Here is a 70970-nt window from a genome sequence, read left to right as displayed (position 1 = left end):
TATTTTTATAGGTAGCATTTATGGTATGGATATTTTTTACACTACCACAATATAAAGTTTATATCTCTGGATTTCTAATATTTTATATTGTTTTGATGTGTATGCTGGGCATGTGCTTCTTCACTAATGAAATATAGAGCAATAAAGAGAGAAGATGATGCGTGCTCGCGCGGCCAGAGCGTCTGGAGACTGACCAGCTGCCCTTTGACACTGAGGTCGTGAGCTAATGGGCTTTGCACAGCTTTGCACATTGTGTGGACAAATGGTATTTTTTAACGTTAATGTCAGGGTTGTTTTTTCTCCATTTTTATTTTGATCGTCAAAGCCTTTAGGACAATAAGTTGTTGTTTAAATTGTTGGTAAAACTGAAAGATCGATACTATTTTGCAGCTTTTTGCCGAGGTGGGCGAAATTAATACCAGTGTGAGAACAACGAACCTGACGAGTCCTTCAAGACAAAACATAGTAAAGTTCACACTCATCTATACTCCCATTTAGTTATAAAATTCAAACGACATTTCCACACTAATATTTATTTAATATCTTGAAATATTAATATTATATTTCACCGATTTATCACGTAATTATGCAATATATTTACGTGATTTTGAGTTATTTGCATTAATAATTAAGATAATACTTCACAAAAAATATTTATTTTGTAGCATATGCATACATATGATAATAAATAATTACATACAACTATACTTCTATCCTTAAGCAGTATGTAATACCACAAAAAGGACGTGCAGAATAAATCAAATACTGGACCACTGCGTATTTTACTTCTTCCATTTAGTTATCATCAACAACTGCACGTTCAGTTTCCTTTTAGTAATTCTGTCATTTGAAATGTATATATTTATCATATATCTAAATACACATTAAGCAAATTAAACAAATATATTCATAACATAAATTATCAAAGCATGCGCAGGCATTAATAATACTCTTACCTGACGTACACGCAATTTGCCTATAACTAGCATTTAATAAATGCATATTTGCATTTTTAAATTCAAACATCTAAAAGTTCTTTCAGGTCGTATAATAAAAAGACTGTAGTAAACATTCTTTCAGTTCCTAATCGAAATATGACGATAGGGTTTAAGACACTAGAATTAATATTAATATTCAAGTTTGTACATAAATTTGCGTTTAATTTACACTCAAGATTTTAATATGTTCGTTAGATTCAAATCTTATGAAGAGCATGTTTGCATTTTGAATATGCAAAAATGCAAACATGTTAATGCATAATTAAACAATACATGCAAATGTTTCCATATTATAAATTGTAACCACTTAGCAATAATACAAATGTTACATCATGAACATCGCACATCTAAAAGTAAATATTGAAGCAATGAAATAGCCTACTATTAGGCTATTTAAAATAAATTGTAAATTCGATTATTTTTTTCTTAAGCACTACACTAAAAAAACCCAACAGCAAGTTATTTGAAGGTACGAAGAACTAAAAAAACTTATTGCAAACACTGGATTAAACACTGGACTAATCGAAAAATATTAAATTATTAGACTATAAACAAACATACGCGATTACATTTCAGTCTGTTCTGAAATAGAGTGAACACACGAAAAGTTTAGATATTGTATATTTGCTAAATAATGATAAAGCTGAAGAGTAATAAAAACCTACACACTCACACACACACATACGTGTGTGTATCTTTTTTTCTTTTTGCAGAGAAGAAATAGAAACGTCTTGTTAAATAAAATATTCATTTAACAAAGGCAAACCGTAAAATTGAAAGGATAAGATCCAATCTTAAATCCGTGTTTTCTTAGTCCTCAAATTGTGTCTTTAGAATAACTTTACTATTAAAAACTTGATGACAAAAGAAAAAAGAAGAAAAGAATGTGAGGAAAGAATGAGAGAAAGAAGGGTTACGTAGGGTGAAGTCAGGTAAAAGTGGACACTTTTTTTGACAAATTAAAAAAATATATATATCATTAAAATAGCTATACACACAATGCTCAAATTTCTAATGTCATAAATGTACTGCTCTATTAAATATAACTTAAATACGTTGCGTCGTGAAGCCCTTTACACTGCCAATACAGCTTCCTAAAGACAGACAGACCACGGAGTTTAAACCTGGAAGATGTTCACTGAATCTTTGTAGTTGGTGTCAGCACGTCTCTGAATGTCTGTCTGTCTTTCTCTCAGTCTCTCTAGATAGAGAGATACCAGCCGCGCGCTCCAGACTTCAAACGCTCGCGCGCGCTGGGAGGAAGTGTCTCTCGCTCCCCTCTCGACCTGTCGATATCCCGATGGCAGTTCGCTCTTTATAAAAGTCACAATTCCATCCTTTTAATTGATTTCTCATAATTAACTCAGTGTGTTCATCGATTTTCACTCGACGGCGCATCGGCCTCTCTATCCGGGAACACACCGGTCGCGAACATAAGGCCTTATTATTTTCGCGTTAACTGAAGCCGAATAAATATTGACCACATTCAATATCAATTAAAGCCCAACGGCACTAAATAATCCCACTGTTTTTGCCACCGGGGTCCCCTCGACAGGTGGAGAGGTCGTCAAAATGGAGGGAACACGTGTATTTTAAAGAAGGATTGAGCACGTGCGCACATTTCCCCCTTGGTTACGCTTCCTCTGTTCTGTCATTTTCTAACCTATAGATACATTTACAAAAGCATTAAGCAAATTACACAAATATATTCATAACATAAATAGTCAAAATATGCATCCCGGACATCTACACCTTTGTCTGACTAGCCATGTTCTGAGAGAATAAGGATTACAAATACATGTCCTTGATTTTTGTGAACCTCTTTAAACTTCTTTAAAATGATTACAATAAACCAATTTCCTATGCAAGCTAATCAAAAATATTAGCTAGTGGGTGAAAGGTGAGGATGTTTCCAAGGGCCACTAGGTCCAAATTTCTACATTGTATTTTTAAAAAGGTAAGAATCTCAGACTATCTGAGACAACCAGCTCTGAAATTCAAGAACAGAGAAAGACAGCGAGAGAGCAAAGCAAGGACAGGAGAAAGGTTTATCACGGCTTTATCAAACAGGCACCTGACAGGATAATGGTCACTAACTCAATGTGTAATTATCAGAGAGCAGGAGGGTCAATCTTGCACATACTCTATGCATCTATATGAAGTGAAAAACCCAAGCTTAAAGTACCATTTCTTTGCCAATGACAGTTACTATTATTACACTTCCCATTTTCACCATTGTATTTTTCCAAAAGGTAAGGCCATGCTTTTAAATATGAAATTTAGTTATGAACAGGAATGCTGAGGCAAAAGAGGCTGAATGGAGGGGAAGCAACAGAAATATAGAAATGTTTGAAGGAAAGAAACGTTCAGAGAGGAAGGGAGTGAATAAAGGAGCTGAGAGGGGGGAAAAAAAAGTGAGGTGAACAGAGGAAGAAATAAGATGGTGTAAGAGTGGATCAGAGAAAGCGAGAGGGGCGAAAGAACGCGGGCGGAGGGAGGGATGTAGAGGCCCCTTCTCTGTAGAATCAAACCCCTCATGAATTAAACGCTTTAAGGCTCTGAATAGGAGGCACGTGCAGGAGGCCTCCGAGAATAAAAAACGCTCACCCCATCTGGCTCTTTCAGGGAGAAAGAGTGTGCGAGAAAGAAAGTGGAAGATCAATGGGCGTGACATGGCGAGAAACCGATGGAACAACAACCAAGTGCGACATATTTGGGGACTATGCAAAAATACTGCATTAAATAGTGTTCATGTTACTAACATGAGGACCCAAACTTGAACCTTTTGTCTGAGTTGTCATCACCAACCTTTAATATGTGAGCGACCTTCAGACACTTTTTTCCTGCATCCCTCACCCTCCATCTCTCCTTCTCTCACTTTCCCTTGTTGTACCCAGCATCTTGGCTGTTTCCATGACGACCGAGTAGATACTGATGGGGAAGAGGGGCACATTTGTGAGAAAGCCTGAGAGTTATTGAGGGTGGGACATTGACACATTTGAAATCCATCATACTTGACTTAATGAATGAGATTTATAAATCTGCATGTATAAAAATTGAAGCGCAGGGTTATATTCGTCTGTAATACTCTAATGAAACTGGTACAGTACCATTAGATAAAATGTTTGATTCTTAAAGTCATTGTGAATTCAAAACTTATGCTATTTACTTTCTTTAAACAAGATTCATCGGTGCACTCTGTTCCAAAGAAAGAATATTTGGCTTTGTAATATTTCATCAAAATCTTCAACAACTTTCCAATGGATAATATCATTTTTTTGTCATTAAATATCCTTCTTCACTTTTAAAATAACATTTCATGTTGACTTCAAGCTGCATGCAAGTATTCTTGAGATATTATTGCATCAATGACTTGATCATGATCAATGAATTTGGTGTGGTTGCAGATATTTATATGGCCAAAATGATTAAATGATGATAGCTTGTAATGTACATCAATGAGATCTTAATAAATACAGCAGACTACTTACATAAAATACCTAAAAATATCAGCTATCACTCTATATCTCACAAGATGATTTTTAAATGCTTAGTTTTCTGATCAAAACATAATACAGTGCAATAAAATGATGATTGAGAAATGTATAAATATGTTTCTCAAAAGCCTGATTGTATTTGATACTCCCATTTTTTCATGATTTTTTGAAAAGAAAGAAAAGAAAAAAGAAAGAAAGAAAAGAGGAATGGATAATCAAAGAAACCTAAATTGCCTCAGTCCAGTAAGTGTTCATCTTGAAATATCACTAGCAATATAAAAGTTATTCTTATGTTTACTTTATAAAAAGATTTTAAAGCAAAAAGATGTGACCTGAAGGTGGACATTTTTAGAATTATATAAAAAGGTGTTTTAATTGCTGAAAAAAATGTAGTAGATTGTGTACAAATTTTTTTTAGCTAATTTTTGGTCATGTTAATAATTAGTATTTTGTGTATCAAATATGATACAGTGGGATTTATAGGGTTAATGCCAGTTAAGATAACTTTTTATGGTTCAGAGCTCTCAACAAAGAAAAGGAATATGTCGAATAACACTAATAGTGCTTGTCATGGCTCTATTAAATCACAGATAGACTACCGCACCTCAGTCATCTCTGGTCCACCTGTATCTGCTATACGATCCTTCGAGCGCATCCATAATGCTGCCGCTCGACTTGTATTTAACCTCTGGAAATTCTCTAATTTTCCGCCTGTGCTCATCTCTCTACACCGACTGCCAGTAACTAAGAATTAAACGCAGGACACTGTTCCTAGCCTGCAATGCTGCCAATGGCCCACAGAACCATTACCTAAAATCCTTCATCAAACTCATACACCCCAGTCTGGTCACAGCGATCAGCCACTTCTGGTGGCTTAAATCCCCTCAGTGTAAAGAGTTCCTGCTCGTCCATCCATTTCTATCCTGGTACTTCATTGGAACAAACTCCAAATATCAAATATCAGAAGAGCTGATCAGTTAAAATCAAATTCAGATACACCTTGTCATGTGTTACCTCCACAAAAACATACATTTGGCTTCATATCAAAACTTAATTAATCCACTGCTTGTTCCACTAAGATTTAGTGTGAATTGGTACTACTGCTACTGATTAATCAACATTAATTTCTTGTGTATTGGTTTCTTACTGGATCTTTAGGCCAAAGCTTTGTACATACACTGGAAATGCAGTTTAAAATGGCTGCTGTGTTTTGGAGCATAGCAATTAGTATATATATATATATATATATATATATATATATATATATATATATATATATATATATATATATATGTGTGTATGTGTATGTGTATGTGTATGTGTATGTGTATGTGTGTGTGTAACCAACAAACCAGTCATACCAGTTTAAGGTGTAGCCTACTTTGGGACATGGTGGCTGCTCAACTAGCCAATAACCACCTTGCTCCAACTAAAAAACAACTACTGTGTTCCAAAACACAAGATTGATTTTTTTTTTTTTTTTTTTTAGTTTGTTACTATCGCACATTTCTCTGTACTTGACTCTAAATTTGAGATTTGAGTTGAGTCGAGTCGTTTTTGAGAGGAAGCGTCTGTTAACATCATGTAAACAAACATTTTATACAATGTAAATACTAACGTAGTCTAAATACAAATCGGTAAGGTAAGAGCCTCATAATCACAGTTTATAACCAACATATTAGTTAATTTGCTAGCAACAAAATAATTTACGTCTTGTTTTTAATCCCTTTTGGCTAGAACACAAGAATAAAATAATTGCAGAATAACTTTTCAATAGTAGGCTAAATCTTGTCAGAAGCCCCATGTGTGCGAAGAGCAAGCAAAAGTGTGCATATGCATAAATGTGTAAGAATATCACCTGGATATAAGGATGAACTTCGATACAAAGAATCTTGAATCTCCATTGAAATCTTGAACTCGGCGTTCAAAAAAATTATCAAAAGGAAATCACATGATTTGGCGAGTTTGGTCGCCATCTCGCGGTGTGAATCGATCTCTACAAGGATGAAACATCAAAGTTATGAACGGTAAGTCTCACCCCAAATGCCTTGAGAAGAATTACTAAGAATTGAACACCACATATGAAGTAAAATCAGGTTGAGTGAGTCTTAAATCATAGATTTCAACAATTTCAGTAACCACAAAAGTTAGTTTAAGTTAAGTCAAAGTGCACTAACATGGACGCTGACGAACAGAAGTCCAGTTCGCCTCAGGAGGTAACCATAGCAACAGTTTGCCGCTCAAGATGTCATTATGGTTTATTTTAGATTTACATATAACAAATATATCACAAAAAGTATTTTACAGCCTACATTATATATATAGGCCTCAAGAAAACGCGCGAAAATGACTTCCTTTTTACTTTTGTTTTATTTTGTTATGCTAGTTCCTCAAATTCTTAGTTTTGAAGAACAGAAGTTGATTTGAGCAACTGATAATATTATTATTTGAGAATTTGTCCTTTAAACACGTCAAAGTTGAACTCTTTACTTGAGCTGTTTGAATAGGCCTACAACTATTGTAGCAAAGAGCGCCATCTTATGAAATGTGTAATCATACATAGTCTGTTTGTAACCTGTTAGTGTGTGTAAAAATAAAAATAAAGTTTCTTTATTGGCATCGATGGTTTCATGAAGAACCTTTAACATCCATAGAACCTTTCCATCCCACAAAAGGTTTTTATAGATGAAAATAATATCTTAAAATGTTCTTAACACTAAGAAAAAATGGTTATTTTAAGAACGGTTCACAAAAAGGTACCAAAAATGGTTCTTCTGTGGCATTGCTGTGAAAACCCCTTTATTTTTAAGAATGTACACAAGAGCCAAACCTGAGCTGAATGAACATGACTGCCATCCCCACCTGCACTCACTCACACACCCAAACACAGAGCATGTCCACAATTACTCATCACCCAAACATTACTGGTCAGCCCGATGACCCTCCCCCTCTCGGTGACCCTGACGACCTAGGCACCATGGCAACCCTGTGACCTATCCGGTTCAACCTATCAGTTGCCAAGGAGACAACCTTGGAGCACATCTGACCATTGCCCCCTCCCTTCCCCCTTTCTGCTGAGACGAGGCAAGCGATCGATATTCTATCACACAGAACAGTGGAGCGAGAGAGGGAGAGGGGGAAAGGGGGAGAGAGAGAGAGAGATTGGGGGTCTGCATTGAGCAGAAAGATTAAAGCAGGCAGGACAGCTGACAAGGGGAGCGTGTGTGTATGTGTGTGTGTTTCATAATGAGGAGACATATTTCTGTTATTTTGGAGAGTTGGCTTCAAGGCATGTTTGTAATTCTGTTTTTAGAGGTGTGGTTTTGTGTGTGTGTGTGTGTGTTTGTGAGCCCTCTTCATCATCAAAATGAAACAGCGGCTGAATGTAACCAGGGAATTCATCAAAGACTTTACTGCAGCCCGTCTCCTCCTTCTCTTTCATATAAAAACCCAAACTGTATATATATATAACAGCCTGTATAAATATATAAGGTGTTATAGGCCCTTTGTCTCTATCTGTGTGTGCAGGCACTCTTTAAACGGGGTGACCCACACCTCTAGGTGATATGGCTGAGAAAAAGCAATTTTATTTTATTTATTTATTTATTTACAGGATTTATTTTATATCTCAAATTAAATTTATATCCTTCTGTTTTGAAATGGCATTGAAAAACAACATCCTCAAAATGACGAATGTTACTAAAATATTAGTGAGTGGTTTCAAGCGAGATGTTTAATGTGATTATTGTTGTGTTATTATTTTGGGAGAAGCCACCTCTATAAATGTCGTAGCACTGAACTCATAAAACGTACGATAAAGAAGGTTATAAACCTGTGAGAGTGAATTAATGACTAAAACCATTAACAGTCTTCAGAGTTCAGAGAAAACCCATTACTGAGGTAAAAGTTCTCACACTGTCTATGTTATCGAACAAACAGCTTTGATATTTTTATTATCTGACTACAATTAGCTTGCTGAATCTTACAAACCTGGTCAAGAACATACACTGTAAAACAGAACTGTTAATTTAACTTAAAAAAAATAAGTTACCTGGTTGCCTTAACATTTTGAGTTCATTGAAATTCAAAATTTGAGTTAATACAATGAAGGCAATTGGTTTAATCAACAGAAACTCAAAATATTAAGTTATCTTAATCACATTAAAGGATTAGTTCACTTTCAAATGAAAATTTCCTGATAATTTACTCACCCCCATGTCATCCAAGATGTTCATGTCTTTCTCTCTTCAGTTGAAAAGAAATTAAGGTTTTTGATGAAAACATTCCAGGATTATTCTCTTTATAGTGGACTTCAATGGAGCCCAAACAGTTGAAGGTCAAAATTATAGTTTCAGTGCAGCTTCAAAACGTTCTACATGATCCCAGATGAGGAATAAGGGTCTTATCTAGAGAAACCATTGCCCATTGTCTAAAAAAAACAAAAAAATAATAATTATATAAGTATTAACAATAAATGCTCATATTGAACTAGCTTTCTTCTCTATTAGAATTCCAGCAGTGTAGACACTGCTAAGTGTATTACTGCCCTCCGCAGGTCAAAGTTTGAACTAATTGTTATATACTTGCACTAGCATATTGTAGATGACAATTCAAACTTTGACCTGTGGAGGGCAGTAATACACTTAGCAGTGTCTACACTGCTGGAATTCAAATAAAGTAGAAGAGAGCTAGTTCAAGATAAGCATTTATGGTTAAAACGAATAAAATTTGTAAAAAAAAAAAAAAAAAAAATTAGAAAAAGAGCGATAGTTTCTGTAGATAAGACCCTTATTTCTCGTCTGGGATCGCTGTAAACTGTAATTTAGACTTCAGCCGTTTGGGATCCATTGAAGTCCACTATAGAGAAAAATCCTGGAATGTTTTCATCAAAAACCTTAATTTCTTTTCAACTGAAGAAAGAAAGACATGAACATCTTGGATGACATGGGGGTGAGTAAATTATCAGGAAATTTTAATTTGAAAGTGAACTAATCCTTTAATTTTTGAAGTTGATTTGACAAAAGAAAAAATGTTCTTATTACAAATTATTGTAAAATTATTATTATTATTATTACAAATATTTTTTTTTACAGTGTAGGTTAAATTTCAGCCCAAAATAATATAAAATAATAATAAAATAATATATTTAATGATATTTATTCACATTTCTCACCCCCAAACTACCATTATCATACTGCAAAAAAATATATTTTACTTAAATTGTAAAGTATTTATATATCATTTCACTATTTTTGTACATTATGATGGTTTTAACTACAAAAACAACACACCTTAATACAGAAATGAGTACATAATGAGAATCACTGAACTGAAGACATTTGGATGCACTACAATATGATTACTATATTATTAATATTGTGCTCAAATACCTGAGTGACATGTGAATGCATGTTTAAAGGGATAGTTCACGGCAGATAGTTGACAGCACCTATTGACTTCCATAGTAGGAAAAAAATACTATGTAAGTCAATGGGTGCCGTCAACTGTCCAATATTCTTCAAAATATCTTCTTTCAAGTTCAACAGAAGAAAGAAACTCATACAGGTTTGGAACTACATAAGGGTGAGTAAATGATGAACAAATTTCCATTTTTGGGTGAACTATCCCTTTAAATGTCCTGAAATGGCCATAAATCACACAAAAGAAAGTGTAATATTTCATTACAATTCATGCCAGACATCAGACACAAAAACAAACTGACGCCAAGCTGAGAAAAGAGAGATCCTTCTTTTTTATTTCATTTTTTGCTGTTGATTCACATATTGGTACATTGCTTTTATTCCATTTTTTTCTGCACTTATTTAAACAATGACATTAGAGAGAAATCTCTTTTTCCTAGGACACAGAAAGATTGTATTTTCTCTTTTTTTTTACGGGAATAGGGAAAGGGGGGACGGATAGAGAAGGGAGGCTTCTTCACATCGTTCACAAACAGACGGGGACGGACAGACGGACAGAAGGAGCAAGAGCAGGGTGGGAGGGGTTCTGTGCAGGGTAAAAGGGGAGGGAGAGGAGGAGAGAGAGAGAAAGAGTGAGAGGGTGGCAGTGTGCTTTGTCATGTCTGAGAAAAAAATGAAACCAAGCAGCTCTCAGACACTTCTAACATAAAAAAATATCGAACAAAAAAGTTATGAATGATTAATAAAAACAACACTCAGAAAAGAACAACGACATGGAAAGAAAAAACACTGAGGAAGGGAGGAGGTGGCAGGTGAGACGGGACTGGTTTGGAGTGAGGCGGCTGTCTTCCTCTCTTTCCCCAGCAGAGGGCGAGAGTCTAAATGAATTTCATGATCATTAGGTTGTTTGTATTTGTTCGATGGCAGGACGGAGAGGGATGTACAACAGTAATCTAGCGTGGCAGTGTTTGTACAGGAGTCCCTGTCGGCCGTGACGGAGTCTAAATGCAGCTGCTGGGTTTGGAAAGACGTGATGCATGACATCCATTACAAAAGCCGTGCGTGTGCACATGCTAACAGTGTGTTTAACAGTATTAGTAAACCTTACAAATATGATTCTGGCAGGTTCAGCTGTAGTCTTTGGGCAGGAAAAAAACAGGTTTGTCATCTTCCTCTGTTGTTGGTCCTCTCGTCTCGTCTCATTTTTTTATTTTAGTAAAAGAAAGGAGATAGGACATGTAACAGTTGTTTCTGTATTGGTTTTTTATAGCTTATAAAGAAGGAATGGGTAGAATGTTAAAAAGTGATAGAGAAAGAGATTAAGAAAGAGAGAGTGAGGGAATGAGGGAGAATTGATGAGTGAAATATTTGACAATTCAGTAGTATGTCTCCTTTTCAATCCAACCTGCAAGTAAAACAGGGAAAAAGGCCGTAATTAAAATTCAGCATCAACAATATTAAAGTCAAATATTCACTGAATATTCATATAAGAAACATTGTGAATACTACGATTTGCACTTTTTGCAATGTGTCCTTTTCTTGCCACTTGTAGGACTGATTTAAATTTTAGTAACTAAAATGTTGAGTTGTTAAGTTTTATTCATTTTCATGAATCAGTTCAAACTGTCAACTTCAGTGAATCGATTCAAAACTCTGATTCAGTGATTCATTTGCATTATCAACAAAACATAAAATATAAGTAGGTCAGTTTAGCTTTTTATTGCTATGTATTGTTTTTATTCGTCCTTCTGGTTCACTTAGTAAAAAAACATGATTTATTTTGAAATATAGATATTTTATAGATATATAGTTATTTTAAATATTTACTTTTTGATATAAATATTACTTTTGATATAAATATCGATATTTATGTATTTTCTCTGACATTACCACTGAAAAGTTTGAAAAATTATTTTTTAAAGAAATTAATACATTTATTCAGCAAGGATGCATTAAATTTATCAAAAGTGACAGTAAAGACATTTATAATGTTACAAAATATATATATTTTAAATAAATGCTGTTCTTTTGAACTTTCCAATTATCAAATAATCCTAAAAACATTTTTTTTTTAACATTAATAATAATAAAATGTTTTTTCAGAATAATATATTAGAATGATTTACACATATTTTAAATTGTTTACATTATTTTTCAAATGTAATACTAATAATAATAATACTTGTTTCAAAAACAAAGAATTTTTTTCAATTTTTTACATAACTTTTTCCAAAAAATAAAAAATAAAAAATCTTACTGACCCCAAACATTTGAATGGTAATGTCAGAGAAAATATCAATATATATATCAAAAACCAAAAAACTGTAAACAATTAATATATATGCGTGAGAGAGTAATTCAGGCTCTGTACCTCCTGGGTTTCGGCGCAGGATAAGTTTTCGGATCTCATCATAAACAAAAATTAAGAAGCTGTAAGGGAACGCACAGAACCACCAACTTGGCCTAAGTGAAGAAACGAGAGAAAAAAAGAGAATTCACATTATTTTAATTGCTTGGTAATGTTTCATGAGGAGGTTTCTCTGTAGGCAACACTCACTTGAGAGGGTACATCCTGAGCGCCACATCCATGCCGGGGCAGTAAGACAGGAAGGCAGCGAGAGCCGTCTCCTCAAACAGGCCGAAGATCAAGATTTTATTCCTACAAACAAGCATAATCTTTTAGCTCAGCGACCTTGGTTTAGTCACTACAAACCCCAATCTTTAAATTTGATCCAACAAATGATTCCAGTAAACGTAGAATCTTAGTTTTAAATCTCTCTTAGCACCAACATATTGTGAGGTAGATACTAACTTCATGCCCTGCTGGAACACAGAGTTGCGGCGAGTCTTGCAGATAATCACGTCGGCCCACTGCACCACCACAATACTGACGAAGAAGGCTGTGTGACAAGTGAACTCCACAATCTTCCTCTGCTCATAGGTCTAAGAGAAAGAGATTACTGATTATACATTCTTGCATGCTCCACGTTTACATATATTACTGTTCAAAAGTTTTTTGTTTTGAAATTAATGCTTTTATTCAGCAAGGACCAGTGTTGGGGTAAGGCATTACAAGTAACTTGAGGTACGTAATCAGATTACTTTTTCAAGTAACACATTACTTTTTCAATTTACATCAAAATATCTTTAAAGTATTTTTTTTTTAAATAAGTAAAGCAAGTTACTTTTTCACATTTATTGACTGACAGCTCTCCTGTCACCATGTAGAGAGAAATAAAGTGCAGAGGTGTTGTGTGCGCTGTGTGAACATGATGGTTATTGTAGTTTGTTATTGTAGTTTGTTATTGTAGTTCTAGACTAAATGAGAATATGCATTTACTCAAATCACTTGCATGTATTCAATCTCACTTTATTAACCAATGTCTTTGCTGCTGATCTTCAATAATCTAATTCAACCATACTAATAAGCAAAAATTACTTTAGATTTAGAAATAAGAGTGTTGAACTTTCTTTCTCCTGTATCCTATTCTTCTGTATTCCAGAATGGCAGCACAGCTGAAATGTTTGTTTGAGCAGCGCCCTCTACTGTACAGGCATGAATATGCATTTCCTTTAGCCTGAGTTTCACTTTTTGTGTGAAAATGAATTTCACTTTTGGTGTGAAAGGGCCCTTACATTTGCCAAAAAAACTTTTGTTGTTATTAAAAAACAAACAAGCAAGCCCAGCCCAGGTGAGAAAAAGTAACTCAAAAGTAATGTAACGCATTACTTTTCATAAAAGGTAACAAAGTAATACAATTAGTTACTTTTTTAGTGAGTAACACAATATTGTAATGCATTACTTTTAAAGTAACTTTCCCCAACACTGGCAAGGATGCATTAAACTGATCAAAAGTAACAGTAAATACTTTTATAACATTACAAAAGATTTCTATTTCAAATAAATGTTGTTCTTTTAAACTTTCTTATTCATCAAAGATATCCTGAAAAAATCTGTATTATAGTTTCCACAAAAATATTAAACAACAAAACTGTTTTCAACATTGATAGTAAGAAATGTTTCTTGTGAATCTAATCGGTATATTTAAATGACTTCTGAAAGATCATGTGACACTGAAGACTGAAGTCACAGAAATAATCTACATTTTAAAATATAAAATAAAACAGACTTTTTATTGTAATATACTTTTACTGTATTTTTTATAAAATGAGTACCATCAATGCTTTCAAAAAACCTATTGACACTTAACCTTTAAATGTTTGTGTACATTATATTTTTGCTAGATTTGTTTAGTTTTTTGTTATCTATTAAACTTTCCCTGCATTGATGAACACTTGTGAAATATCCCTCCAAATGTGTTCTATAGCTCTATATAGATGCATCTTTATTAATTAAACTTCTGTTCTGCACTTTAGATGCACTTCCTGTCTTGAAAACCAGCATCTTCTTCTTTATTGTTTTGGTTTCTTGTACTATCAAGAACTGATTAATAGCCAAGATGGAAGTCAATGGCCAAAGACAGGCCAACACTGAAAATATGATTAATAATTCTTTGTTTTGATAAGACTGTTGAAAACAGGATAGTTGGTGCTTTTTAGAAGCATCTGCTAAATATAAATGAAATGCAATGCAAGTTGCTTTGGATTCTATCACATATGCACTGCATAGTTTGTGTAATCTGATGCAATGTAATGTTTACCCATTGCTGTCCGTAACTGTCCTCCAGGTCATTATTGGAGCGATCGTCCCAGTTTAGCCGGATACCCACCAGCAGGCTGGGAAGCCAGCCGTTCTCAGCCAGAATAACAAAATAACTGAAAAATCCTCCCAGGGCCTGAATCATACCTACATACACATATTTAGAAAGAGAGAGAGTAAGCCACTTTTATTCAGTTCATTTCAGATAACAGGAGTTTAATCGAACCAAAACTCAATAAAGACATTTTTGTAATGTAGCAGCTCACTAACCGATCTGTCCATAGGCGATGCTGATGAGACGCTCGTTCACCAGCTTGTCCCTGTGGGGGTTACGAGGCTGGCGCTTCATGATGTCACTCTCTGCTGCTTCATAAGCCAATGAGATTGCAGGGACCTGAGATGCCATGCAACAATTGGTTAATGTATGAATGTATTGCAGTGAAAAGTGTATTGCCACTAGAAAACAAGAATATGTTGATTATCAAAATAAAACATTAGATGTGAATGTGTCTCACCATGTCAGTGCCCAGATCAATGCAGAGGATGGTGATGGTTCCGAGAGGAAGAGGAATGTTGACCAAGATGAAGAACAGGAAGGGAGTGATCTCAGGGATGTTGCTGGTCAGTGTATAGGCGATGGACTTCTTCAGGTTATCAAAGATGAGACGACCTGGGAGAGGAAAAAAAAACAGAAACACAGACTCATTATTACCTGGGTCATTAAAGTCTTTTCTCTCATTCAACTGGACTGTTTCTGGGTTTGTTGTTGTTGTTTTCAAAGATTTGTCATGATAATTTGCTTTCAGAAAAGTGCTCTGCATTATGCTTGTGCTGCCTAGGAAATCTGTCAATTGTGTTTATTATATGTGATTATTGTGTTTATTATATCCTTTAAATATTACCTACTTTTCTTTACTGTTGTTATCGTTTTTTTAATAATTAAAAAACACTAAAATAAAAATATTATAAAAAAAGACATAAAATATAAAATTATGTTTCTTATATTTTTTTATTTTATTCTTTTTTTATACATATATTTAATATAACCAGAGGTGATATGGTTGTTTAAAATAAATGTTTATTTTGAATTAATTAATACATATTTCAAAATCTTATTCTTATTATTTACTATCAAAATACACTCTCAATTGTGTTTACTATTTGGTTAAATTATTATTTTAATACATTCATATTTAAATAATAATATTTATTAATTGGTTTAAATATTAAAGATATTTTAAAATATTCATTTTATTAAAGCATTAAAAATATGAAATTAAAAATATGATATTAAATTTGGTTTAATTATTATATTAATAAATTCAATTTTAAATAATAATAATATTTATTAATTGGATTGAATATTAAAGATATTTCAAAATATTAATTTTATTAAATAAAAAATATGAAAGTAAAAATACTATATTACATTTTATATATATTTATATTGTATCATATTTTTATTTTAATTATCTGCAATTTAATTTAGATTTTTTTTTACATATATTAAATAAAAACCAAGTCATTTGGTTGTTTTAAATTAATACATATTTCAAAACCTTTTTTTTTTCAAAAAGTTACTATCAAAAACTCTCTATCCTTTACTATTTATTTTAAATATTACCTACTTTTTTCACTGTTGTTATTTTGTTGATTTTTTTATTAAATCATTAAACTATATTATACTATACTAACCATACTATAAAATTATATACTTTTTTTGTCATTTTATTTATTTGTTGTTTTTTGCATTTTGCATAGTTTTTAACATACACATCTATCCTATTTTATATTATAAATGTTTATGTGGACCCCAGGTAGACTAGCAACCGATTTGTAGAAACTAACAGAGATCCAAATAAAGAATAAAGAGCAAAATCTGAGGCACAGATGAAAACAGATGTTTTTTGTTTTGTTGCCCCTGGCTTGCTCTGGATTTCTTTCTACCTTTGTCATATCCTTTGTCTCCCTCTCTCTCGTACCTTCCTCAACTCCAGTAACGATGGATGCAAAGTTGTCGTCCAGCAGGATCATGTCTGCAGCCTGCTTGGAGACGTCTGAGCCCGAGATCCCCATGGCAACACCGATGTCTGCCTTCTTCAGAGCGGGGGAGTCATTCACTCCATCACCAGTCACGGCCACAATGGCGCCCTAAAGGACACAGACAGACAGAGTGTGTGTAAAAAGTCAGTTATTTCCTTAGACATTGTAATTATGATTACTAATGAACAGTTGAAATATTTTCATGTGTTATTTTGGTGAATGTGAGTGTACGTGTGTACCTGTCTCTGGCAGCCCTCCACAATGATGAGTTTCTGTTGGGGAGAGGTCCTGGCGAACACAATCTCTGTGTGATTCCTCAGCACTTCATCCATCTGCTCCTGTGTAAGATCCTTCAGATCTGAGCCATGGATCACACAGGCTTTAGCATCCCTGAAAACACAGACATCAAGAATACAAAATGGATACTCGCTCTCCAGTTGTACCAAAATCAGACAATGTACAGCTTCTGTTATTAAATAAAAAGTGCAATAGTTATTAGATAAATCAGTTTCATATGATCCAGAATTCAGTTTCAGTTTTTGGTAACACTTTAGAATAATGGTCCATCATTTGTATGGTAACTATACAGGAAGTAATGCAGGACTAGAAAAACTTAGTGAGTAGTGAGTAGTACTACATTAACACTTCAACTACTACTATTAACTAATCAGTAAGAAACAACAAATTTAGGACTGAGATAGTTCCATATTAGGTAATCAGTAATTACTGAATAAGACTAGCCTCACAAATTATAAAGAATTACCAATTATCACAGCATTAAAGGGATAGTTCACCCAAAAATGAAAATTCTGTCATTAATTATTCACCTTCCTGTCATTCCAAACCCGTAAGACCTTCGTTCATCTCCAGAACACAAATGAAGATCTTTTGAATGAAATCTGAGAACTTTCTGACCCCCCATAGACAGCAACGCAATTACCACTTTCAATGCCCAGAAAGGTAGTAAAGATATCATTAAAATAGTCCATGGTTCAACCTATGAAGTAACAATAATACTTTTTGTGTGCAAAAAAACACTTTATTCAACAATTTCTTCTCTTCCATGTCAGTCTCGGACGCTGTTCACGTTGTAAACACAGTGCAGCACTTCCAGGTTCTACGTCAGAAAGCCAGCTCATTATTGGCATCAAAGTCCCTTTAAGACAAGTCATTTCACTCGGCGGCCATCTTTGAAACGCCTCTCGGGCATCCTGGGCATCATGCAATCTCTTTGAATGGGGAAACATCAAATTCTCCAAAACTGTTTGCCAACCTTATGATTAAATTTCATATTTGAAATCACCAATGAAATCTAACAACCGACTCATAAATTTAGTTTCTAAACGCTCGAATCAAGACAAAAAACTGTATTTTTCAGGCTGGATCAAGCTAATGCGCGTGCGCACACCTAAATGTGCGTCTCTTCGGAAGCGCGCATCTGACTGTTTCTATAGAAACCGGTGATTCTAACAGCAGCTGAAGTGACGCGATGACTTTACCAGTCTGCGATTGGCTCTTATTTAAAAGGCGGGACTTATTCCGCCATACTGCGCGTTACACTTTCTCCCATTCAAAACAATACGAGTGACACGTCTTGTGTTATTTTATAGTCTTTGGTTAACATCATGTGCATGTGTCGTGCTGCTCACATGAACACCGACTGACACGGAAGAGAAGAAATTATTGAATAAAGTCATTCTTTTTGGGTAGTTTTTGCGCACCAAAAGTATTCTCGTCGCTTTATAAAATTAAGGTTGAACCACTGTAGTCACATGGACTATTTTAACAATGTCTTTATTACCTTTCTGGACCTTGAAAGTTGTAATTGCGTTGCAGCATATGGGGGGTCAGAAACTTGGATTTCATCAAAAATATCTTAATTTGTGTTTAAGAAGATGAATGAAGGTCTTATGGGTTTGGAACCACATGAGGGTGAGTAATTAATGACAGAATTTTCATTTTTGGGTGAACTAACCCTTTAACAAGTGTCTGAGATGTGAGCAGTTGTCTTTTTCACTCTGAACATGGTTATAAAATACATCATAATTATTAAAATGTTTCCTAGTCACTCTGCAGAAACTATTAGTGATCTGGATTATTATTTTAAAGTGAAAAACTTTGGTAGTTTTTGAAGAGTGACTAGGTTTTGCTGCATGTTTTTCCCTGCAGGTAGATACTGTAACTGCATCATTATAGGGAAATAAAAGCTTTTTTTTTTCCATCAATGGACATTCAAAAGTAGCAACGTATTCTACTTTTGTAAAAATAATTAGCAAATATTTTGTTATATTATTGTAGATGCTTTACCACTGACCAAAGGTATTATAGATGTCCTTGGTTGAAATCAGCCTGATGCAATATAGCCAAACAGGACGTGTTCCTGGAACAACATCCTTTGTCATTTCCTAGAAATAATATTCCTATAAAGCATCATAAACTACATCCTAACCCCGGCCTACTTCTAAAAGCATACAATTGGTGGAAACAAATGTTGTTCAAACATAATCCCAATCCTGTAATCTGATCAGTTGATAGGAAAGTAGTTCCAGGATTTGATGTTGATCCAGGAACTTGTCCTTGGGAAAATCATGAATGTTTAGCACATGCCTCCTTTTTTTTTTTTTTGAGGGGAAGAAAGAGGTAAAACGGTTATTTTTATTGATTATTTTATTTTTTATGACATTTTCTGTGTGTACGCTACCTGGGGTTGACCTGGCTGACAGGAATATTAAGCCGAGCGGCGATGTCCTCCACGGTCTCGTTACCCTCAGAGATGATACCGACACCTTTGGCAATGGCCTTGGCTGTGATTGGATGGTCACCGGTCACCATGATGACTTTGATACCAGCTGAGCGGCATTTGCCCACGGCGTCGGGGACGGCAGCTCGGGGCGGGTCAATCATGGATATCAGACCCACAAAGCACAGTTTGTCTGTCTGGAAGTTGATGTCGTCGGTGTCAAAAGCAAATCCTTTGGGGTACTTGTCCTCGGGCAGGAACAAGTGGCAGAACCCTGGATGAAAGAAGGGGAAAAACAATCAAAATGGATTTATTCCATAGTTTTAATGATCCAGTGTTTTGGTTTTCATGTCTTGGATTTACATTCATATTTGAGCTTTTTTGCCTTTTTTTAGTCAGGATAGTGTAGAGGTTACAGGAAATGAAAGAGATTTTTGTTCACATTTTCAATTTTTAGGTCACATCTCTCTATTTCTTACCAAGCACTCTTTCTCCCAGGCCTCCGAGTTCCAGGTAGGCATTCTGGAAGGCCTCCTTCAGTTCCTCATCCATGGGCTGCTCTTTCCCCTGCACTAGGATGGTGGAGCAGCGGTCCAGGATGCGCTCCGGCGCCCCCTTCATCACCAGCAGGTAGTGGCTATCGTTACCCTCATCTGACTCGTGTACTGACAGCTGGTGTGAAAACACATCCAAGCACATGAGAATGAGTGTTAATGAGAACTGAATAATGTGCTGAATGTGATGAAGATGATCATGTTTAACTATCTAAGAATTAAAGGAAAAATCTTAGAAAAATGGCATCGTCTAATGATGGACTATACAAGTCTATAGACATCTTCATACCGAATCATTCTTAAATAATTTAATAAATTATAATTAAAAGGTAAACTTTAGTGTGTGTGTACTGTGTATAATGTATTATGTATATATAAATACACACACATGTATATATTTAAGAAATATTTACATGCATGTACTGTATATATATTTATATAATTTATATTATTTATACATATAAATATTTTATATAAAAATCTAACAAAACAGAAGTGTGTTAGTGCGTTAAATATTGCGTTCAAAATTTAATTCTTTATTTTTTACTGTAATTAATTAATCTAATTAATGTGTTAAATGTACAGCCCTAATATATCTTCTTTTTTATCTTTTAAAAGAAGTCTCTTCTGCTCACCAAGGCTTCATTTATTTGATACAAAATACAGCATAAACAGTAATATTGTGAGGCAATTTAAAATATCTGTTTTCTATTAGAATATATTTTAAAATGCAATTTATTTGTGTTGGTAAAGCTGAATTTTGAGCATCATTACTCTAGTCTTCAGTGTCACATGACCCTTCAGAAATCATTCTGAAAGGATCATTCATTCATTTAACAAAAACTGAAATAGAACGCTTTTCAAACATTATCACTACCTTTCAAAAGTTTGGGATCAGTACGAGTTTCTTTTTCTTTTTTTGAAAAAAATTAAAGAAATTAATACTTTTTTTCAGCAAGGATGCATTAAATTGATCAAAAGTGACAGTAAAGACATTTATAATGTTACAAAAGCTTTCCATTTCAGATAAATGCTGTTTTTTTTTTTACTTTCTATTCATCAAATAATCCTGAAAAGAAATTGTACACAACTGTTTTCAACATTGATAATAATAATAAATGTTTCTTGATCAGCAAATTGGCATATCAGAATGATTTCTGAAGGATCATGTGACACTGAAGACTGGAGTAATGATGCTGAAAATTCAGCTTTGCATCACAGAAATAAATTACAGTTTACAATATATTCAAATAGAAAACACTTATTTTAAATTGTAAAAATATTTCACAATATTACTGTTTTTACTGTTTTTTGGATCAAATAAACTAAGCCTTGGTGAGCAGAAGAGACTTCTTTTAAAAAATCATTTTGGCCACCACTGTATATACATATATATATATATATATAATATATATATATATATATATATATATATATATATACCAAGATAACGGTTGCTGGACTTACAATTAATTCGTAAATCCAGTCACACTGGATACAAAACAGTAAACAAACCTGGTATTTGTTGGTGGAGTTGAAGGGAATTTCAGCCACTTTTTTGTTCTTTTCTCTCATAGCTTTCACGGACCCACAGGAGAGCTCGATGCACTTAAGAAGAGCCGATTCAGAGGCGTCACCTGCAACATCACGCTTCAGGATCGGCAGAGACTCCTGCCCCGCCTTAAACACGGCTCTGTTACAGAGAGCTGCCACACGGGCCAGAGCCAACCACGTCCCAGAGCTCTTATCAAAGGACGCACCTAGTAAAGATCACACAGGGGATCAATATAGTATCTGTCTAGAGCCTAGAAACAAACCAGATCTATCTATCTATGCTATTCTCTAGCATCTTACCAGACTGATCTTCAGTGGTGTCCGCCTCATGGATCTGATTGTCGAACCACATGTGGGCGACAGTCATGCGGTTCTGCGTCAGGGTGCCGGTTTTATCAGAGCAGATGGTGGAGGTGGATCCCAGAGTCTCCACAGCCTCCAGATTCTTCACCAGGCAGTTCTTACGGGCCATGCGCTTGGCCGTGAGGGTCAGACACACCTGAGAGATGGAAACAGACAGATAGAAAGAGAGGAACGGAAACAGAGGACCAGAACAACAGAGCAAAAGGGAGAGTGGTTGAGGCAGAAGTTAAAAGGAAATGGAGGTGGAGAGAAAGAGAACCGAACAGATTTTTTAGTGATATTACATTTTTTCCTAGTGTGGCACAATGCAACATCGTGCATTAATAGAACAGTGTTAAATCAAAAAGAAGCTCTGAGGAGCAAAGCAAGCACAGCACAGATAGGGAAAGCAGAGTGGTCAGAAACATACCCTACATGACAAAAATCTAAGGTAGATTGGCACAAATTCATCTGTTACTTGGTAGGAGCCAGTCAAATTTGAACAGGTATGACATGCCCTCATCATCCAAAGCATGGGAAAAAAAATCACCCAATTCAGATTGTTAAAAAAGGGTTCACTTGTAGTGAGAAAAAACATATGTGCAGACCACAGCTTATTTTCTGAGGTGAACAGTTATCTGCCGTGAACATGCAAAATGCAGTAACTGTATTTTTTGTCTTTTTAGACTATGATCTGACCTGTGACAGACGAGTTTGGTTCAACTATAGAAAATAGAGTGTGTAAATTGAAATAAAAATCAATCAAAATTTTATTTAAAAACTTTGAAATCATTTGAATAATTTTCCAGCATCTGACATAGCTTTGCACTTTGCATAAAACCAAAAATCAAGATTAAGTTACAGAAGTTATAAAGGGCAGCACAACTGTTTTTAGCATTGATAATAATCAGAAATGTTTCTTGAGCACCAAATAATCATATTAAAATGATTTCTAAAGGATCGTGTGACACTGAAGACTGGAGTAATGATGCTGAAAATTCAGCTTTGCCATAACAGGAATAAATTACATTTTACAATTTATTAAAATAGAAAAAAATTATTTTAAGAGATGCACCGAAACTAAATTTCTCCACCGATACTGATAGCCAATTATTCAGAGTGATATCTGACAATACTGATAATGATACCGATAGTTTGGGGGTTCTGCCTTTCATACCTTCTTTCAAATTAAATTAATGATAATTTCAATAATTTCAATAATTAATCATTACATTTTAAAATTATTATATTTTGAAAGAAATGCAAATAAAAACTTTATTCTCTCCATTTCATCAACTTGTTTCAGAGTAACTGGTATCAGTTATAAACAAACACATTACTCAAATTAATATTAACAAATATTAACTAAATTCTGAAGATTAAATTAATATTTCTTAACTTTATGATTGTTTTCAATTCATATAATTACTAATAATATTGAACATCAGAACTGGTTTCTTAGCATTTTCTTTACACAAAGCCCAAATGCAGTGCATTTTGCTGCCCTTTTTTGATGGACAGGATATATTGGCCATGACTATTGGCTGTTTTTAAACTATTGGCTGATAGCCGACAGTGTGAAAATTTGCTTTTTTCGTCCGAATCCGATTATTGGCTGATATTTTGGTGCATCTCTAATTTTAGGTTATAGTAAAAATGCTGCATGGGAAAACATATTATTGTAGTATTTTACAAAAACTTTGACTTTTTTATTATTATTATTATTTATAAACATTTTAAAAATCTATACAAAAAAAAAAAAAAAAAAACAGGTAGTGGAGTGGAGCATGCAAATTCTTCTTATGGACATAAAATGTATCTAAAAAAAAAGAGGTTAACAATAAATTTAAAGGGATAGTTCACCCCCCCCCCCCCAAAAAAATAAAATAAATAAAAATTGTCATCATCATCAACTATCCTTTTAATGTTTTTTTGTTTGTTTGTTTGTTTTTTTTTACCTGAAATAAAATGATGTGTTTTAATGCTAAAGTATAATTAACATTTGCTCTAATAATGTAGTTTATAATATATAAATTAATAATAATTTGCCAGTTTGATCCCAAAAACTAACAACATTACAGTCAAAAAAATAAAGTAAATATATATAATTAATGCAAAAATTACAAATGTCCTCAGTGTCAGTGTAGGCCATGCACAGCCAATGCATATTTGCGTTACATTAAGAATTGCATTCTGACACATTTTGGAATGTAAAGATGCACAAAACTGAGTATGACGTCTGCGTAGAGTATGTTTCAGGCCGAGTTGTGCACCGCAGCCAGAGCCCAATGCACAGCCGAGCACAGCACCGTGAGAGCCCCGTCTCAGAGTGGCAGTCTCTATGTGGCAGCCACTAGCTTACACAGGCAACTAGAGATACCACAGAATAATACTTTTTCAGATTTTCATATTGACCTAGGCTTTCAACAGTGAGAGTCTGTAAAAGAACAGAGGAAAGAAAAAGAAAGAAAGAGACAGAGAGTGGGAGAGAGAGAGACAGCGATAGAATCACGAAGAGTTATGAAGGATTAGAGAGAGGGAATACAGTTCAAGAACACACAATGATATATAACACTACTCAAGCGTTTACTGACATCACACAATCACAGATGAGGAGCCACAACACTTCACTAACACTGTAAAGAGTTACACTAAACAACAAAAGAAATGAACCAAAGACGCAAACAGATGGAATTAAAGGATTGAATAGAATAAACGGACAGACAACGAATACACAAATACACAGCTTATATTGTCCAAACACACTACCCAGCCAAAAAAAAAGGTTGCTGTTTGGATTTAAATAGACAAATGTTTATAAGATGGGATCATTATTACAGTGATTATTATGTATCATGTTATCTGTTTGGCAACAGTCTTTCTAACCCTAAATGATGGATTGTGTAGCTTTTCATTTCTAAAACAACCATGTATGAACAGAAGATGAATCATGGCCATATTCCAGAATGACAATGTCAAGATTCATCAGGCTCAAATTGTGAAAGAATTGTTGGGAGGGAGCATGAAGAATCATTGTCACACATGAATTGGCACCTCTGAGTCCAGACCTTAAATTCATTGAAAGTCTTTGGGACGTGCTGGAGGAGACTTTACAGAGTGCTCAACTCTTGCATTGTCAATACAAGATCTTGAGCCAAAAATGATGCACCTCTTGATAGAAATAAATGTTGTGATGTTATTTCCATCAAGATGTGCATCATTTTTTGGTCAAGATCTTGTATTGAAAATGCACTCGAGCACTCTGTAAAGTCTACTATTTAAATCCAAACAGTTTTTTTTTTTTTTTGGCTGGCCAGTGTATAATCTCATGGAATATTTTCGGAATGGCACACTATTAATATTTAAAACTAGAGAACTGAACCCTGTTATCTGATCTGACCTGACCAGTACTGTAAATATGAAACTAAACGGAACCAAAATTCACTTACTATTTTTAGTCTATATTATTGAACATGCACAAAATGTGTATTCTACAACAAAGCACACTTCATGGGATACTGTAGCCCACAATGCAGTGCATTACTTGACATTTGCTCCATTTCCACTGCGATGTAAAGTGAAATATTAAACATGGACTGCCAATATTTTTTATATTTTCTTACATAAAATATACTACTGTTCAAAACTTTGGGATCGATTCTTAAAGTTCTTGAAAGAAGTTTCTTACAGTATGCTCACCAAGGCTGTATTGAAATATTATGAAAATTACAGTTTTTAATATATTTTTTATTTAATTTATTGCATCCTTGCTGAATAAAAGTCTTTCCAAAAATAATCTTACTGACCCAAACTTTTGAACAGTACATAAGTTTATTTACTGACTTATGAGACAGCACTTGTTGAATTAATTATGCAAATAGTGTGAATACAATGCAGCACACTACTGTTTGAAATGTACTGTTTCACCTAATATTTCACATACTCAGTAGGCGGTATGCAGTATATACTAGAGTTGTCAAAAGTACAGATTTCGGTACCAAGTCGGTACTGAAATTTAAAAAATGTGACGATACCAGCATTTTCCACTAGCATTTCGAGTGCTGTTGAGCAGATTCTTAAACACCTCTGATTGGTCATTGTGTTCACGAGCTCAACAGATATGTCTGTGATTGGCTACAATGATCAACACACGGGGGCATTTGAAAGCACACATAAGGGTTTGAAAGCCTTTTGAAATATGGAGATACGACAGATACACACGGGAGCGTTTGAAAGCAGGCGTCTATCAGCGGACCACTGTCGTTCGGTAAAGAACGTCAAAGATGTCTATTTACAACATGCTTTTGAAGCATTGATCATTGTATCCAATCACAGACATATCTGTTGAGCTCGTGAACACAATGGCCAATCAGAAGTGTTTAAGAATCTGCTCAACAGGGCTCAAAATGCTAGAGGGAAATGCTGGTCACATTTTTGCAATTTCAGTACCGACTTGCTACTAAAGTTGGTACTTTTGTCAACACTAGTACATACTGTTTAGTATGTTAGTATTCCATTCTGAACATAGCCATGAGATACCAAACCAAAGAAGATGACAAACACACATTAATTATACTGAAAAATGGCAAACATGTGTCACAGAAAGACATTTAAACACTAGCAGATATACCAATACACACTACAAAATCCTAACATAGAGAAAGAGAGGGGAAAAACCAGGGATCCTCACAGTGACAGTGGCCAGCAGACCCTCGGGCACGTTGGCGACGATGATTCCGATGAGGAAGATGACGGCCTCCAACCAGGTGTAGCCCAGGATGATTGACAGGATGAAGAAGCTCACGCCCAGGAAGACAGCCACACCGGTGATAATCTGGATGAAGTGCTCGATCTCCTTGGCGATGGGTGTCTTTCCAGTCTCCAGGCCGGAGGTCAGAGTAGCAATACGGCCCATGACAGTGCGGTCACCGGTGCAAACGACAATACCACGAGCAGTACCTGACAGAGAAGAGAAAATAGGGACTTTTAATGGCCCATTCTGGCCAGTGACCTAATCAACCTGTCATTTATTTTGTTATATTGATCAGCTGACATTATTCCACTAATTACATGGCTACTTGCCAAATATGTAAGGAAAAAAGAAAAGGAAATATTGATTTGGTTTGAAATTATTTTATTACATCAGAAGAAAGAGAGTGTAGAGTGATAAAATATCTGACCACTGAATATCATGATTGACCAATCAGTATCAAGTATTCCAGACCACCTGTTATGCTGTTGAATTGTTTGGTGCTAGGTGTACATAAATTATACCAGATACTGTTACAATTATTGGGCAAATTAAATTACACTCGAAAAAAAAATTGAAGCTTTTTTTTAAGATGTACTAAATTTAATTAATTTAATTAAATTCCATCAAACTGAATTTAATAATCCTTAATCAATTATTTAATTGAAATATGTAAGGATTATTCAATTCAATTTGATGGAATTTTAATATTAATAAAATCGCGAAAATCTTAAAAAAGGCTTAAATTAACTTTGCCTCATACAAATTATATATTATAAATACATCATTATTGGGTTAGTGAGACTTTTTTTAAGTTTTTGAAAGAAGTCTCTTATGCTCACTAGTTCTGCATTTATTTGATCAAAATATAGTAAAAACAGTACTATTGTGAAATAAATTAAAATAAAAAAATTTTCAGCATCATTACTCCAGTCTTCAGTGTCACATGATCTTTCAGAAATCATTCTAATATGATGATTTGCTGCTCAAATATCTTATTTCTTATTTCCAATTTTTTTATTTTCACATCTTAATTTCACATTTCTTATTATTATCAGTGTTTAAAACATTATTTTTGTGGAAACTGTGATACATTTATTTTTTAGGATTCTTTGATTAATATAAAGTTTAAAGGACTGCATTTATTTGAAATAGAAACATTATAAATGTATTTTACGGAGCCCCTAAAGGGACATGGTGGTAAAAAACCAAAAATGGGAAGGAAGGAAATTTTACATGGTGGTGGAAAAAAATTTGGGATGGGAGGAATTATTTTTTTTTATATATTTTCCGTTCCCTCGCAAAGATGTTTTGCGTTCCCTCGCAAAGTTATAATCGTTCCCTTGCTGTGAGCTCGGACGAACACTTCCTCTTTAATGTCCCGCTGGCTGGCAGTAGTGTTTCAGTTAGTAACATACGTTAATAATGCACACAAATAATGTGCGGCTCATAGAGTTTGAACTTGGACTCAAAAATGAAGAAATGCAGTCAGTGCTTATGTCAAGCAGTTCAGTTGGCAAAATATATACAGATTCAAGCTTCTCGGATTAATAACTCGTGAGCTAAATGTTGTTAAAACACAAATGCAGCTACTTCCAATCATAGTAACCAAGACAACAAGCTACAACAACCCAATTTTCCTCAAATGTGCTTTATAATAAATGTCTCTATGAGCAGGCAGCGGAGAGACATGTCTGAAGGGACCGTCTGAAAAGTGCAAAACCCAACACTTAGTTAGATTTTTTTTAAAAAGCATAACGTTTATGATTATAATTATTAAATAAAATAAAATAATAATAACTACACTGTTATTGGTAAAAATATTAAATAAATTGTAATGCCATCAAATCCAGTAAGCAATTATCATGCAAAAGCTGTTGTAAGAATGTAAGCTGTGTACCAACATCATTTGTGTAAAGAAGGCTTTATGTGCTACTTGCCAAACTAAGTGTACCTATAACCAGCAGGAGGGCAGTGAAGTATGAACTGAATTCAGTGACAGTACAGTGTGTTACAGCGACGTTACTGAGTATTTTTCATAATATAAAATGAGCAAAAGGGTTTCGGGTTTTGCTCTTTTCAGACGGTCCCTTCAGGCGTGTATCTCCGCTGCCTGCTCATAGAAACCAATTTATTATAAAACACATTTGAGGAAAATTGGGTTGTTGTAGCTTGTCGTCTTGGTTACTATGATTGGAAGTAGCTGCATTTGTGTTTTAATAACGTTTAGCACACGAGTTATTAATCCGAGAAGCTCGAATCTGTGAATATATTGCCAACTGAACTGCTTAATATAAGCACTGACTTTTCTTCATTTTTGAGTCCAACAAGTTCAAACTCTATGAGCTGCGCATTATTTGTGTGCATTATTAACTTATGTTACTAACTGAAACACTACTGCCAGCCAGCGGGACATTAAAGAGGAAGTGTTCGTCCGAGCTCACAGCAAGGGAACGATTATAACTTTGCGAGGGAACGCAAAACATCTTTGCGAGGGAACGCAAAACATCTTTGCGAGGGAGCGCAATCTTTGCGAGGGAGCGCAAAATAAAAAAATAAAAAAATTCCTCCCATCCCAAATTTTTTTCCACCACCACGTAAAATTTCTTTCCTTCCCTTTTTTTTTTCTACCACCATGTCCCTTTAGGGGCTCCGTAGTATTTACAGTCACATTTGATCAATTTAATGCATTACTGCTGAATAAAATTATTGTAAAACAAACAAACAAACAAACACTAAAACTGGCACCAAACAGAAGTGAAAATAATTTTTATTTAAGGACCACAACTACATGATGTTAGCTTTGGCAAAATAAATCTCTTTAATAAAAAACACTAAATATTATTTAATTTTAATCTTATTTTGTTTGTTTTTTTCCCCTCAGTAAAAATATCCAGTATGACACTGGTTTGATGTCTTTTTTTCATGAGTTCTGTGCAACACACTAGAAACCTCATAATCATATTGTGTAATCCTCTAATCCACCACATGGTGGCAGGAGAGTGTCACCCTGGAGCTGAGCCTGAATCTAAAGGAAGGACATCATAAGATCACGAAACACTGACACCCTGCTGACAGCACACTGAGCAGTGGACATATGCAACATCTGTTGACCTATCAAAACAACAGCATTACACGACTGACTGAAGTGCTGACACATTTATACTGCACTAACACTGACTGAGAGGGAAATCATGGTCATTTCTGAGAGAACTAGGCCTATATACAGTATATGTAATAGCTTTCATTAAAGCAGTTGGATTTATTATAAGGAATATTAATCATCATTCTGAAGATGAAAACCTGTGAAGCAACTGGTGAAACTTCATTTACAGATAAGAGAAGAATATGTCTGCATATTATTCATTTATTCAGTTGAATCTGAATTGATTAGTGTCTCATCTTCAAAACGAAGCCATATGAGTGACATAGAAAGAAAAATGTGAAAAACAAGAGGGTGTGAGCAATCGTGTGGGCAGTTAACGAGTGGCAAGATGGGGAGCAAAAGTGAGAGGTTGTTGTCATGACAACATCTTTCCTCTATGCCTGTTCTTGGCAAAAACGACCAGAAAAAAATAATAAAGAGACGAGAAAAAGAGTGAAATGAAAAAGCAAAAATCGATGGGAGAAGATGAGTTCATAAAAAACAGGAAATGAAATAATAGAGTGAGAGAGACAGAATGGGGGAGAAAATGGAGCAGTAATGCAGCTGCTATGGCAACCGTACCCTCAACACAGTTGGTGGAGAAGAAGGCGATGTTACGGGTTTCCAGAGGGTTATCATGGGTGCAGTCAGGTGACCTGGTCTGGGGCTCTGATTCGCCGGTCAGGGAGGAGTTGTCAACCTGAAGAATTATAATATATATTCATTTAGGGTGTACTCACACTAGGTTGCCTTGTACCTTGCCCTGGCACGTTTGTCCCCCTTCCCCATTCACCTCCTGGCCTGCACTCACATTGCACTTAAAGGGTTAGTTCACCCAAAAATGAAAATAATGTCATTTATTACATACCCTCATGCCATTCCACACCTGTAAAACCTTCGTTCATCTTCGGAACACAAATTAAGATATTTTAGTTGAAATCCGATGGCTCCGTGAGGCCTCCATAGGGAGCAATGACATTTCCTCTCTCAAGATCCATAAAGGTACTAAAAACATATTTAAATCAGTTCATGTGAGTACAGTGGTTCAATATTAATATTATAAAGTGACGAAAATATTTTTGGTGCGCCAAAAAAAATAAAATAACGACTTATATAGTGATGGCCGATTTTCAAAACACTGCTTCATGAAGCATCGGAGCACAAATGAATCAGTGTATCGAATCTGCTGTTCAGATCGCGTGTCAAACTGCCAACGGCTGAAATCACGTGACTTTGGCGCTCCGAACAGCAGATTCGACACACCGATTCATTTATGATCCGATGCTTCCTGAAGCAGTGTTTTGAAATCGGCCATCACTATATAAGTCGTTATTTTGTTTTTTTGGTGCACCAAAAATATTCTCGTGGTTTTATAATATTAATATTGAACCACTGTACTCACATGAACTGATTTAAATATATTTTTAGTACATTAATGGATCTTGAGGAAATGTCCATTGCTCCCTATGGAGGCCTCACGGAGCCATCGAATTTCAACTAAAATATCTTAATTTGTGTTCCGAAGATGAACGGAGGTCTTACGGATGTGGAACTGCGTGAGGGTGAGTGATTAATGACAGAATTTTCATTTTTGGTTCATGTTTGATAATCGTAGAACTTAAAGGGTTAGTTCACCCAAAAATGAAAATTCTGTCATTTATTACTGACCCTCATGTCGTTCCACACCTGTAAGACTTTTGTTAATCTTCGGAACACAAATTAAGATATTTTTGATAAAATTCGATGGTTCTGCATTGACAGCAAGTTAATTAACACTTTCAATGCCCAGAAAGTTACTAAAGACATATTTAAAACAGTCCATGTGACTACAGTGGTTCAATCTTAATGTTATGAAGTGATGAGAATACTTTTTGTGTGCCAAAAAACAAAATAACAACTTTATTCAACAATATCTAGTGATGGGCGATTTCAAAAAAACGCTTCATGAAGCTTTGAAGCTCTCATTTGTTTCAAAACAGTGGTTTGGAGCACTGCCAAAGTCACATGAACCATTGGAATTTTGAAAAACTTGTAATGTAACAAAGCCTCGTTTACTGAAATCACATGACTTTGGCAGTTTGAGATCAATTGATACACCACTGATTCAAAACAAAAGATTCTTAAAGCTTCAAAGCTTCATGAAGCAGTGGTTTGAAATCGCCCATCACTAGATATTGTTGAATAAAGTCGTTATTTTGTTTTTTTGTCGCTTCATAACATTAAGGTTGAACCACTGTAGTCATATGAACTGTTTAAAATATAACTTTAGTACTTTTCTGGGCGTTTGAAAGTCTAAATGAACTTGCTGTCAATGGAGGCCTCACTGAGCCATCGGATTTTATCAAAAAATCTTAATATGTGTTCCGAAGATGAATGAAGGTCTTACGGGTGTAGAACGACACAAGGGCGAGTAATTAGTGACAGAATTTTCATTTTTGGGTGATCTAACCCTTTAAGTCTAAACAATCAACATGGGCTTGGTGCATCGGGGGGCCAGTGGGGTGGTCAGAGTTTATATTAACTATTAATGCAATATACATACATCTCTGTATCGCAATATCTCTACTGTAGACCACATACAGGTGCAAGAAAAAGATTGCAAGTGTTCATAGTAAATATTTCCATCCCTGTTTGTATAGATACCTTGCAGCCGTGAGCAGAGATGATCCTGAGGTCAGCAGGGATCCTGTCTCCTCCCTTCACCTCCACCAGATCACCAGCCACCACCTCCTCAGCGTTAATCTGAAGCTTCTCACCTTCACGGATCACTAAAGCTTGCTGTGGACCACACACACACACACACAAACATACACATCAATTTCAACCTCTAATGACTCTAAGGCCAAAGGAGAGATTAGAAGAGCATTAATACAGCCTAGAGGCTTCAGAGACTCTGTGGTAGGAGATAATAATTAGGATTATGACCGGAGAGGCAAACAGGGATTAAGATTATTGGACTATATTGGTTATTTGAGTATATTGCACCTCATTCTCCTTTTGATCCACCCAGACTGTTATTTTCAAGTTGAGAAGCTCAACTAGAAATATGCAGTGTGACAGTTGGCACTTTTGAATTATCATTTGGATAAAGTAGGATTAGGACTCAGTTTAGGAATAAAATCAGATCTAAGGGCCAGATTTACTAAACAGGGCAAAAAAAGCGCAGATGGGAGTGGAAAGTTCTGCATGTCTTCTACTGACGACGGACAAATGAAAGAACGCAGACGCAGTCAGATAATTTCCATAATGACCAACACAATCTACCAAGAGCAGTGCAAATTAGTGTCTGGTTTAAGACTTGCTTTTTTGGGTGGTAAATAATGGCGTAAATACCAGTAAATTGACTAGCATAAACCTTAGTAAATCACCTTGCATGATTCATTTAAATACTCTCCTCCCATAAATTTTGCATCTGAAAGGGAAACTTCTACAAATGAACATGCAAAAAGATCAGCCACAAAAAATAACTGTCTCCACACCTTTTCAGCTTTCATTTTTCCACTGCACGTCTTTAGTAAATCCCGAAAATGTTTTTTTAATGTCAATAGAGTGTTTGTGTTGGCGCATACTGTTAGTAAATCTGGCCATAGAGGTGATGATACATGGGGCAACTTTTTGAGCAATGTTGTCGAGTGTCGTTGCTTGGGCATTTTCTCATTGACTATTAGCAACATATTTCGATCTTAAGTATTCAGTTGCCCATTCTCAATGGGAAAGTGCCCAAGCAACATCACTCGACAACACTGCTCAAAAAGTTGCCCCATGTATCATGACCTTAAGGGTATTATTAAGGCTGCTGGAGGAAGTGATTTTGTGTACCTGGGGAACCATGTTCTTGAAAGACTCCATGATCTTTGAGCTCTTGGCCTCCTGGAAGTAGGAGAAGCATCCGGTGATGATGACTACAGCAGACAGAACGATCCCCAGATACAACTGCAGAGAAGAGAGAGACAGCAAAATGACAGGTTATAAAACTAGAAAATCCACAAGAGGTCACACCTTGATTTCTCTGACCCCTTTAGGTGACAAACCTAAATGGAAAACATTAGAGTCAAAATGTTTTCTGACGCCCATAGCTTTTCTCCAAGCCAAATACACTATGAAAAGAAATAGATCAGTTTTAATATGGAATTATTAACAAAAATAACACAATACCTAGATTACAAATAAAAAGATTACAGATTATGGCCTTATCTACTTGCAAGAATTGTCTTATCCAGACTACAGCATTTTACATATTTTGTGCGCCCGCCAAACAGCAGTGAGGCGTGTGTGCGAGTTCTCACATTGTCTCCAGCAGGCTCGTCCTCCGTGGCGGCCTGGATGGCGTAGGCCAGGAAGCAGAGGATGGCTCCGATCCACAGCAAGATGGAGAACCCTCCAAAGAGCTGTCGACAGAATTTGACCCACTCCGGGGTGGTGGGGGGTGGGGTGAGAGCGTTGGGACCATCACGAGCGAGGTACTCTGCCGCCTTAGCATTGGTCAGACCCTTCAGAGGACAAGAGAGTGTGAGAACAAATCTGATTCAAGAGTTCACATCCTCAAACACTACTGCATTGCCACTAGGGGGCGATGGCGGCCCTGTCAGGAGATTTGTTGAGATCACAGTTCCTGCTCTAAAAAAGTAGTGCTTTAGACAAGCTCATTAAGGTTATTTAAAGGTCCAAACTGAGCAAATATGTGCAATTTGGTGCACTTGCTGATCTTTATATAGCCAGAAAGGTTACATTTGGTTGCTTGTAATGCAAACAGTATATCAGACAACTTAAAAAGCATATAAATATCAATTGCCACTCTGTATCTTCCAATAATGTCTTAGTTAGATGATATTTAAAAAATGCTTAGTTTCATTATCAAAGCTCTATAGTTTTTATTGTGGGGGCAAAACAATACAATGATAATTAAGAGAAATAAATACATATAAATGTTCCTCAGAAGTCTGATGTATCATAATTGATTTTAACATGCTTTTCTAAAAATGTCTAACTGTTCATCTTAAAAAAAAAAAAAAAAACATTTATAATATAAAAGTTATTTTTAAGTTTACTTGATCATGTTCCTAATTTAGAGGCCTTATAAATTTGCATATCAAATGTGATACAGTAGGCTTTATAGGGTTAATACAAGCTATATCTAACTGTTTTGCAGTACATACTGAAAGTATGACTGCGTTTTAGTGCCACATCAAAATAATAATAAAAGAATGATTCTGAGAATAAAGTTGTATCATTAAAAGAATAAATGCTACAAGACTAAAGGGAGAGTCGGGAGAGTTCACCCAATTGGGGCAGTCGTGGCCTAATGGATAGAGAGTCCGACTTGTAACCCAAAGGTCATGGGTTAGAGTCTCAGGTCCCCATCCTCAATACCACGACTGAGGTGAGACCCTTGAGCAAGGCACCTTACCCCCAACTGCTCCCCAGGTGCTGCAGCAATGGCAGCCCACTGCTCTGGGTGTGTGTTCACTGCTGTGTGTGTGCACTTGGATGGGTTAAATGCAGAGCACAAATTCTGAGTATGGGTCACCATACTTGGCCACATGTAAAAAAAAAAAAAGATTTTAAAACTAAATGGGGTCAAAATAAAAAAGTTGGACTGCATTTACTTACATAGTACGCAACAAATATTTTTTACAAAAGAAAGTCATACAGGTTTGGAATGGAGCAAGGGTAAATGACTGTATTATAAATTTTATTTTCTACTTTCATTTAAATTTTTCATCCCAAAAAAACAGAAAACAGATGATGTAAGATTATGTGAATAATGTAGAAATATTTAGAAAGAGAGAAAAAAAAAAAATCACATTAATAATAGGAATAGAGCGCCAGGGCAGCCTCATATGTGAGGTAATGGAGGATTTAGTTCAGTTATACTTGGATAAGATTCACCAAGAAAGAAATCCTTGGTCTTTTGAGGCATCAGCATCGATTCTGAGGCATTATCTTTAGTATCCAGACATAGCAGCAGTTATGAAGGAAATTGAATTTATTCAGGAGAAAGAACAAGACAGATATTCAGGAAATTGCCTCTTTTCTGTAATATCAAATAGTAAGCAGTGGCCGACTCCACTTCACTTTGATGTTTCTTTCCTTACGATTCTCATATTACTACTTTAATCTCTTAATACTATGACATCATTCTCAGAATTTCAACTTTATGCCCAAAATGTTACTTTATTCTTAAAACTATACATTTATTCTAGCAAAAAAGTCTGTATTCTTGTAATACTATTTTTAGATTTTCACATTTATTTTACTGTTGCTCTACAATGCCATCATAAGAAACAGCTGGCTTTTTTTTTTTTTTTTTTATGTTCGAATTGTTCACTGCAGATGTGCGAAACTCACCTGTACAATGTCACTGTTGAATTTTCGGCATACTTCTTCAATTGACATCTTATGCTCTGTCTGGGGAGACAGAAAAAGACAGTCTAAAGCCGCACAAAGAAAGAATGAATTGCTATAGAGTCCAACTGACCACAAACCACATCCTTGCAACATTTGATTCAAGGCAAAATAGTATTTTGTAAATCAATAAAATATGGCGTAATTAAACTTCTGTATGCGCCACTGAACTAGCCTACTCCGCCTATGAAGCAGTGTGGTAAAATGACATAACTGAATCAGTTTGTAGAGCATAAAATGATTCATTATAGGTCACTGTTTATAAGTAAGCCTATAAAATACTTGGAGTATAAGCATTAAATGTTTGAAGTGTATTGCAAAATATCCATATACAGTACACACAAGAACATGAAGATGTTTTATATGTGTTGATGTGTTTTACCAGTGGTACTTCTTTCTTCAGGTCATCCAGGTCTTTCCCTCCCTTTCCCTTCTTGGGGGACTCCTTCTCATCTTTGTCTTGCGTGGTCGCCACGCGGTAGCTGTCCGACCGTCCATACTGCAGGGAAAACATTTTTTTGTTTAGATCAGCTACGTAATTACACCTAGAATGAAATCAGCTTACAATGGCAGTCAAAACAATAACTATCCTTTTTATTTCCACCACATAAGTCAGGCTGCCAAGGTTTATAATGGTTGTCCATTATTGTTTCTCATCATTGTCTACTCATATTATCTCTTCTTTAATTGTACACTGTAAAGCATCCTTGAGCTCTGAAAAGGCACTATATAAATAAAACGTATTATTATTATAATTATTATATTCACTTGCGCTCCGTGCTGCCGCTTCTCTTTAACTGAGGCACTAAAGCGATCTGTCACGTCACAATAAACGGTATTTATTTTTTTAATCTCATAACAAGATGGACGTCATTTGAAATCTGAGACTTTGCTTCATATCAAAAGTAACAAAGCACAAAGATTATTGCGATTTATTGGATGGGAGGCGCTACATATTCTGTTCATTCATCAACTGAAAACAGACTAGACTAATCGATTCTTGGGATTTAAGAATCGATATCGGTTCATAAAAATTAGAATCGATTAAAATCGAGAAATCAATATTTTTTACCCAGCCCTACTGTTTTTCATGTTTAATACTGTAAAGCTGTTCGCTTTAAAGCAATATATTGTATAAAGTGGTATATAAATAAACGAGACGTGACTTGACTGCTGATTTGCAGAGCTTGTGCAAACATATTAACATCGCTATGATCAGATGCTTTCTTAACTGCTGTTTTCCCACCACTGTCAAGCTGTGCGTTTATTTTGTTGTTGAAAGGAAAGCGTGCAGCACATATTTACATATTCATCTAAAGGCCACTTTCAGCAGTGTTGGGATGTTCACTAATAGTATACCACTGGTCACGTATTTCAAATGTAATTTTACCCCTAAGCGAAGAACAAAAAGAACTTTGCCATGAGTATATCGAGCTTTACAAAGGCGGAACTCACTTGAGATCGACCGATAGCAAACCACAAGGATCCAACGATCCAAACAATGGACAAAATTAAGTCGCACCCTACATTTTTTCCTTATTCAAGAAACAGTTTCACTCGGATATACATCACAATAGGGAAGAAAAGACTATCGCAACTATCGCCGAATTTAATGAAAAGTGTCCCAGTTGAAACCTCAATATAATAAAATGAACACACAGATGGGCTCATATTTAGGCATCATGCTGCAGCCTCTTCTGCTGCACTGCGAGAGACACACGGTCCAGGAACTGAGGAACTGACTCTTCCCATGACTGAGGGGGAGAGGGGAAATGCCAACTAGATAATGCTTCATCCACAATCCTGATTATCTTTGAAACTCGGAAGCTTAACCAGGAACCCCATGTGAAATGTGGGGGTGGTATGAGCATGGGGGCCGTTGAGAGTGGTCTAGTGCGCTTAAACCCACATTAGGGGTTTTCATTGATGTGACATCCCCTGATTTACCACGTGTGCTTCTGTGACCTATTTTAGCTTGCATGCACAACCAGGCGGCATTATGGTTAAATCCACCATTACAGCACACCAGCTTGCCTTAAAGGGATAGTTCACCCAAAAATGAAAATTTGATGTTTATCTGCTTACCCCCAGTGCATCCAAGATGTAGGTGACTTTTTTTCTTCAGTCGAATGCAAATTATGATTTTTAACTGCAACCGCTGCCGTCTGTCAGTCAAATAATAGCAGTAGATGGGAACTTCAACTATAACAGTAAATAAAACTTGCTTAGACAAATCAAAATTAAAACCTGCGGTTTTAAGACACGAGAACACAAAACGATCGGTTTGTGCAAGAAACCGAACATTATTTATATAATTTTTACCTCTAATACACCACTTTGTCCAACTTCGTTCAGCTTCCAGTTAGTGAGGTCAAAAAACGCGTTCTGGTGACGGAAGTGATGTCTCGCCCATATACTTCAATGAGCGCGAGACATCACTTCCGTTGTCAGAGCGCGATCCGACCTCACTAGCCGGAAGCTGAACGAAGTTGGACATAGTGCATTAGTGGTGTATTAGAGGTAAAAAATTATATAAATACTGTTCGGTTTCTCGCACAAACCGATCGTTTCGTGTCTTAGGACATCAATGTGCCGTCACGAGCCGCAGGGTTTAGTTTGGATTTGTCTACGGAAGTTTTTTCGACTCTTATTGTTCAAGTTCCCAATCACTGCTATTATTTGACTGACAGACGGCAGTGGTTGCAGTTAAAAATCATAATTTGCGTTCGACTGAAAAAAAGAAAAAAAGTCATCTACATCTTGGATGCCCTGGGGGTAAGCAGATAAACCTCAAATTTTCATTTTTGGGTGAACTATCCCTTTAATGTTAAAACGCAATGCATAAAATGTACCCATAAACGTTTCTGATGTAAAGGTTGGATGATAATATTATTTTCTAAAAAATATTAAATATTAAAGGAAAGAATAGTTTATAATATATACATATACACATATATATATATATATATATATATATATATATATATATATATATATATATATATATATATATATATATATATATATACAGCTTTTATTTGTCATTTGTTTATTATAAGGTTCAGATTATAAGGTTCAACTATACATTAAAAAATGCTATAGAAAGTTAACAGAATATAAATATATTTTCTAAAAACAGACAAAATTAATAAAAACAAACAAGTGTTTATTAAAAGGCTTACCTTCAATTAAGTCTAAACTATTCAATTTTAAAAACTATTCATATTTAAATGAATGATTTTAATTTATATTTCTATTTTATCTTAGAATATATATATATATATATATATATATATATATATATATATATATATATATATATATATATATTCTAAGATAAAATAGGATTACAAATACAAAATGATGATTAAAAAAATAGAATTTATTAGCAACTATTATTTTTTATTTGAAACATCTTATGTTCATCGTAAGGGATAACTAATATTATTTAGAAAGTATATTATAGTATTAATAAAATAGGGGAAAAGAATTCCAATCCCTAAAAAGATCCCTAAAATGATGATGAAACAACTCTTTAACAATTTTTTTTAAATGAAATACAGCATGAAATACATCATATTGTTCAACAGACTTGCTTTGTTTTTTTTAAAAAAAGCACTAGAAAGGATAAAAAATAAACCCAAAACACTACAAATAGCAAAAAGGCCAAAATTGTAGCACCCTTGTGGCAGTGTGTTGAAACGGTTTGACCATCTGTCAAGGATTCCCTCTTTATATCCTCTGGGTGAGACGGCAATGTAGGATTAAGACTGTTTACTACAGTCTGGATTAACCTACTGAACAATCGTAATCCCGCTCGCTCCTTTTCTCCTCTTCATACATTCTATCGCATTATATACTGTATATATAACATTATATACTGTGTGTTTGTATATTTATTGTTTTAATGCCCTTAGTTTACAGAGTTTGCTCTCTAATGTAGTCTAACCAACTTGATAGCACGGCCTTACTTGGGTACACTGTGTTCTCACTTTATTCCTTTAATAAAACATCCTCCATTTGACTGTTTGCAGTTCTCTCTTCATCACTCATGCACACTTGCACGCGTGCAGTCACAGTTACATACTCAGTTATGACCCAGAGATCAGATGTGGGACACGTGCACATTCACGTCAAAGCCCATTGGCCACTGTGCCATAGGATGTGTAATCGTCAAAGCTTCAGGAGAACTGTAGCTGCTCCACTTTAAGTAAATCCAGTGGGTATTGTCTCAGAGCTGATTAAGATTACATTCTTTCAGAGACCCACGACTTAAACGTAGATGTGCCTGGATGAGGACTTGAAATATGAGACAATCATGTTAATATTAATGAAAGTTCACTAAAAGTTCATAAAAATTCTGTCCACATGTTGTCCAAATAATTTTTAAGAAATGATTTTTTGAAGTTGTAAAAAATTACTGGAGTACGTTTTTTAAAAAAAATACTAAATCAGTTTTTCAACTTCAAAATGTTGTTTAATTCAATGTGTTATTTGCCGTTTCTTTGTAATTATTTGTAAAAAGCAAAAATTGTAAAAAAGTTAATCCTACGGCAATTTTTTTTCAGTGTACAAAAGAAGATGATTTGACATAATGTTCACTTTTAAATACATAGTCAAAATGATCCAAAAATACTATTTAAATAGTCCTCAAAGATCTGTTCACACCAAGGACGATAACGATAAATTTGTTATTCTAAAAATCCTTCTAAAAAGAATAGCAGAATCCCCACCACAACTACAACGATAACAGCACTGAGAAACAATATCATTGGGATCACTTTCGGAATTATTTTTTTCCAGCTGATGAATGATCAGAATCAGAATCCATCCTATTTTAAAGAACTCGAGCATTTAAAGCAGCAAACGACAAAACTGCAGCATACTTAGAATAAACAGAATGATATTGGTGTGGACCGCTGGTATGGACACTAATATAGTTCTGTCATGACAACTCAACAAGTGTTTGGCATGGTAATGTGTATGACAATGTTGATATATTTGGTCTTTAACAGTTTAATAATTTAATTTTGCCTATATTTGGCAAAACAGATCTGCTACGCTGCTGCTACTGCTTTGCTACGGGACTTGTTACTGCCAGTAATTACACAACAAGCTGCTGTGAGCAAGTAAGACACACTGCTGCTATACAAAATAGCTTACATGAATTACCTGTGGCAGATCTATACAGGTGGAGCTGGGGAAGAGGAAGGGTTCTGAAAGTAGTGCACTGCTAAGGCAAATGCTAACCAAGTGCCGTATAGAGAATGATATGATTGCAAGAAGGTTGAGTTAAGGACCTATCAGCCTGTGCTATCTAGAGTTTCATGACAGAACTATATTTATCTTAAATATAATAAATAATAAATGGGCCTTAAGACGTATTGCAAGTTTTTTGCGGTCAAACTATACAGTAGACTTTTGGATGGAAACAAGTCTCATTTGTGTTATGTAAATACACGCAAATTCAAATTTGACATTTCACAACCGGTTACAAGACACAAGAGAACCAAAAATGTTTGGTATCACTGATACATAGCCATTGTAAGGCTTCTGAAGACTTTCATGACTCGTATGGACCACCTTTGTGATGCATTTTGCCATTTTCGGAGTTTGACAGCCATTGATCCAAATTCACTTTCATTGTATGTAAAAGAGCAGTGTGAACATTCTGCCTAACATCTCCTTTTGTGGTTCGCACAAGAAAATCTTACAGATTTAGAACAACATAAGGGTAAATTAGTAAATTATTCATTTAATACATTAATTTTTTGGAGAACTATTCCATTAGGAGCTAGTGGATATAAAAATGATTATGATAAAAAAATAAATCACAAAACTTTAGTCACAGATGAAACAAGGCCATCAGTGAAACCTCTCTCTCTCTCATCTCTATCTCTTTCCAAGGCTTCATTTAATGGCCTTGAAGACATGCAGTAGTAAATTAATAAAACGCCCTCGTTTTTCTTTCCGGAAACCTTGCTTCTTAATAGCTACACATAAGACACCAATAAAAAAGAAACCACATAAAAATGCTGAGGCTAAAATGACTAAATGTTAGAGCTATTTATCATGTAGCAGTAGGAAAGCTAAATAATGTAGTAAGAGAACGATGGGTGTTTCATTCAACTGTGCGTACTGTATATGGATGTAGATATCTCAGCAGTGTAGGGAGCCATGCATACTCTGTGGAAGTCAGTGAGGTGAGTCATGACCAGAAATTAAGCATATTGTACATGCATTCATAGACAGAATTATTAAGTTAGTGTGCAATGGATTTCTAAAGTGATTGTGTCTCTGATCTGTATGTGAAATATCACATACACACTTGCTAAGACAACCTTGCTTAAGTGTTGAAAATACTGGGATAAAACTCATGTAACCTGTCCTAATCATAACCTCAAAATCAAAATGTTTTTCTTTATAAGAATTGAACCGGTTTTCATGAACATTATGATTTTTGTATTGTGAAATTATTTTTTATAATAATAATAATAATAATAATAATAATGATAAACATACCCCCCTCCCCAATGTTTTATTACCACAATGTAAAAAGTATAATTTTATATGTAATACATATATGCTTATTTGAATAAAAAACATTGCATGTTTGATTTTTTTTACAGTAAAAATGGCAGTAATGGGAATTTATAAAAAAAAAAAAATCATTGAGAATAATAATAAATGTGTTTAACTTCATGAAAATAATCACAATGCAACAAATGATTTTCTTCATGCAAACTATAATTTTAATATTTTCAATTTAATTTTAGGATCAAATTGCATGTTTTTAATATGCTATTAAACAGACAATTGTCTATCTCTTTTAAATATGTTAAGTGTGAATTCTATAAATAAACCTTGATATAAATTTAAAGGGGAAATTTTTTTTATTTTTTATTATTTGTTCTGTCCTTGTGGCTAAAACTCATAAGTAATTAGAATTTAAATTATGTATAATAATACAGTATTAATTTTAGAGCATCCCAGACTGTTTGTTGATGCAATCATAGTCACAGTGATAATCTAAATATAGCGTAAAGCAACCTTGACGTGGAACAAACTGATTAAAACCTGCTATTGACATTTGATAGCCAATCAAATAAGCTTGCTGGCTGACCTTGAAGTTCCCACAGGATATGACATCATGTCGGCATCTGGCAAATTGACCGATAGCGTGTCTGCTAGCTTTGCTTCATATGACCTGGGGCTTTGACACAAAATAAGGCTTGATTGCATGCTGTAGTGGAAAGCACTCGCGCACATACATATCCAAAATCACTGAGAATGAGAATGAGCTATTGAACGGCATCCATTACACAACCATCTATTAGAAGACATTTCACCACCAGTCTCTTTCTCATTCACGCACAGACAATTATCAAACAAGCAACATGTAAATCCATTTGAAGCTATATAAATAGATATTTAAACAATTTTAACCACCTTTACCTCAACAACAAACTGATATATTATCAAAAAAAAATGGTAGAAAACACCATATAGTGGAATTCTAGGAAACTAAAACCAAAAGAAACAGATTAAGCTCAAACATAAGTTCCAGTGTAAATGTTTCATTTGACAATAGCAGATGACTTTCTTGCAATTCTAAACATCCTAATCATCTGCAGTACCCTTGAAGCCTTCAGACAGACTTGCGTCTTTAGATGCATTTCCCAAGGGCATCGCAGAGTCACTCTCCAAGAAACATTCACGGCATACTAATTGCAGACAATCCCAAGCACCTGAGCCTCCTGGTTCACTGCTGTTCTCAAGGTTACACCAGGTAACCACCTGCTGTTACCCCATTGTTCACCTTTCCTGCCCTGCCCACCTTATTCCCTTACTGTATCAGCCCATCCTGTTACTATTTCAGTGCCCAAAACCTTGGATACAATGGAATATTATCATTCTGCTTACTATGCAGTCCACATTATGTGCTGCCTACATTTTCTTTAAACTACCATGTGAAACAGAATGCATTATGCAGCTACAAACATTTCAAATGTTACATTGCATGATTAATTCAGGGAGTATTCATAAACAATTTATGATGACTGAATACATCCAATAATCATCTCTGAAATAAAAGTATATGGTAATAATGTAATATTTTTTTTTTAAAATGCCTTAAATTGTATAAAATCTCAAATAATGTTTAAAGTTACACTCTTAAAATAAAGGTTATTTATTGGCATTGATGGTTCCATTAAGAAACTTAAAAATCCATTAAAAAACTTTCCATTCCACAAAAGGTTCTTTACAGTGAAAAAACATTCTTGAAATGGTGAAAATGTTTTCACTGAAAACAGTTCAAATTCAGGCATCACTGTGTAAAACATCCTTTTGGAACCTTTATTTTTAGAAGTGTATCAAATTTTGGTTGCTAGTACTTCCTGTTTAGAAATAGAAGAGCAAGTTGAGCACACTGCATTGTGGGATACTATATTTTGCAGTGTTGCTATGTCTAAAAATCACTCATTCCTTATAGTGAATGTCATTTAGTGCTGTAGGAACAGAAATTAGTGAATAATAATAGGCCTACCTAACTATTGTATGTACTTAAATCAGTGACAATAGCCCAAATCAATGTAATAATCTTTGTTCATTTGCCTAATATTTTTATTCATAATGACTGGAAATATAAACAACTGCCAACAAGTATTAACATAAGAAAAAGGTGTACATAGCCGAATTATAAGATGTGTACAGGTATTCTATGCATGCAACAATGAATACTGTACACACATTATACTGTATACACTAGTAGTAGGCAATAGAAGTATGCAATTCCAAACACCCTGCAAAAAACGTTCACCTGATACAAATTGCCAACATCCCCAAGCACCTGAGCACCCAACAAACTCACTCCCTCTCTCAAGGTGACACCAGGTAACCACCTCCTGTAACCCCATCATTCACTTTCCATGCTCAATTTATTCTCCATCCCCACCACCCTCTCAAGCTCCAGCCTTCGCCATCGCGTATTTTGCCAATCACGCATTCTCTAAGCATTGATTGATTGGCCCAAGACCAATCAATCATCGGCGACTGTGAAAATAACCCCGCCCTCTCTCCATGGCGGTACACAGACCAATCACGGTACTTGTTCGGGAATTTCCACTCTCATTGATCAGCCTCCACTTTGACGCAGTCACGGACCGTCGAGCCCGGTTCCCACTCCGGGCATCACGACCGATATCAGCATGTAAAAACGACACAGAAACCAAGATACAAAACATCTCGTGCCATAAAAGGTATAATTTGAAGGAGAGTAGGCTATTTTATTGAATTCTCTATCTTATTAAGAATTCCCAGTTCTGCTCATTGCAAGGTCGCAAAAAAAAAAGCAATCTTAGGAGATGTTTGGTGTGACAAGGAGTTCGATATATTCGCGCCTCTGTCGTGAATCATCCATTTTGACGCAGTTGTCTGCGCATCTTCTGGTCAGTACGGCTTTGAGATTTACTGTCATAATTGTGATACACAAGTTTAATGTTGCATAGCTGGCTGTGAAAACTATTGAAACGGGTCAGAACAGATGCAGTCATCCCAAATGCATTCGCTTCCCCCACCCATCCGTGGTTAACGCCTTTCATTTAGGAGACTGACAGAATTTCTCCTCAGACTTCACAGACGACTTACAGATAGAAAAACCTAGTCTATCAATCAAATTAATTTAAGATGTCGCTTTCCTAGCTAGTAAAGTTTGTTGTCGTCGTTAAAATGAAATAGACGGGTTATGATTTCAAAAGGTATAGTTACAATGTTACCTGAATTCGCTAACAGAATTGACCTCTCTATGGCAATGTTTTCTGGTGTCGTTTTAAAAACACTCGTAATCCCGAATCACTAACCTCAAACGGTCATTACTGCAGCCGTCAACGTTATAGCCATTCCTGACGCGCAGTCACGTTTGACAGAACGGAGGCGCAAACGGAAACGTTATAGCCTAATCATATAATGTAGCTACTACTGAATATGTTTTATTATGATTACCTTACATGTATGTATTTGAAACATATTAGTTATCACAGTTCATTTTGATATTTTATGTCATTTTTGCGTTTAACTCGGTGCGCCTTATGCACCGAATGAGACTAGTAGTGCCTATTCCAATTTTTAGCTAGCCTATCTATGCCAAACGCCTTAAATATTAATGATGCATATACATAATATGACAATATGTGCATTTAAATTCACCAATATGCTTCATTTGTTCCCTTTAACCGCATCATGACGCATCGGATATGGTGCAAAAATGAAGCATCTGATTTGACGCAATTGCCAAACGATAGTGCAGCTTTTTTTCCCAATGTCAATTATGTTAATCCCACATAATAACTGATAAATGTTTGCTTATCATTTACAGCATTGTCATTAATAAGCAATACGTTAATTGAGAAACATGCACCTGTTAAATGCAACGATTTGACATGAAATAGCCTAGACATGTTACCATAATCCAGAAATATTCTGAAGGTGCATGAATGTGCAAACATTTAATATACATTCTTACCCCCATTTTGGAGCCGTCAGTCGCTGTCTCTTCAGTCTATCAACTGCGCTTGGTTTCAGTCAAGCGGGAGAGAAGAAAAAAATGAAGCTCTTGAACGGATAACGACGGGCGGCGTTTGAACGACCCTCTGTCTATAAATTAAATCAATGTATACATAAGGTTACCATGCATAATAATATATCAGAGGGGCTCTACATGAATAAAAAACTTAAAGAATGGGACAGGCTGCATTGGTTTTAAAAGCACATGTGGCTGCCTTTGATATAATGATAGAAGAGCATATGCAGCGCAGAGGATTATGAAGCGTCTCTGGCTGAATGATGCCGGTGAGGCGAAGAGCCGACGCGCTCTCTGCCTCTCTGTGTCCCTCCGCCGCTAGTGCACATACTCGTTATCCCTCCGCGTGTGATAGTAGCTCTGTAAATGCATGGAATGTACAGACATGACAATGAGATTGTGTTATATTAAGATAATATTACAAGTATTCAGCTCAATTGGGAAAAAAAATAAATATATATCATAAGACGCTTGATTGCCTGCCTACCTGATTTTAAAATGGATATGCCAAACCACTGGGCAGGTGATAATGGATATTTCACTAACAATGAAGTGAGGTGAATTGCCCAAATGTGGGGCTTTTTTTGCATTTGAGACTTCACTGACATATTGCGATGTGTAGCCAAGACATTGAAGGGTTAGTTCACCCAAAAATGAAAATAATGTCATTAATTACTCACCCTCATGTCGTTCCACACCCGTAAAACCTTTGTTAATCTTCAGAACGCAAATTAAGATATTTTTATTGAAATCCGATGGCTCAGTGAAGCCTGCACAGCCAGACATTTCCTCTCTCAAGATCAATAAAGGTACTAAAAACATATTTAAATCAGTTCATGTGAGTACAGTGGCTCAATATTAATATTATAAAGCGACGAGAATATTTTTGGTGTGCCAAAAAAAACAAAATAACGACTTATATATTGATGGCCGATTTCGAAACACTGATTCCTGAAGCTTCAGAGCATTATGAATCAGCGTGTCGAATCAGCGGTTCGGAGTGCCAAAGTCATGTGATTTCAGCAGTTTGACACACGATCCGAATCATGATTCGACACGCTGATTCATAATGCTCCGAAGCTTACTGAAGCAGTGTTTTGAAATCGGCCATCACTATATAAGTTGTTATTTTTGTTTTTTTGGTGCACCAAAAATATTCTCGTCGCTTTATAATATTTTTCACCACTGTACTCACATGAACTAATTTAAATATGTATTTAGTACATTAATGGATCTTGAGAGAGGAAATGTCATTGCTCCCTATGCAGGCGTCACTGAGCCATCGGATTTCAACAAAAATATCTTAATTTGTGTTCCAAAGATGAACGAAGGTCTTACGGGTGTGGAACGGCATGAGGGTGAGTAAAAAATTACATTATTTTCATTTTTGGGTGAACTAACCCTTTAAATCCACACCAATACCATTTTAAAAACCCCAGGATGTGTCCTAATCAAATCAAAAGAGAAAATGCAGGTAACACATTCATAAAAGAAATCATCCTTTCATCCTGTCCTGCCTCCACTGATTTCTTTCTCTTATCCTTTCCCTGATTCTGCTTCTCTCTCTCTCTGCACAATATCTTCCTTTCTCCCCTTTGTCATTGTGATCTGAAATACATTTAATTGAATTAATCATTAGATGCATAAAATAAAGTGGAATGGCTTCATTGCATTTCAAGAGCCTTCAAACCGCCATCCACCCAAAATAAAAATTTACCCATCTGCAGTAACAGCATACTAATATTGCATAACAACACTAAAACCCTGTAAATAACCTTTTTTTTGAACCACAAACCATGCCCCAACACCCAATTTTTACTGACTGAAGTACTCATTAGGATAATCATATTGTCCTACTTTTCCGAACCACATTTCCTAAAGTGGAACACTAGGAAATTTGATAAAAATATAAAATATATAGTTTATACATACAAAGTTAGACTATTTTGTGATGACAAACATTTCATAAGCACATTAGGCCAAAAAGTAGCAGGATTATTTTGTTTAAAATTAATTTATACTCCTTAATATCAAATTTGTCAAATCTTTATGTCATTGACCTTTGGGTGGTCTTCTTCACACAAGGGGCTTCCTGTTTGATGATTGCTCCACCCTCATATATGACTAAACATTTGAGAGGTCATGTAATTTTGATCACATGACACCACCACTTTGGCTAACCCATAGTTTCACTGGCATTCATGTATTTATGGGGGACCAACAGCAGGTGTCCCACATTAAGCAGTGTTCCGCTTTAGGGTAGTTCACCCTACCATTGTACTACGATGATGTTCTGAGTTCTGTATTATTCTTTAAAACACCTTGGAATGCAATTACCACGGTAGAAGAATATGGTAATCATTCACAAATATATCAAAGCACCCGGCTAGGTACTTTTTTCATAATGGTCAAAACTGGAACCTGTAACCTTTAACAAAACACATCCTAAATGTTCCCAAAAGCAATCTTTGTCAATTATATTCATTATTTATACCGAGATGTTGGCATACAATGCTTTTCTCATTTTATAATATGTGTTGTAAGCCTGTATAGAATAAATCTGTTTAACAAATGACTAAAACATCATTTAATGGATGGCATTTTAATGGCTTCTCAAACTTATTTTGATTCGTGGCACATGTTCCAGAAGATCAGCCAAATTAATAGTGTAATCTGATCCCCAAAATGAACCAAATCTCAAAGCTGTGTGGGTGTATTAGATATAAAAAGACAGAATGAAATGAACAGAAAAAAGAACAATAAAATGTAATATATATATATATATATATATATATATATATATATATATATATATATATATATATATATATATATATATATATAGTCTGAATACATTAAATATGAAGAACTAAATGTTTTTAGGCAGTGTTGGATGTGTGCAAATGTTCTTGCGGCAAAAAAGGGATGCTGCTGCTGTCTATTAGTCATAAAGACTGGATATTTGTGTGTATGTACAAGGGTGGATGGCAGAAAGGGCAAACAGAGATAGAGCGATGAGGTATTTTTAATGCAGTGAGACAAATAAGTCAAACACAGGGAATGAGAGAGACATAAATGAGCTGAAGAGACAGAATGAGTCAGCCACCTAATCACAGTCTGGATCAAGAGAGAGAAAATAAACATAAAAGAGTATAGACAGAATAAATCAGATGAAACAAGCTCAGGTAGACAGGAGACAAGCATTTCACCAGGTGCTAAGAATAGTTTAATGAGGACTGAAACAATCAGGGTCACACCATTTATCAGAGAATCATATTTCCAGGAAGGATCTTGAAAACTTTACTGCACTACCATCAGTGACATCAATTTTTTTTTTTTTTTTTTTAATGCTTAATATTCTGTAAGGCAGTAAACCTCACAATGTGGTAAATATATGTAGTGTCAAGATTTGGGTTAACAATGGTGTGAGGACTCATGAGTTTCAATGGGCTTTTATTTGTGATTAAAAATAAATCAAAAGGGAAAAAGCTGATGGCAGAAAAGGCAGGGCTGTACACGCCAGGACAGAAACAGTAGGACATAAGGGATACATCTGATGAAGAACTGGCACAGGCTTGCGAACATGGGGGTGGGGGGGATAAACAGATTAACCAATAATCAGGTAACAAGAAGGGCGTGGTTAAGACAATAGGTAGCAGAGCACATGGCACATAGACACAAAAAAAAAAGACGTGATCACACAAAACATGACACAAGAACACGCAGCCAATAAGAACTCACCGACTGTGTATCCACACTTAACACAACACGAAAGGGTAAGTAAGTGGATAACCTCAGCTTTCGGTTCCAAAAACTGAGGTAAGTTTCAGAATAGTAGCCATAGCAACTTATTTTCTGAACAACTTACTCTCTGAACACACACGGACGTTTCTTATGCTATAATGTATTTCTATTATAAAAATACATATGTGATATATCTTACCTTTTAAGCAAGGTGAAAGCAAAATGACTAAACATAAAAAAATATTATATATAGCCATATTATTTTTGCGAGCACAGACTGTTATTTTGTTTAATCAGTCTTTCTTTTTACTGTATAATTAGAATCAAACAATATAATTCTTATTCACGGTTATTAAAGACTAAAGATTAACAAAAAGATTGAAAAATGATTGCACAACCACCAATTGTGACCTGACACTGAACCAAAACCAAACTACATAGAAGTGCCAGGATCCGAACACCACGCTCCGCACATACTATCACGTGGACAAAAGAGCTCACGGCCCGAGCGAACTCGAAACTGCATGATCACACCAAGAGGATAGGAGTGTCAGAGCTCTGCCAATTAATTAGCTCTGCTAATTACAGAGTGCCGCAAGGATCTGTGTTAGGCCCTCTGTTATTTTCAATATATATGCTGCCACTTGGTAATATTTTAAGAAAACATGGAATTAGTTTCCATTGTTATGCAGAAGATACTCAGTTATACTGTATATTTCATCATGGCCAGATGAAATCTCTAAATTATCCAAGATGACAGTGTTAAAGATGTAAAATACTGGATTACCAGTAATTTTCTTGTATTAAATTCAGATAAGATTGAGGTATTACTTATTGGACCAAAATACTGCACGTATAGAATCTCTTACTGTTGTGCTGTTACTTCATCCTCGTCAGTTAAAGACCTGGGTGTTATATTTGACAGCAACCTGTCTTTCGAATATCATATTCGATTATCGAACATCACATCATATTTCATATGTTACAAAAACAGCCTTCTTCCACCTCAGAAATATCGCTAAGTTACAGAACATGTTATCTGTTTCTGATGCAGAAAAGCTAGTTAATGCATTCATGACCTCTAGACTGGATTATTGTAATGTACTAGCTAGTTGTCCTTCATCCTTAATAAACAAACTACCGTTAGTCCAAAATGCAGCTGCCAGAGTTCTTACCAGGTCAAGAAGATATGATCATAACACCAATTTTATCATCTCTACACTGGTTACTTATGTTCCGTATTGATTACAAAGTATTGCTACTGACCTATAAGGACCTAAATGGTTCAGCACGTGTATTTAACCAGTCTTCTATCACCCTACAATCCTTCACACTCTTTAAGGTCACAAAATTCTTCTAGGTACTTTTGGTAGTACATCTAAGTCCACTAAAGGAGGAAAAGCGTTATCCATTTGGCTCCTAAACTCTGGAATAGCCTTCCTGATAATGTTCGAGACTCAGATTCAATCTCCCAGTTTAAATCTAGACTAAAGACTGAGATCTCTTTAGCCAAGTATTCAAATAATACATCTCATAACTTTGCACTCCAGTTATATCAGATGAAATGCACATAATTATGTTTGCTTCAAGTGTTTTTTCTGTTTTATCTCGGGATGCCCATCCCATGGTAACTAGACTACGCCAGCTCCAGTTTGGATTCAGCTTCATACAAAGACTTTAATTGAACTGCCAACGAACCAGTAAACTCAATCTGTGACAGAACCCTGACATGAACATTTAATACTTTTGGTTGACCTTTTACCTGCACTTTCCTTTTACTTGGTGCTTAAATGAACATTACAAGATTTTTACATTGTACACCATAAGTGGTTCAAGGTGGTCAGTCTGTATTTACTTAAGATATTGTGCAATCCATAAAATTACTTTCCAACTGTGTCCTCGAGGCCACATGAGAACACACGAATGTAGTGCTTCGATCAATAAATCTTTTACAGTTGTTTTTTTGCAACCTGAGCTTGTTATTCCCATTATCTGTTAATGTCCCACTGAGTCTGGTAAACAAAGTTCTTCAAATCTAGAGAACAAATTAGCTGTCAGCATCCAAGACACACTATACTTAACCTCTTTTTCATTTAATCCTCCATCAGGTCCCCATAGCAACAGCTGCTAAGTAACCTTGCCCCATAATCAAGCTTGTAATTTATTGAGAAAATGATATGTGGAGGTGCAGTCGGGGGGCTGAAGGACATGTTTAATTAACCTCTCTAAGCTAAAAGTTCTAATTTAAGACAATGCTTCTGAATTCTGAATTACTGTAGAAGTTTCAGGTAATGTGTCTAATCATTTGTCTTCGCATGAAAGTGCAGTTAAAAAAGTGTTCATATTTCTTTAGTTGAAGTGCACTCATTCTGTTCCCTAATAAGTCTATTGGCACTCATCAGTGATTCTTAGTTTTTCTTTTGCAGTTCTATAACATCCTGCAGCTAGTGTTATATCTTTAGATAAATGAGTTATCGATCCCTGAGGTGAATTTCATTACTTCGTAAAAGAAGAGTTTAGTTATAGCTTAGGACATGACACACTGTTCTTAATATGTATGCTCAAGAAGTGAACTAATATGAGTCATTGCTGTATCTATTTTCATCTTTATCTAGATATGCAAGAAACCTCTAGCTTGCATTAGTTTATATAGCTACCATGGTCTCCCTTTTGTAGATGCCTAAACATCTTGCCATTTGTCTAGATGGATATCATTTGTTTTTCAATATGCAGCTTCTTGCATTCTTCATTAAATTACATATGCAACTGTGCAATACTGTACCAAACTTTATAAACAGCTCAGAGATTTTTATATATTTTTAATTTTTAAAATGTCAAATTCAGGTTCACTTGCAGCAAGGATAAACATGATTTGAGCTGATCACAATCTGTTTTGTGTCATGAGAGGCATGAAGTCATCATCAGTAGATCTTTATACTTGAGCTGATGCTAAGTGCTTAATGGAGCCCATTTTAGAACATTAATGGCAGTGCCTAAATATAAGGAAAACTTTATGAAATATTTATTGAAGTTGAGTAAACAACAGAGTAACTCAAGATCTTACGTAACAGTGCATGGTGCCAAATCGCAAACAACTTTACCAGTACTGTGCTATTTATAGACTTTTCAGAAACTGGATTTTTCATAAAACAAATGTTGGTCAATCTTTTCTAGATCTGTGCTTGGTCTATTGTGTCATTTTCATATTTACCCTCATTGTCTTGCAAGAAAGGTAAGGGTTGAAACGATTTGGAAAGTGTTCAAGATTTGCAGCAGCCTTAGCAACAGCGCCATTCTCAACAGCTCAAGACTTCAGCAGCTCTCTGGTTCTGATCAATCATCTTGAGTGTCTTGAGTATAACTTCTAAGTGTACATTAGTACTAGCATGAGTCCTGAAGAGAACTGAACCACTACAACCACTACAATTAAAGAAAAAAAAAAAATGGAGCTGTGAAATGAAATATATGCAATATGCCTTTAAAAAGTTATCAAATGTAAACGAATAGGCTACCACTTGAAAAATTTCAAAGTGATCTAATGATTATCTGTCACATTTATGTTCTGTTTAGTTTGGTTCTTTGTATTTAGGGTACGTTTATGCGACAACGAAAGTTTTTCCTTTGCGTTTTTCGCATACAGATGCCAACGATCCTCATTCACAAGGATCCGTGAAAATGATTAAAAGCGCTGTATTATTCATTCCAGGCCAGTAGTTGGCAATGTCACTTTGTAAAGAAACATACGTGCCCATCGACAGAACATGCATGCGCATGAAGTCAGTTTTCACAAATTCACATTTTTGTTGTTTACATGAGGATGATAACAGTATCGTTTTCAAAAACTTGCACTTTGAAACCCGTTTTCAAAAGTTTACGTTTTCAGGCCTCCAAAAACGCTGTTGTCATGTAAATGAACGGCCAAAACGCATAAAAAGTTTAATGTTTTTAGTTGAAAATGGTGTTGTGTAAATGGCCTCTTAGTTTCTTTGCTGGTTTAGTCCCTGTTCATTTGTTACCTTGGATACTCATTGGTTCATCAGTAGGCTCTCGCCTGTTCCTTGCTTTACCCCTCAGAAGTGGTGAAAATTTACGTCTGGTATGGGTCACAGCATTAGGCGTGGCAAAATGGCTTGATAGCGCCATCTAACGTACAGCCCCTCTCGCTACATTTCACTAGGGTTTTGAAATTCGGTACACACATTTATAAGCCCAATACCTACAAAAAAGTCTCTTGGAGCCAAAACCAGAAACCGAACAGGAAGTCAGATATTTTGAATTAATTCACCATTTTTTGCATTTTCCAGACGTTGTACTTTAACGAACTCCTCCTAGAGCTTTTATCAGATCAATGTCATATTTGGTCAGTCTAATCTAAAGGCGTTTGTGACGTTAAATTGCGAAGATCTAGAGTTTTCACTGAAGGGCGTGTCCGTGGCGCCCTGACAAAGTTTGATGTTTTCGCCATGAAATAGGAAGTTGTTGTAATTCAGACAAACAATGTCCGATCTGCCCCATACTTCACATGTTTTATTAGAGTCCTGACCTGAAGACATCTTCATAACAATATTCAGTTACAGTCATAGCGCCACCTGGGGGCAACAGGAAATGACATGTTTAACACTGTGATTAACTCCTCATAGAGATTTAACCAGATCAACACCAAATGTTGTCAGTCTAATCTTAAGACCTTAGCGATGATAAATATCAAAGATCTTGAGTTTTGGTTGAAGGGCGTGTCCGTGGTGGACTGACAAAATCTGATGTTTCGCCATGAAAGAGAAAGCTGTTGTAAATCAGGCATACTATGTCTGATCTGCCCCAAACTTCACATGAGTGATAAAAGTCCTGGCCTAAAGACATCTATATGAATATATTCTATATATTCAGTTAGCTATAGCGCCACCTGTTGGCAGCAGGAAGTGTGGCACTTTTACATGATTTTGCCATAATTCTCCTGTATTTACTCGCTTACATGCATGAGGCCCACTGTTCAGTTTTCCTGAGGCCAACGGGTGGCGGTGAGCCCGGGTGCGAGGGCCCTTTCAACACTGCTTGCAGCTTTAATTTTGTATGTGTATTCATAGCCTGTGTCTCAGTTCTTGGTTGTCTGTTCTTGTTGCTTTTGGATGGTTTGGTTCTCCTGTGTTCTTGTTCTCCAGTGACCCAGCATATATTTTAATCGTGTTTGTTTTGCTAAAACATACTGCTAAGAAAGATCCTCCTTTCCCTCAACCAAACCCTGACATTTTCTAATGATTTAATTATTGATGATTTTCTATCTTATAGTACCTCTAAACATATCCCTCATACAACTTTTTTGCATTTTTAAGTTTTCATTAAAATATTTAATAAACAGTATGCTCATTAAAGGGTTAGTTGACCCTAAAAAATAAATTTCTGTCACTCATGTGGTTCCGTTCATCTTCGGAACACAAATGAAGATCTTTTTGATGGAAACTGAGATCTTTCTGTCCCTCCATAGACAGCTATACAATTGAAACTTTGATGCTTCAAAAAGTTCATAAAGAGATCGTAAAAGTAATCCATGTATGAGTGGTTTAGTCCAAATTTTCTGAAGAGACACGATTGCTTTATATGATGAATAGACTGAATTTAGGCTTATATTCACATGTAAACATTGATCAACTCACAAATCAGTTGTGACGACTTTGTGAATAAAGTCGTTATTTTGTTTTGTTTTTGCGCACAAAAATTATTCTCGTCGATTTATAAAATGGAGGTTGAACTATTTTAACAATGTCTTTACCTTTCTGACCCTTGAAAGTGGTGGTTAAATTGCTGTCTATTGATTAGTCAGACACCTCTCGGATTTCATTAAAAATATCTTATAATAATTTTAATAATCTTATAAATAATTTGTGTTCTAAAGATGTACTAAGGTTTTACAGGTGTGGAATGACATTAGGGTGAGTAAGAAGACAGAATTTTAATTTTTTGGTGAACTAACCCTTTAAGGTGTTTTCCTTATGGGGACCGTTGACTGGTCCACGTAATAGGTTATTTCAGATTTTACTATTCTGGTGAGGACCACTGCAGTCGAAACCCACCCACACACACACCTGCTGTTACATAACCCTTGAGTGAGGGCTGAAAGCTGAGTTTGGATGCAAGTGTTTGACCACTAGAATCTGCATCTGACAAAAACACCTTATAGCCAATGATGTCCTAACTATTACCATCATTCATATTAATATGACTCATTAAGCTTTCATGCAAACTTAGAGAGTCAAAACTGTTGTGCTTCCTCTGCTATTAATGCTGGAACTATTTCACAATTGAAAGATGTTCACACTTCCTCTAACATGAACATGATTTGGTTGCTAAAGCATATCGCTCTCTCTCTCTCCCTCTCGTTTTTCTGGAGTGCCTAATCTGCCTTCAAGCTAGTTTTTTTACCCTCCTCTTCTCTTTCTTGCTAAGCACTTCTTGTCGCTTTCCTTCCTCCCCCTACACATTTTGTCTGGAACGCTTCCTCTACAGCAACTGAAATGAATTAACAGAGATTATTTGCACGTTCTCTTTTCACAAATTGACAAATGATGCACATAAGACGACTATAGTACATGTTTCCAGATCTACTCAGACAAACAAAGCACGGAGGAGGATGGTGCTGTTTTGCATAACAGATGCAGAGGAAAATGTCACCGGAACAAAATCCTCTTTTCAGAAGGTTGAACTGCACATCTAGCCATATGTTGACGGCAGACATAAAATGTCAAAAAACTCAGTAATCATACCTGAGGTCCTAATATTCATGAAAATGCATTAAAAGCAAAATGAATGCAATTGGAATTCTGTCCAGCTAGGATAGATTCATTTATGTGGCAAGATTAAATTGAATCTGGATGTTCGATTATTCGATATACATGATAAAATGTTGTACAGTATGTACACAAAAGTGTGTGTGTGTGTGTGTGTGTGTGTGTGTGTGTGTGTGTGTGTGTGTGTGTGTGTGTGAGAGAGAGAGAGAGAGAGAGAGTGACAGTAGCCACCTTCCTCCATTATTCTTCTGGGTTTGCTAGGATGATGTATCTAGCACAAAATGTGCAAGCTTAGGTTTCTCCATAAAAACCCCTGATTCTATGCAAGACACATGACAAAAGCACAGTACCCATTACCCTTATTTTAACCCATAAACCCAGCGCTTATGCTAAGCAAACCTGCTATTTCATTTACAGAAATAATCAGAAATTATATCACTTTTAGTTTTCATCTAGTCTTTTTCTTCTTCTGTACAGTACATCTGCAAAGCGATAAAATCAGGTCATAGTAATGCACAAGGCAAAACTAGCCTCCTCGTGATCAATACTGTAGTCTCCATGTGAATGCAAAATCCTTATAACCTTGTCCTGTCCTTTAACTGTTTCAGATATGCTGAAATCAACTGCAGTTTTCCTCCATTATCATAAATGTTGTGCAGTTTTTGTTGTTAGAGAAGAAACACTGAGCATAATAACATTTCTTTTACATTTAAGTTTCATAAAAAGCTTAATATTTGTTCTGTAAAGGACTAAGAATCCAACATGGCTGCCATTTTAAATACTCTTGTCTCTTTAAGCCCCTGCCGGCAAGTCAGCCAATCAGAGAAGAGATGCTGTGAAAGTCCTTGAGAGCGACCTTGATGAAAAGGGAACAGGATGACTGAAAACAAGGGTTTATGAGAGGCAGTGATAAATGGGGTTCACAGAGAGGAACAGGAAGAGATGAATTGCAGAGAGAGAGGGTAAAAGATTGATGGTTGCATGTCGATCAGGAAACACAGTCCTACAGCGGACGGTGACTGTGCTCGGCATCCCCCATCTCTCCTCGTCCCCTCCCCTCCTCGTCCCTCCATCTCACCTCCTCCCCCTCACGCTCACTACATTTCATGTGTGTAAATGTTTCATAATCTCTGCATTTGTAGTCAAGAGCTTGAGGCTGGAAAAGAAAAAAAAGCACACATCAATGAACGACTCATGCTCGCTCACTTCTCTCCCTCTTTTTTATCTCTCTTCCTCTCTCTCGCCTCCACTCCTTGTTTTACACATGGATGGGTTTGACAGGTGGTCTTCCGGAGCAATGACACATTATTACTGGCGGGTTGAGGTAGGACAAACACACAGGGGATAGCCTGCATTATGTACCACCTCATTTACCAGGAAAAACATTTTGTGGAAATGGAAGCACATTTCATTATATTTTCCCAGTGTCATAGTGGCAGAAACATAATTTGCAAGCGTGCAGTCCTGTTGAACAACACAATAAATGTTTTCGCGTTGCTGTGACGGTAACAAGATTCAGTGCTCAAGGGGGCGATAGAGATACCTTCAAATGTCATTAAAACCAAATCTAGCAGATGCGTTATTTAAATAGCTGGCTGTTAACACTTTAACTTGAAATAATTTGGTCAGTAAATCTGAAAACTGTTGCTCCACCATGACAGTAGAAGATAAAAATGGCTGAGCAAAAGGTTTATGTGAATGTGCCTGTTCTGGCAATGCAACATGTACATGTGTTTCTTCAACTTCAGGCACTCTTACAATGTGAGTGAGATTTATTTATTTATTTATTTATTTTATTTTATTTTTTTAATTGAGCAAGGATGCAATAAAAATTATCAAAAAATGACAGTAAAGACTTTTACATTGTTACAAAAGACTTAATTTCAAATAAATACAGCTCTTTTTAGCTCTGTTAATCAAAAACTGAAAAATAGTGTCAAGGTTTCCACAGAAATATTAAGCAGCACAACTATCTTTAGCATTTATAATAATAATAATTAGAAGAAATGTTTCTTGAGCATCAAATCAGCATATTAGAAAAATTTTTGAAGGATCATGTGACACTGAAGACTGGAGTAATGATGCTGAAAGCTTTGCCATCATAGAAATAAATTATATTTTAAAATATATTATTATATTTATAATTAATTAAAAATTTTTAAAGGATTTAAAATATAAATTGTAATAATTTTTTACAATATTATTGTTTTCACTGTCAAATGCCAATATTAATTAATGCCAAATATTTGAATGGTAGTGTGTTCCAAAGGTTGATTTTTATTAAAACGTTTATTTAAAAATAAATTTGATAATTTTATGATTTATTGCATATACTTAGGACATATAAAATTAGCCTTAGAAAGACAAAATGTGTATTTTTATTCCAAAATGTAATTTCCATCAGTCATTTTCACCACAGTATTTTATAAACAGCCTATACATCACTTGAAAATGGACATGACCAACAAAATGACAGATTTCTCCTATAATGCATGTATTTCCACTTTTGAATTTTGTTAGTGGGCAAATTAAATAGTTAGAATGTGAAAGTATGTTGGTTTAATAGGTTTTTTTAAAAGTCCACAAGGGTTAAAATGCCTGATAGTAAAATAAACACCCACTTGAACTGAGTTATGAATTGCGATCTGACCAATTTCAAAATACACTAATACACAAAATTGAGCTTGCATAGCCAGAAACATTTGTGCAACCCCCTAAAAGCCAACTTAACATCCTAGCAACACCTTAGCAACTGCCAGAACATCCTAACGTCATAGCAACACTAAAACTTCTCAGTGACTGCATAGAGTTGACAACCACTCAGAACACAATAACATAAAGTAACGACTTAGAAATCTAGATAAGTGTTAAACTACCTTTTTATCAACAGATTCAGTTTGTTTTTAGCAGTGTACTGCATTTACACATGCAGTTACATACTGTCTTTTAAGAAAAGAAAAATCAATTCATCCCACTGGGAGGAGGCAAGCTACGTAAACTGTCTTTTGTCATTGCAGGAGGTCAATCAATCAGGCTTTGTGCCACAAGCCACCACAAGCAACAGCAGCGATGGCAAACCTCCATTATTATAAACCAATCAACATCTTCCCACAAATAACAGAGGCCTCTAATTACACCCTTACAGTCTTTTACACCCTACTGGGTCCTAGTGCTCACTTAAAAAAATTAAATAAAAAATCCTTTCTAAAAATTGTTCCATGCCAGTGATCACACAAATGAAGCAAACAACTGCAATCAGTTTCATCAGGCAGAGAATATTTGGCTGCACCATAAATAAGCCATGTGAACAGGTCTGAGATCAGCTTGCACATGGTCTGCCAGACACTATTGGTAAGAATAATTTAAGATATATGAAATGGAAAATCAAACTGGAGTCATGACAAAAGGTTAGAAAGTCTCTGACCCATTTTATCCCCATCATTTCACTATGGTAATTGAGCCTAAATGTAGCCTCATAAAAAGACCAATAAAACATTTTTAATGGATTCTTGGTCAAACTTAGCTTAGTGATTTGAACTCTGCCTATATTATTTGTGAATGATACTTCAAATCTCGTGGTTTACTGATGAAAGATGAATTATTTTTTTTCAAGCGGTCAGACTTATAATTGCCTCTTTTTCCTTGTCCATATCCGGTTGTTCTTGTACACGAGAATGTATTGTAGACAGCGCAAGCTGTGATATCCAAATCGCAAACAAATTACTTTTATGAACCGGTTATTTTCTTTTAGTCTGTGAAAAAGATTAACAAAGCACGTTCTCACCAAGGATAAAAAATAATGGTAACTATAACTGTTTTTTTAAGAATTTTAATAATCATTCTAAATAATTCTGTGAAGATAGGGAAATCCATGCAGATATCATTGGAATCACTTTCACAATGATTTTTTCCAGCTGATGAACAAAAAAAACAAAACAACAAAAAAACATTGACAGCCAATCTAAATCCATGCGGTTCTAAAGAGTGCGGGCATTTAAAGCGGCATTTTGATGCTTGTTATTGTGAGTGCTGGGTAGCTGATTACATGTAATCTGGACTACATACTACATTACATACTACATAATTCCAAAAATTAAGTAGGCTACTTGTGTATTTATGTTTTAAAATACTAGTGTAGAGCAGATGGGACCGGGCGAAACAATTGCCCTGGAATGGCGAGCATCTGAGGTGGAGCCAGAGTTCTGGAGGACTGAGGTAGAGCCGGAGGAAAGATGGAGCCAGATGAAGCCAAAAGGGTGGAGAGATGGAGTGCAGAGGATAGCTTGGAAGTCTGTGGCACAGGCAGAGTGACATCTGACCAAGGCGGAGTCAGAGGGACGATGGTTACTGGTAGACCTGAGAGAGGGAGGAGCCAAGGTGGAGCCGACAGGCCGAGGTGGAGTGACTGGCCCTGCGTTCCATTCGGAAGGGCTCATCCCTATGCCCTAATCCCTTCAGAGGGTTTACCCTCTGGAGTGAGAGCTTCGAAGGGATGAAGGGTGTAGGGGTCAAAAAAACTATTCTTTTGGAATGCACTTCTGTGTCATCTTAATGAGACAATCAAAGAGGAGTAGATTGTGCAAGCTGCGCCCTTTGTTTAACGTTAGTTTATTTATTTATTTTAGGTTTATCGCACCATGTATATTGTATCTATGTGTTTTAGACATTTGAATGGACTGATAAAGGGAGCTGTAAAGTATTTTTGTTTAGGTACAATGTTTGTTTAGTACATTTTTTTTAACCATAATAATGTACCAAATCTAATCGTATAAATATTACAGTAGTATAGAAAAATACTATATATACATTTATAGGTAAAATCGAACTCCTATCCTCCTGTACCTATTCTGTGACGTCAAACAACTTCCCTGTGCAAAGGATCATGGGGGCCCGAAGTGTCCATCAGTTGTACCCTTTTGGAATGACCCTTCAATATGGCGGCCATGATTGTTTTCACTCCGAAGTGCCCTTCGGAGGGTGATATATCCCGTTTGGAACGCAGCATCTATCAGCAGCTGGAGGAGGAGCCAGGGGATCCACTTGCCTGGGTGAAGCTGGAGACCTGAAGACCTGAGGCAAATCAACACAACATAGTGGCATTAGAGGAGAAGTTGAGGGGCTGAAGGAAATCAGAGGAGGCAAGGCTGACAGGCTGGCTGGCTTTGAAAAATGAGATGGGAGAGGGAAGCTGGGTTGGCTCTCTGAAGACACAGGAGACTTTGAGCTGGGCGGAACCAGTGGGGACACAGGAGCTGGACGGGATGGGAGAATAAGGGAAATATCCTCTTCCAAATCATAAAAACAGTTTGCAGAGGCCAGCTTTAGCTCTGCCTCAGTGGTGGTGGGAGTGTGGATGGGGTCTTTCTCTACTCAAACTCCACTAGGATGCACAGGATGTTGCCTGCTCACACATCTGATCAGACTCTCTTGGGGGCTCAGGCTCCAGGGCGATGGTAGGCTCAACCCTCATGTCTGGCTTGTTCATTGAGGTAAGCTCGCTCTACCTGTCTGTGGTGGGCTCTGGCATCGTATCCATGCATTAACTGGTGGTGTTGTCCTCAGCAGGGAAGATGGTGAATGCTGAATATGTTATTCACCAGCACCCACTCCACAAACATGGTGAAATCCTCTCCAGGAACGTTCCCTGGGAGGCACGCCAGATCTAAAAGGTTCAGACTCAGAGTGTGGTCCTCCAAAGAACAGTCCTTCTGCTCTAGGCATAATAGTTGGACACTGGGAAGGTCCATTTGTGAGGGGGGATAGAAAAAAAAAGAACCAAAATGCCACAAAAATCCTTTCTTCAGTCCGGTATTCTATCACGTGTAGATGAACTTGCGTGATACACACAGGAGTATCAGAATTAGAATCACAACTACACAATAACAAACACTACCGGACAAAAACCACAGGAAACTCAGGGCTTAAATACACAGAAGAATCAAAGATAAAACGGAACAGGTGTGGGTACTAATTCACTAACAAAGGAACTAACTAGAGAACACAGGAAAATGGGGAACAAGCAAAGAGAGCACAAACAAAACTAAAATAGAACATAACAGACCATACTTGTTACAGCAATCAAATTGTAGCATTAATTTGAAACTGATTGAATACAATAACTATTTAACTAAATTCCTCACGAACTAAAATGTGCTATCACAGATAACAGCATTACTTGACTGCTTTAAAGTATGAAGCTATGCACTCAGTGAACTGAACTGCAGAACAACCATCCTTATCGAGTGATTCTGTAATTTGTCAACTAAAAAGAAATCATGTCTTGCTGCATAGCAACACCCTGAAACCAGTTAAAACACCACTCACATTTTCATCAGAAAATATAAAAATGCTATTGAAATAGCTTGCCAAAAAAACATGTTTCTGCCCTCTATTGCACCTTGCCTTCTTAGCACTACTGCTTCATTTTTCATCTCACTCTCATCTTCAGTGTTATGAATGAAACTTGCAGAGGGAAGATGCATGTTTTGTGTGTGTGAGGAAAAGACAGGATCAGAGTGTGTGCATGTGTAATGGGGGGTTGGGGGTGGCTGGAGAAGTGTCGTGAGAGATGGTTTAATTTTAGCAAACACGAAGTTCCCCCACCACTTATCCATCAGATCTATAAATAACCGCGTACCTCGCTGGCTCACTTGATCACGTCCACTCCCACGCGTATACACGGCCTCCTGAGTAACATACAGAGAGGAATGGATGGAGAGGGGACGACGGAGGGGGAGGGGAGGAGGTTGCTAGGAGACCACTGGCAGGCAGGTCACATGACTGGAGATGACTGGCACTGGTATAGAATGCAGTCTCACGACACAATTCACACACACACCCATCACCTATTGTTTTAAATGGTGTAACTTACAAATGTTCACAACATTTTTGCAACAAGAAGTATACAGCTATATATCTCCCTCTGTTTCACACAATCAGTGCAGGTTTGACGATATGCTCGAACGATTGGGTCACTTTGCATCAGCTCAAAAAGATACAAAAAAAAAACAGGTGCATACACACAGATATGACAATAGAAATCTTTGGCCAATGAAACACTGAGGCACAGTGTGAAGGGTGAACACACTAAACACATACACAAATTCATCAGTGTTAAAACACTATTCATTATGCTTTACACCAAAGTAATGCAAAAAAGATATTGAGTAACTCAGTGCATGATTAAATTGCTGTTGATTAAATGACTGTACTGTTTATAGATGTGTAAACAATCAAAAGCTGCTTGTCTGTTTTTAAGGTCATTACATAACTGAAGACTGAATCACCTGATGAGACCATGTATACAAGTTAAATTATATCATCTGTTCAGTCTTCATACTGGAGGCATCTACAAATTTGTGCATCTTCTGTGAATGTTAAAGGTTTGACTTGCAGGTCTTAGATTTCACATTTCTCTGGTTATTGTATTTGTAACAGGCATTATGAGGAAATAAACAGCAGGGCTCAAACGTTTCACATTGAAAATCTGAAAATTTAAAAGGTACACTATTTAACTTTTGGCCCTCTAGCGGTGAAAAACAAAACTGCATGCATTTTGTTTTTTGTGTTGGTTGTGCTGCGGCTCCGTGTGAATATGACCCTTTACCATAGATAATGCTTTACAATAAACTCTGTTAGAGAGCTACATAAGTCAGCTTATCTGTTCAATAAAATACCTTACTCACCTGGAACGTCACCAGTGTGATGTCTGAAGTAGAGGTCTTCACGGGTCCAAAAATTCATACCCGAACCCGAAGAGACCTGTAAATGTGCTACACGGAACCGACCCGGCCCGACTATTATTTTGAAAGTTGGACCCGAACCCGTGCAGAACCGAGAAATGCCATAAATGTACTACCCGGACCCGTCTAAGCTGGACCCGAACCCGACCGGACCCGTCTGGATCCGATCGGCACATAGGTCTATTCCACAGCAAATTGCTATTAATAAGTCAATAAACAAGTTGCGAAAATAAAAAATGTTGTCTTACCTAATATTAGTAGGCTATAGCTTTCTCCCCACTGATGCACTTGCCAAGAAAGTTCATCCGTTATTCCTCTCTTGTATCTAGAGACTCGAGTCAACTCACATAATAAAATAACTTTGACTGTTTGCCCTTTTGAATTATAATAACGATTGCTTGTTCAGTGACATGGCCGCTGACGTTAGCATTACTTATTTGCGGTCATTTCTGTGCTTTCAGAGCCGAGTCTGACCAAAACTTATTAGATATAACAAGATGGCATAATGTTATTATAAAAACAGGAGAAAGAAAGTGTGCTCGCATGAGACATGCGCATTAGCTGGAGCAACCTGAAACATAAGCTTTAAGCGTCACAGATTCGACATTCGCGTGATAGTTCATATTTTGTTAATGATTTGAAATATTTAAATGCGAATGTGCAAGGCTACAAGCAGTTCTTGAGATTTGAAGTTTGTTTGCATTACTGTTGCACACAATAGGAATAGTAAAACTCGATGATCACCGTTTGCTTGCATTAACTCCGCCCGCTCTGCTTCTGATGGCTGGGGTCACTCGTGTTTTTTCACCTTATTTTCCGGCTCATACTTTGCAAGTTACAAAACACGCACAGCGCTGACTGACTCCCAACAAGGCCGGGTGATCTCCGAATCAAATCGGCTCGGGTATACACACAATGTTAATCAGACCCGGGAACTGAAGTAATAGATTAGGACCCGACCCGGACCCGGCTGACCTTTTAAAATATAGTCCCGAACCGTCTTCTTTGTAGACCTCTAGTCTGAAGCACGTGTCTAAACACGACAATCTCATTGGCCTACGACAGTACATGATGTCACTACCAGCAAACTGTGAGTATAACAGAGAGCCTGTAGAACACACAATCAACTTCTTTGTCTGAAGGAGATGTGAGCAGGCCTACCTGAATCATGGCATCAAGATGCAGTGTCTCATTCCCCTTCTCAGGGAAACATGGTTACATTTGTAACCCGAGACGTTCCCTTTCACATGGGAACTCGCACTTCATCTGTCACTATGGGGAATAAATACCCACTAGGCCATGCTGAGGGAAGTGTCTGTGACATCAGCTGTGTTGAAGCACTACCATAATAAGCAGAAACATGATGACTCACGGACTTAACTGCTTCCCCAAAATGCTTCCCTAACTCAGATGCACCTGACAACTGTCAGTAACAAAATTCCCTAAGGCCAAAACCCAAGCTTCACACCCTAAACAGGCTTCTTCCTTTCCTTGCAGGGCCTGGCAAAAACAGCCCGACCCAAGGGCAGCACTCGAAGGTCTGGCAGTATCAGTTTCTATTACACTATACACCGCCTTTAAGGGAATACAGCCCAGGAACAATTTTATTTTCCTATTCTTAGGCTGTCACCTTTCCTATAAGGGGAGCAAGGGAGTTAATTCTACTCTTAGGATACCCAAGGTGAGCCAGCTCCTCCCAAATTCAGTGGAGGACCCTGCTTAAAGACGCTCATAGTAGGGGAGGTACCAGATCCATCTAAATACATGCTAATAAGGGGAGCTGCAAAGTGTTAGCTACAACCACTCGAAACTGCTGTCTAAAGAACCAGGATCTCAAGACTTATGCACTATACAGATTGGACAGCGCTAACCCAGGGAGCTGAAAACCCTTCTTAAAACCCTGCTTAAAAAGGGGAAGGGCACTATTCCAACTCCAACCCTGGCTAATGAGGGGAGGTAGTGAAGTGCTAGATATGACCACTCGAATTCGCCTTCCTCAGCGGAAAGCTCTTGCAGAGATAAAAGGACCTTTCTTAAAAACCCTGAATGCCAAAAAGGGGAAGGATACTACTCTAACTCAATCTTACCAGAAAATCTGCGGGGAGCAGAGGACCCCACTTAAAGACCCAAAACAAAGGGAGGAGGGTTCTACTCTATACTCGACAACTTTTATAACATTTAAAATCCCTCAGTTCTCGCCCTCTCTGAAAAGCCAAGCCAATGTTGATTCTCATTTTATTATGAGCTCTGTCACATTTTCTTTTTGCCAGCAGACTCTCCTTTATTTGCCGTTTTTTAAAACGGTTGATTCCCCGGAGGTTCAAGATTTAGCGTGCTCCATGTCAATCATGGCGTGCCCATTATGACAACTATACACCACTCCATAGACGTGTCAAAGTAGCCAGAGTAACTTCTATGTATTTACAGATATGTCTAAAATGAGGGGTGCTTCTCAAATGGAAGGCTGCGTACAAGGAGGCAAATCTCGGCTACCATGTCATCAAGTGACTATGAAGGCCATCTCAATTTTAAGGATCCTTAAAAGGCGTTATTTATTTAATGCCCTTCATTCAGTTTCATTTTAGCGTTAAATGCTGAGGAGGACTCTAGCCTAAGAAGCCTCAGAAGAACTGGTCTAGGGAGGACACAGCCTCACTAGGATGCAGCCTTCCATTTGAGAACCACCCATAAACACTTATAATAGGATTACCTTAGTGAAAGAATCCTTTTGAAAGAAGGATTGATGAGGTACGGACTCATTTAAATTTTGAGCCAAAAATTTTGCATAATGTACCTTTAATGTAATCTCTCAAATCTTAATGTAAATCTCTTAAAAATTTTATATAAACCTGGACATTTTTCAGTGTATATTTTTACTTGTTTTTCAGCTGCTCCATCATTCGTCCATCCTAGAGGGTTCTAGAAGAGGCTCTGTGGAAAACTTGAAAGAGCAGAAAATTATCTAATTAATTTTTAGGATTGTAAAAGTTAATTGTAAACAGCTTTGAAATTATTTATTGTGAAAAGCGAAATAAAAATAAATTGAATATTTTTTATGCTTACAAATACAAACATTAAATAATATTAAGAAAATAATTTAATACTTTTCTTTAGCTGTAGTACAGTAAGAATATTATAAATCTTTGATTTCATTTATTATCTTTTAGGTGAGTTTCAGAAAGTAACTCTACCAAGCTAACTTACATAAGGCTTCCATGCAACACCTTTTACATTAAATCCAGCACTGTCACCTAAAAGAAAAATTACATATTACATTTTTGCATCCAGATTTTTCATAAGCACAGGAAGTAAAGAGAAAAAGATTGAGTGAAAGAGATATTCAGCAGTGCTTGCTGCTAAATATACCAGAATGTAAGTGCTCACGCCTCCCTGAGCATTCACCTTGAGCTCACCAGGCCTGCCACCACCATTGGAGGAGAATCCGGGACACCTCACGCTCTCATTGGCCATGAGGGGCCAGCCTGTTGCTGGGCTGTTTCCATGGAGATGGCTTATCGAAGGTACCGCTGGAGCCGTCACTGGGGAAATAGATGGGGCAAAGATGGTTAATGAGAAAAAGTGAGGATTGTGTGTGTGCGAGTGTGAGAGAGAGAGAGGCAAAATGGATTGAGAGTAATGACGCAAAAAAGGATGGATGAAGCTATAGAAACAGGTTGGTCACATGTGGCTGATAGAGTGAATGTGTATCAATCACATTAACATATATGTATGAACGTTAAAAGTTGGTGTTTAAAGATGAGGAAAAGCAGGTAAAAGACAGAATCATCTTCCGGCAGAGGCTGCCAAAGCCAAATCCATTTAACATACACTAAAAAGAAGAAACATATTGAAGTGAACTGACCTAAAATGATCGTGAGTTTTTGACTGAATGAACTCAGTCCAGTCAGAAAGGGCAGCAAACTCAGTAACACTACACTTCATCCATTATTCATCTGACTGGAGGTGCTGGATGGAACATTTTTGCTATAGTTATATAATAACATGTCTGCTGGGAATATGATTAAAGTAATCCTAAAGCAAAAATAAATAAATAAACAAATAAATAAAATAAAAAATAACTAAAATTGAGAAATAGACTGAGAAATCTAGTGGTCAAAACAAAAAAATTTATTTAGCTTTTCCTTACTATAAAGTACGGAAGAGGATTAGGGCCAAGCAATAATAAAAAAAAATAAAACCATCTCGAGATTAAAGTTGAGAAGAAATTATGAGAACAAATTCGTTAAATTTCGAGAAAAAAGTAGAGATAAAATGTTGAGAATAAACTCATTAAATTATGAGAAAAAAGTCGTTAAATTACGAGAACAAATTTGTTCTCGATAGCGCCACCTAACAAAGTGCCCCTCACGATACATTTCACGTAGAGTTTGAAATTCGATCCACACTCCACACATTTAACAGCCCAATACCTACAAAAAATTATCTTGGAGCAAAATCTGAAACCGAACAGGAAGTCAGATATTTTTAATTAACTTGCCATTTTTTGCCATTTTTCCAGACGTTGTACTTTAACAAACTCCTCCTAGAGCTTTAATCAGATCAATGTCATATTTGGTCAGTCTAATCTAAAGGCCTTTGCTACGTTTCATTGCGAAAATCTAGAGTTTTCACTGAAGGGCGTGTCTGTGGCGGCCTGACAAGTTTGATGTTTCGCCATGACACAGGAAGTCGTTGTAATTCAGGCAAACAATGTCCGATCTGCCCCAAACTTCACATGTTTTATCCTGACCTGAAGACATCTTTATGACAATATTCAGTTACAGTCAGAGCACCACCTGGGGGCAACAGGAAATGACATGTTTACACTGTGATTAACTCCTCATAGAGATTTAACCAGATCAACATCAAATGTTGTCAGTCTAATCTTAAGACCTTAGTGATGATAAATATCAAAGATCTTGAGTTTTGGTTGAAGGGCGTGTCCGTGGCGGCCTGACAAAATCTGATGTTTCGCCTTGAAAGATGAAGCTGTTGTAACTCAGGCATACTATGCCCCAAACATCACATGTGATAAGAGTCCTGGCCTAAAGACATCTATATGACAATATTCAGTTAGTCATGGCGCCACCTGCTGGCAACAGGAAATGACATGCTTTACACTGTAATTCACTACCAAAAACACATTTCAATATGCCACCAAGTACCAATCATGCTAGAAACACGTTAAATCATGCAACACTTGGCTAAGTGCTAAAGTATGCGATTAACGCCATGAAACAGGAAGTTGTTGTAACTAACGCATACAATGTCCGATCTGCTTCAAACTTCACATGTTTGATAATAGTCCTGGCTTACATGGCAACATATCATCTACATGGCAACATTCAGTTATGGTCAAAGCACTACCTGTTGGCAGCAGGAAGTGTGGCACTTTTAAACGATTTTGCCATAATTCTCCTGTATTTACTCGCTAACTTGCATGTCGCCCACTTTTCACTGTTTTCCTAAGGCCGCCGGGTGGCGGTGAGCCCGGGTGCGAGGGCCCTTTCATCGCTGCTTGCAGCTTTAATTAAATATTTCATTTTCTTCACAAAAAAAGGTTATGATGTAACTTCATGACATCCATAAATTCATAAACACTTTAATAGGAAAATTATGGCATATGGTACGAAACATTACTGATTTGTTCATAATTTTACATAGAAAAACACTTTATAAAAGCCTGCACACTCTAACAATGAAGGGGAACCAACAACTGCAAGATAATACCACTGCTTTAATGAACAAGTAGGAAACGTTTCGGTCACATGTGACCTTTCTCAATGTCTAGTTAACACGTGACCGAAACGTTAGCCACTTTTTCATTAAAGCAAAGGTTTTATCTTGCAACTGGAGGTTCCCCTTCTTTGTTAGAGTGTGCAGACTCTTATTGAAATGTTGCTTTTGGAGCTTTTGGTCTACACACATAATTTGGACAAATTTTAATTTTAGTCCCATTTTCACCAATGCATTGCACCAAGGCTTAGCTACCTTGTTTTAAATCAGCACAATTCA

General features: G+C 36.2%; 1 protein-coding gene across 4 annotated transcripts; it reads right to left on the bottom strand.

Moving 5' to 3' along the window:
* Positions 1-10270: 10270 nt before the first annotated feature.
* Positions 10271-46941, bottom strand: atp1a3a (ATPase Na+/K+ transporting subunit alpha 3a). 4 transcript variants are annotated; one of them, XM_067412402.1, is made up of 22 exons: positions 46795-46941; positions 46631-46673; positions 36491-36607; positions 36052-36111; positions 33990-34193; positions 33523-33636; positions 32347-32481; positions 30286-30403; positions 26499-26767; positions 21767-21965; positions 21428-21672; positions 19838-20030; positions 19320-19632; positions 16858-17008; positions 16558-16726; positions 15091-15245; positions 14846-14969; positions 14577-14722; positions 12728-12858; positions 12473-12574; positions 12287-12378; positions 10271-11320 (listed from the first exon to the last, which is right to left on the bottom strand). In XM_067412402.1, the coding sequence occupies exons 2-22, from the start codon at positions 46634-46636 to the stop codon at positions 11292-11294; spliced, it is 3072 nt and encodes a 1023-aa protein (XP_067268503.1). In that variant the 5' UTR covers positions 46637-46673; positions 46795-46941; the 3' UTR covers positions 10271-11291. The 4 variants fall into 4 exon arrangements, with proteins under 4 accessions (XP_067268503.1, XP_067268502.1, XP_067268505.1 ...); XM_067412401.1 differs by having other exon boundaries at positions 46631-46941; XM_067412404.1 differs by lacking the exons at positions 19320-19632; positions 19838-20030; positions 21428-21672; ... (8 more) ...; positions 46631-46673; positions 46795-46941 and adding an exon at positions 18933-19067.
* Positions 46942-70970: the final 24029 nt, after the last annotated feature.

Source organism: Chanodichthys erythropterus, chromosome 15, assembly GCF_024489055.1.
Source record: "Chanodichthys erythropterus isolate Z2021 chromosome 15, ASM2448905v1, whole genome shotgun sequence".
Lineage (NCBI taxonomy): Eukaryota > Metazoa > Chordata > Actinopteri > Cypriniformes > Xenocyprididae > Chanodichthys > Chanodichthys erythropterus.
The sequence above is the reverse complement of the archived record's forward strand: the minus strand, read 5'-3'. Positions and strand labels throughout refer to the sequence as shown.

What these genes read in the sequence shown, in the direction of transcription:
- atp1a3a (XM_067412401.1), bottom strand. An exon ending in ACGAGCCTGCTGGAGACAAT is followed by an intron (nt 33,637 to 33,989) that starts GTGAGAACTCGC and finishes TCTTCTCTGCAG; the next exon opens with TTGTATCTGGGGATCGTTCT. An exon ending in CTCAGGATGTACCCTCTCAA is followed by an intron (nt 12,379 to 12,472) that starts GTGAGTGTTGCC and finishes TTCTTCACTTAG; the next exon opens with GCCAAGTTGGTGGTTCTGTG.